Source organism: Bidens hawaiensis, unplaced genomic scaffold (assembly GCF_021521415.1).
Source record: "Bidens hawaiensis isolate Kalapana, Puna unplaced genomic scaffold, B.hawaiensis_p1.1 tig00008759_1, whole genome shotgun sequence".
NCBI classification, from domain to species: Eukaryota; Viridiplantae; Streptophyta; class Magnoliopsida; order Asterales; family Asteraceae; genus Bidens; species Bidens hawaiensis.
The window spans coordinates 195,178-267,266 of record NW_027491631.1 but is presented as its reverse complement, the minus strand read 5'-3'; the positions used below and the strand labels follow the sequence as shown (position 1 = coordinate 267,266).

The 72,089-nt window shown below is 33.8% G+C and overlaps 4 protein-coding genes across 4 annotated transcripts; 2 read left to right on the top strand and 2 right to left on the bottom strand.

The window, feature by feature from the left end:
• The first annotated feature begins 9,663 nt into the window (after positions 1-9,663).
• LOC143529823 (uncharacterized) lies at positions 9,664-14,257 on the top strand. The gene is made up of 11 exons (XM_077025527.1): positions 9,664-9,884; positions 10,498-11,232; positions 11,328-11,454; positions 11,579-11,731; positions 11,820-12,049; positions 12,979-13,036; positions 13,154-13,360; positions 13,428-13,627; positions 13,702-13,780; positions 13,861-14,001; positions 14,116-14,257. Exons 1-11 carry the CDS (start codon positions 9,664-9,666, stop codon positions 14,176-14,178), a joined length of 2,214 nt encoding a protein of 737 aa, XP_076881642.1. The 3' UTR covers positions 14,179-14,257.
• A 4,839-nt stretch (positions 14,258-19,096) lies between these two features.
• On the top strand, positions 19,097-20,685 carry LOC143529822 (alpha carbonic anhydrase 4-like). The gene is made up of 5 exons (XM_077025526.1): positions 19,097-19,393; positions 19,440-19,546; positions 19,641-19,743; positions 20,201-20,413; positions 20,611-20,685. Exons 1-5 carry the CDS (start codon positions 19,097-19,099, stop codon positions 20,683-20,685), a joined length of 795 nt encoding a protein of 264 aa, XP_076881641.1.
• Positions 20,686-24,272: 3,587 nt separating this feature from the next.
• On the bottom strand, positions 24,273-33,075 carry LOC143529821 (uncharacterized). The gene is made up of 3 exons (XM_077025525.1): positions 32,998-33,075; positions 26,591-27,253; positions 24,273-24,281 (listed from the first exon to the last, which is right to left on the bottom strand). The coding sequence occupies exons 1-3, from the start codon at positions 33,073-33,075 to the stop codon at positions 24,273-24,275; spliced, it is 750 nt and encodes a 249-aa protein (XP_076881640.1).
• Positions 33,076-46,216: 13,141 nt separating this feature from the next.
• Positions 46,217-52,788, bottom strand: LOC143529833 (cytochrome P450 71A2-like). The gene is made up of 2 exons (XM_077025535.1): positions 51,895-52,788; positions 46,217-46,816 (listed from the first exon to the last, which is right to left on the bottom strand). Exons 1-2 carry the CDS (start codon positions 52,765-52,767, stop codon positions 46,217-46,219), a joined length of 1,473 nt encoding a protein of 490 aa, XP_076881650.1. The 5' UTR covers positions 52,768-52,788.
• Positions 52,789-72,089: the final 19,301 nt, after the last annotated feature.

Sequence of the window (72,089 nt, the reverse complement as noted above, 5' to 3'; positions counted from 1 at the left end):
ACACACCAGTTTTCCGCGCCATTTATCATTATTTTAATCGCTTATTTATCTGATATTTAGTGATTTTAACTTATTTTAGTATGATCTTACATGAATATGTAGTTTGTAGGTTACAGGTTTAAAGAGAAAGAAACCGAGCTTTGAAAGAGATTTAGAGGCATTTTATGCACTATTATTGTAGAATCAAGTTTAATGCCCGACCCATATTCATTTTGTGAAGCCCATATGTGTTATAATATAATAAACAACAATAAAATAAACCCTCACTAGCCTCTAAATCCCGAAATCAACAGCAACCATCCAAAAAACTTCCGATCGGCAGCTTCTAGGGTTCCAAAGAAAGTCGTTTTTGCATCTTGTGTGACCAAGTGAAGAAGAAGGAGACCAAAGGAGACTTGGGATAACAACTCAGAACTGATTATCATCATAAACTCAGCTCATATTGATAGTATAATATTCATAATCTTTGTGTTCTTGTTTATGTTCATAACTCTTTTGATTTTGATCTTTAAAGTTGAATTATTTTGCAATTGAGTTAGAGATTGAGTTGTTATTGATTATCATTGATTGTTGAATGATTTTAATGATGTTTTTGATGAGTAATATGATGTTTACATTGAGTATATGCTGCTGTCCAAAAGTTATAAGTAGCTAACCTTCTTTGTTCTACCTAGGATAGATGATTATTGTTAGGTTTTAATGAGTTTAGTGGGTTGTTTGATCAATATGACTTGAATTGCTATTGAAAGTTTGGTTTAATGATGAATTAGGTTGTGTTTAGTGGCTCTGATTTTATTGGTTTTATCTCTTAATATCATACTTCGATTAATTGAATTGGTTTTGATTGATAGTTGTATGTTCAAGCCTTTACTTTGTATTTAGAGTTTGTTTGCTGTAGGATCAACCGTAGGGTTTTGTTGAGATTGTTAATTGGTATAATTCAGTGGGTAAACACCTTCTTAGAGACCGAGAGGTGATAGGAAGTAAAGTCGTCTCATTGGTTTTACTTGTTAGGATTATGATTGCACGAGAGCGGGTTCGGTTCTTGTCGGGTTTGGGTTTGTGAGCGATTAGTTGATATAGTTTATGTTAAACCAAATTGTTCCTCTATCCTTGGTTGCGTAGTATTCGTTTCCATTAGGTCGTGTGTTGCGAGTCCGAGAGGGGAGTCGGCATTAGAACACCTTAGCATTCGTTTCCCGGTTTGTTCTTAAAATCAATTAAGTGTAAGTTAGGGTTTTTTAGTGAGACCGAGAGGTGATCTAGCTTTCTTGAGCGAACCTTAGTTGTGTCATCCTTATGTACCGGTGTCATGAGATCATTCAATCCGTTAGCTTGTTAGGCCTTCAATATGATTCTTACTTAGGTAGACGTTTTCTCCATTGTCAGTTAAGCTTCTAAGTTTCATTAAGTGTTTCGTTAAGTTTCGTTAGTCTAGTTTATTATTTAGTTAAAGTAATTTAAGTCGAGTAGTTTAATTATTAAAAAAATCAATTTAAAAAATATTATTCTTAGGAATGTCTTGTCTAGGGTTAGTGATCATAGGCGTTCTCGCGTGTCCCTGTGTTCGATACTCGGACTTCTTAGGTCTATACTACTTTAGACCGGTACACTTGCCGGTTGTGTGTGGTGTCATTAGGTGTTTCCGTTTTATAAATTTAAAGCTTCGTTGTGAGTTCCATAAAAAGAGCACTCATTAGACACACATCATATAAATATATATATATATGTAGGGTTTGGATCAAATACAAGTAGAGCAGTTATATGTACAAGTAGATTAATTATGTAATTATATATTACTCTATAATGTAATTACATAATTACTCTACTTGTATATATAATTACTCTACTTGATTCTCACAATTAGCACGTTAATTTCATTTGTACGTTAACTTTCATTTATATATATATATACACACACACATGCTTTGCTTATATTCATATGAGAAGTCATCTTAGTACGAGAGGTCACCCAAGCCAATCATATTTTTTATTTCTTTTTATCTTTTAATTAAATATAAGGGTTTTATGGTAAATATCCAATTGTTTTATACGGGTCTGTAAATGTTTTTTTGGGAAGTTTCAATTTTTTTAAACAATTATTTTACGTAAATGTTAATTTAAAAATTAAAAAAACGTTATCATGATTCTAGATCCGATTATCGTTTAAGATCATAATTGTTTATTTTTTTAATTTTGAATTATAAATGATTAATCTTCATTAAAACAAGATTACTTAAATTTATAATACTTGTATGACAATTCAATAAACTTCCTACACTACATAATCAATAAACTTTCTAAAAAAATTATTGAACCATACACAAATTTATAATACTTGCATGACAGTGCAATATTGAACTTCCGACACTAACCTACATAATCAATAAACTTAAACTTATAATACTTTCATGTGATAAAATAGATATTTAAATTTATAATACTTGCTGCATGACAATACAATAAACTTCCTAAACCAACCTACATAATCAATAAACTTCCTAAAGAGTAATGGAACCATACACACTTACATACATCGATCATTCATGCTAATGTTATAACACCCTACAAACAAACAATATTTTGATTAAATATTCTTCATAAACATCCTTACAATAACATAATGGAAATTTGGTTAATTTTTTTAATTGAATGTTTTGTATCCGCGAAAATCTCATTTCTTTCGATGAAGAAGAGATCCACCTTTTTATCTTATATTTCTACATCTAGGATCCGAATTGTATCATGGATACTAATAGAAACTTAACGAGTATGGCAAAAAAAAGTTTGATTCAGAGGGAAAAGAAGAGGCAAAAATTGGAACAGAAATATCATAATGAAGGAATTCCGACAACATTCAAACGCAAAATATTTTCAAATTCCAATTCTTTAACAATTTCCTTCTGTATTTTTGGTAATGTTACAAACCATTTCACAAAGAACGTGGCGATGAACGCGTTCTGTGACCAGGAACTTCAAAATCTTTATTTTTTTGCTTCTTCTTTTTCTTATTATTCTTTTCTTTTTTCCCTATAACTGGCGGCTTTTGAACAAAATCATCGTTAGGAACGACTTTTTTCATATCCCTTCACCTTTTTTCCTATTGTCACCAACTTCTTTTTACCTACACAACATAACAAAATTTACACTATCAAGCTTTCAATGATTACTTACATAACCTAATTTAACATGTTCAACACTTTTACCTTTGCTGGCCAACACATCCACATCATGTTCTGATAGAGTCTCCACTATGTTACCAAGAATATTACAAATTAAAACATATAGTTCATCACATAACCCTCAACACGATTTAACTTGATTAAAACATACAAAACTCTAAAACCATTACCTCTACACTCTTTGCCCCCCAGCTTTTACTTCCAAGTTCCACTCCACCATTCGTAGGAACATCACTTTACTCATGTTCAACCCTTGCCTTATTTATTCTCAATTATTTAAGTACATAATGACAACTCTTTTGTGAATATGTTTTTTAAATAACTTATACTTTATTACATATATCCTACATTGATTACGTGATATCCTAGTGACATAATATATGTTATTTATTGTCTACACACACTTTCACAATACATCAACTGATAACCTACAATTTAATAACATCGATCAATAACAAAATAAATGCTGACAACACTGACAACATATCAAAATGTGAAACACAACATACATGTTGACAAAACACCAACTCCCTACACAATGACAACATACCAAAAAACATCTTTAATGAAAGAAATATAAATCCACACAACCTATTGACAACATATATATTCAACATAAACAATAAAATTATTCAATTGCAAGCATATTCAGTTACATACTACTTGATTATCTACATACCGTAATTACATTCCTTCACACCCTACATACCGTAAAAAATCATTTTCTAGCCATTTTTTTTTGTAAATCATTTTCTAGCCATTTTTTTTTTGTAAATATGAACACACGGTTAACAAGCAAACATGTACCACCTACACATACAAGTCAAGATGACATTTACCAAATTTAAAAAGACTAATAAAAGACGATTGCACCCGTGACAATAGAGATGTTCAACGAAACCGGTTCCTGGAACCGAACCGGTGGACCCGAACCGGACCCGAACCGGACCCGAACCGGTTTTTGTAGGAACCGGACCCTATCTGATTCAACCCGATGATCCGTGACCGGTTCTTGCATTTCTGAGTGGGGGCGGGTAGGAACCGGAACCGGTTCTGGAACCGAACCATCCGGAACCGGTTCCTAACCGGTTCTAGCCGTTGGATCGAATATAGCCGTTGGAAATCGTTTTTTTGGCCGTTTTTTGACCGTTGGGGTCAAAAATAGCCGTTTTTTGGCTCCCCCAAGCACCCCACTGTATTTGGTGTCATGGGTTCATCACAACACTCAAAACGCAAACCCGAACGCAAAAAAATACAAAAAAACGCTATTACAACGTTTTGAGTTCTCTAATATCTTGTTTTCTCTTCTTCTATATTCATATTTGTTGTTATGACTGCCTCACAATCATCAGTTGGTCAAGGTTCCAACGCCGAACCAAGTTTCGTTCGTATTGTACCTCATAATCGTAATCAAGAGATTTGGTGCAATTGGGATTTGGTTGAATTGAGTGACCATTCATTGAAGGCTCGGTGCAAGTTTTGTGGGATTTATTTAAACCCACTTTCGAATTCAAATTTGAAGAAACACATCGAAAAACCGTATTGCAAGGCGTTGAAAAAGAACGTCGATTCGCAACAAACGCAAATGGATAGTGAAGGCGGAATATTTACATACCAAATTGATCGAGTTCAAGATCGTATGACGAAGTTTGTGATTCAAGAAGCTTTGCCGTTTAGCCACTTCGACAACCCTCGCTTAACCGCCATGATTCGAGATACGCTTCAACCACAATACACTCACGTAAGTCGTCATACTCTTAAACGTTATTGTTTAAAATTGTGGAAGAAGGCCAAAGAGGTACTAATTGCATATTTTGAAAATATAAATACGGGAATAAACTTAACTAGTGATGTTTGGTCGGCTCCACATGGTCTACCCGAATCTTATCTTTGTGTCACCGCTCATTGGGTAGACCCGTCATCGTGGGAAATGATGAAACGCACCATTGCTTTCGAACTCTTTGAGTATCCACATACGGGAGATAATTTGTTTGAAATTTTAGATTATGTTATAAAAACTTATAAACTAGAAAATAAAATATTTTCAATGGCATTTGATAACGCGTCGAATAATACATCGGCTGTTGATAAATTAAAATTAAAATATACGCCGATTTGCAATGGTGTATTTTTTCACTCAAGGTGTGTTGCACATATCATTAATTTAATCGTGCAAGACGGACTTGCTTCGGATGAGGTTACATCGGTTATAAACGATTTTAGACTAATGATACATGAAGTTTTTAAGAAAAGTAAAAAAAGACAAATGGAATATAGAAAATTTTGTAAAGATACGGGAAGAAAAGCTTTGGGAGCTAATTGGGATGTACCTCATCGATGGAATTCCACTTGCATAATGTTTCAAAGTGCTTTGAAACAAAGAGAAACTTTACAAATGTTTCATTCTAGTCTTGCCGAGAATGATTTGGCAATCCCCTTTTCAAATGAGAAATGGGAAATTATCAATGACTTATCGACTTTTCTTGAAGTTTTTAAAACATCAACTACGAAACTATCGGGAACGTATTTTCCGACAAGTCCCTTGGTTCTTTCGGAGTTATTTTTAATCGTTAACAATCTTAAAGAATTTGAAAATAAAAGTCCAATGTTTTCAAACATCATATTACCAATGAAGTTTAAATTAAAAAAATACTTTCTTGAATTGCCACCGGTTTTTACTTGCGCCGCCGCTTTAAACCCAATGTTAAATGTTACGGGGTTGAATGTGTGATAGACGAAATTTTTTCAGCCTTAGATATGCATGAAGTTGACCCAAACTTTTCAACAGAGGCAAAAAATGATTTTAACTTGAATTTTAAATTTATGTATGACTTTTATTTAAATAAATATGGGTCAAACATACACATGCCTATGCCGGGAGGGTCTTCATCAAGTTCAAGTGCTACTAGAGTACGAGATCCCATGATTAGCCTTATGAACACCGTTCGCAACGTAACGGCTAAAAAACAAAGGGGTAACACCCCTTCAAGCGAACTAGGAAGGTATAGTGCAAATGATTACTCTACCGGTTTATCCGAAGAGTAATATGGCACTTTTGATGTTTTGGCTTGGTGGAAGGTAAAGGAAACCGAGTTTCCGATTCTTGCCACCATGGCCCGTGATTTACTAACCGTCCAAGCTTCTACGGTAGCTTCGGAATCCGCTTTTTCTCTTAGTGGCAGGGTAATATCGGTGAGAAGAACAAGACTAAATTCGGAGTCGGTGGAGATGTGCATTTGCTTAAAGGATCACTTGGACTCAATCGATCGTATTCAACACGTAACCACTCTCGAAGATGAAACACCACTTGATGTTCGAGTGCACGACGAACAAGAAGGCATTTCTACAAGTAATTCCGAGGAAGAAGTCGCCGCTCAATAATTACGACGAACAAGAAGGCTTTTCTAGAAATAATATGTCACAACTTTATATTTATAAGTTTAATGTTTTGTTAGTTTGTTTTTGAAGATTTTAAAACATGTAACCTTTTTTTTTGAACTTCTTAAAGTAAATAAAATGAATTTTATGCTAATTGTTTTGTTTATTTTTCATGCTATACAAATACGAATCGTAGTTTAGAATCCAAATCGCAAACGAAAAACGAAAAAAAAAAAACTAAATGCACTTGTATTGCAAATCCAATGAACAAGTTTACATTGTACAATGGTTACATATTTAACTGATGATGTTCCAACTGATGAAACTCTGCAACTGATGTGTCACTGATTCATATTTTCATAAGTGACAACAAACTCTGCAACTGATGAATGTTCCCACTGATGAGTATTCCTCATCAGTGGCAACCTTCAGTAGTTGTCATCAGTGGCAACCTTTAGTAGTTGTCTTCAGTGACAACCTTCAGTAGTTGTCTTCAGTGGCAAACATCTTCAGTAGTTGTCTTTTCTTCATCAGTTAATTGTTTATTTTTATGTTAATTGTTTTTTTTTATTTTTCATGTTATACAAATACGAATCGTAGTTTAGAATCCAAATCGCAAACGAAAAACGAAAAAAAAAATAAAATTTTACACTGTAACCGGTTGGAACCAGTTACGGTACAGGAACCGGGTTAGGAACCGTTAAGAACCGGTTAGATAGGATAGGGGTCCGAGAGTGGGAGAACCGGTTCGGTTCCCTAACCGGTTCGAGCCTGGAACCGGTTTAATTGAGGGTTTTGAATATAGGAACCGGTTAGGAACCGGTTCCGGTTCCTAGTCCCAAACCGTTTTGAACATGCCTATTTTATGGTATATACCTCAAGACTATGGATCCAAGGCCCATCTCTATTCATTTAAGTCCATAAATTCCTAAGCCCAACTTGTTTGGCCAACACCATATTTATTAATTATTATTTAAAATAGCAAATACTAAATAATAACACCCAATAATAATAAATTATTTATTTTCGACTTTAGGATGTTACACACTCGCTACCATCTTTATTTTATACTTTCATTATTTTCTTTCTACCAAACAACACAAGGTAATTCATTTCATTTTTACATGGTAATCAAGCACCCCAATAGAATTAATTTTGTTACCTAGACACTCAAGCTGTTTTATTCAACCCTAACCAAATTCCGAAAATACCTTGCCATCATATACATATTCATCAAATGCAGTTAGCACCAAAATTAAAATGGTAGAATTAATCAAAACCACAAAATATATAATTAATATAAGCAATACAACAACAATAATTATATTTTTCGGACCTAGAAATTAACAGTGTTTTACAAAACCTTACCCAACTGAATTGTAATGCAGACTAATGATATGGATAAACGTCGATTCAATTTGAAGAGAGGGGACGGAATGATCCAAATTTACTTGGCCTGTTTGGAACAAAAACATAACCTAAATCAACTGATTCATAAGTAAATGAGTGGTAATTGCCGCCTGTACATAGATCAAAGTGATAGATTACCATTCTTTCAAATGAATTTGGAGCATCAAGATCACAGTCAGAATTCACATAGAGATCAACAAGCATCTGTGGACCCTTACAAACTTTCTCCATTCTGCAACGTTTTAAACAAATAAAAGCGATAAAAAACAAATCTATTCAGGGATTTGATTGAATTTTGTGGAGAAAGGTCATAACTTAATAAATTTGAGAGAACCAATATATATGAATATTATGAAAAACAAGGATTTAAACAAATATGAGACAATAATTAAGGATAAAACATACCAGAGAACACTTAATTTGAGGTTGAGTTCAAAACCATCCAAAGACCTCAAAACAATCCACGGAAAGAAGATACCAATTTCAACCTGAAAATTAATATTAATGCAGGATATAAGCAAACATATATAAATTTGGGTTGTCTAAACTTTATGAGTACCTTAAGGCTTTCCCTAAAACATCAATTTCACTTTGGTTACGTAATGTAATAAGACGGTACAAGCAATCAATTCCGTTCTTTAGACGTGTCAAGACGAATGCTAACCACCAGTGTCACTTTATAAGCCTACCTTCTGTTTCTATCCATACACCTTCCGTTTCTATCCATACACCTTTCAGGTCGCAACCCCTATTTCACCTCCCAATTGTCGTTCATTTTTATACTATCAGTATCGTCATCACATTCTTAGTATCGTCATCACGTTCTTAGCTTATCTATGTTCCGATATGAATTTTATTCAAAATTGAGTTTACCCGCCGCAACGCGCGGGCACTCCTAGTAGTAATAAATTATTTATTTTCGACTTTAGGATGTTACACACTCGCTACCATCTTTATTTTATTCTTTCATTATTTTCTTTCTACCAAACAACACAAGGTAATTCATTTCATTTCCACATGGTAATCAAGCACCCCAATAAAATGATAATGGCGCTTTTCACTTATTATCAATTTCATTTTGTAGTCTACTCTATTACCTGGTATCAAATGAAAAATGCTGCTTAGGTCAAGTCTATACTTTTCCTAAAATTTAATCTCATTGATTATCTCATTTTACGTATATATAGATGGAAAGCGGATATTTTCATAAAGAGAAAGTCAACATATTTACATATGGAAATATATTTATAAATAAATATTTTATTTTAGATACAAGAGAATGAGAGATACTATAGTAAGTAAATAATAAAAGACAATAAGACATAGTGACATGCTATAGGTTTTGGGAAGGGGAAGTAGGACAAAAAGAATAATATTATTTTGGATACAAACAAATAAACTTGATTTGATAAGTAAGTAAATAAATAATAATAATAATAATAATAATAATAATAATAATAATAATAATAATAATATTGATGATCAAGAGTGAGAAATAGAAACAAACGACATTATTAGACGGTGAAAAAGGAGGCAACTTTGAAAAAGGCGGCAAGGAATAAATAAAGTCAGTCGTCCTTCCCAAACACGAATACGATCGCCATTACCATTACCATTACCATTACCATTACCATTACCATTACCATTACCATTAAATTAAGGAAGCTCACTCCGATTCTTCATTCCTATCCTAATGGCCAGACTCTATACAAATATTCCGACTTCTCAACTTCCCGATCATCATGCAGATGAACACTCTCGTCACCACAAACCACCTTCTTATGCCCCTGCTGCTGCTGTTAACCGTGGTCGCGGTGGTGGACGGTGTTGTTTCCGGTGCGGCGATCCTGCTCATTTTGTTCGTGACTGTCCGTTTCCTGGTCCTCCATCAAGGAATAATAATAATTTTCGGAGGTCAGCTTTAATTAATTCATTTCTATGTAGCGTTACTGTGTAATTAGATCTGTTCATTTGATAACATTTGTGCTATGTTTATGATTGTGATTAGTTTCTGAACCTAACTTAAAGAATGTATATTCAGAATTGCAACATTTGTGATATGTTTATGATTCGTTATTGTCATCACTTTCTCAACTTAAGCTAAAAGGATGTATATTCAGAATTCTGCATATTTGTGTTACACCATCTGTTTGTTTACAGGTGTTTGAACTTTGAAGGTCTTAAATTGTGATTTGGAGATTTTGATTCATCTAATGTCGCATATAAATCACAAAACTCAGTTTTAACCAACCCTAAATGTAATAAGGATACAACAAACCGCGTAGGTAATTTTGCGTAAATGTAAGGAAACTATGAGTTGTATGAATAAAAGGTAGATAATTTTGCATAATGTTCAAAGTAAGTGTAGGAATTGGAGGGCTCTGTTGTGTGTTGTAGATCTTTGATGCTTCATTTCTTCTAAATTTTGGTTTTAACTAATTGGTAGCATAAGCATATCACTTTTACTCTTAAATCTATATGCATTAGACTGTGAATCAGTTTTCTGAAAGAAGTTGCCATGTGTCAGGGGGAATCAAGCTTCTGTTAATGATTCCGTAAAAATTGAGTTTGTAAAGTTTATTTCCGAGACAGACAAGGGTAAAACAAATCCAACTAACTCATCAAATGAAATATCAACAAATTTGGAATCAGTTAAGGCTTTTTCTAACGGGGTACCTTCAAAGAGTGTTGACGAAAGTCTGTTACTAGAAAAAATACAACAAAAAGAAAAAGAACTGCAGCTGCGAGCTGAAGAAATCGACAGTTTGAGCACCAGATTGAACAAAGCTACTACTGAGTTGAACTTATGTCAAACTAAGAATGAAGAGATGGTTCTGAACATAAAAAGGCTTCAAGAGGATTTAGACAAAAGCAAAATAGAGGTATCGCATTTGAGAGATAAGGATGAGGAGATGCATATGAGGTGGTGGTCTTTGAATAACGAATATGCAGAGACTGAGGCTGAGTTGCGTGAGAGAATTAAAGAGCTTGAAGAAGAAAATGAGACTGCAATTTCTGATGTGAGGAGGAAAGCATTGGAGGCAGAAAAATGGAAAAAAGCAGCAAAAGCTATAGCTTCTGTTTTGGTTACAGGCGCAGATATATTTTCTAAAACAGCAGAACTAGAATCTCTTGTGTTGTATTACAGCAATCGTGCTGCTAAAAGGATGTCAGTTGGAAAGATCAGGAAAGCTTTAGATGACTGCAAAGTGGCAAATCTGTTAGATCCTGGCTTTCTGAAAGTCTGTTTAACAGCTGCCAAGTAAGATTGATACTGATTCAGCTGTTGTGCTTACATAGGTTTAAATATGACTTGTTTTAATCCAACAAATCTTACTTATGATTTGTGTTTGTTAGCTGCCATTTGGTTCTTGGAGACATTGATGGTGCAATGTACAACTACAAAAAGTGTATGGACTCTGGAGTAGTCTGTTTGGATAGAAGGCTTACTATTGAGGCATCTGATGGTCTACAAAATGCGGAGGTAACATTTACTTTTTTATCGACAGTAATGCCATTTTTAACCACGACTGAAAGTACTTTAGCATACATTAAGATTTGTATGTGTTGAATAAGGACTTACTTAACTTTCTTTTTATTGGCTGCAGAAAGTGGTTAATTTTATCAACAAGTTGACTGAGCTTTTGAAACAAAAGAATGTTGAGTCAGCGACTACTGCTTTGGAGGTTGTTAAAGAGGCCTTGTCAATAAGCCCCTATTCCGAGAAACTACTTGAAATGAAGGGGGAGGCTCTCTTAATGGTATTTACTTTCACAATTTAGTCAGGTTATGCTACTTTAAGATATTGTTATTCTCACCATCGGCTTTATCATGTGTGTAATGTAACAGCTGCATAAGTATGAAGAGGTAATTAAAATGTGTGAGCAAACACTTACCTCTGCTGAAAAGAATTGTGCCTCCGTTGATGACAGTAATCACATGCCCGGTCAGGATCAAATCCGACCATTGAAGCTTTGGAGATTGAGCTTGATGTCTAGGTCATACTTTCATATGGCTAAGTTTGACTTGGCCCTTTCCACCCTTGAGAAATATGAGCAACTGGCACCTCCTGAAACCAAGTAATAATAATGCACACACTCACATACACACACATATATGTATGTATCTATGTATTTATAAGTGTGTATATATCGGGTGGGATATGCTAAAAAGCCTTAAATGTCTAAGGAGCATGATAAGTCACCAAGAGTCGCCACGTGCACGAAGGATGAAGAGTAAAACTGTCCAATTGTTTAAATATAAAAAAATCTGGGCGAAATTTGGACTCTCTGTTGTAAACACATGGACGCTCTGTTGTAAATATCTGGACTCACTGTTGAACAAACCCAGTTCAAGCACGCTTAAATTTTTTTTAAAAGATATATCAATAGTATACTCAAATTATCGCTAAAAAATGCTTGATTTTATGGTGCAATCTTTAAAATAAATTGTCGCATAAAAAGGTTATCAACGTTTAGAAAAACGGGGAAGTGGATAAAAATCAACAATGCTCGGCTTTTCCTATTTGCCTCTCCATCCTCTTTTAAAACGTCCACGTCACCTTCCAGCCATCTCAACCATTGATTTGTTTCCATCAAAGGCCTAGGATCCCTTTCACACCTTTTAGACACAATACACTTTTTATATACACGTGCACACACACACACACACACAATACACTTAAAGTGTTTACGGCTTTTAAAACATATGGTATTACGGTACAATCCTTTTATACATGTTGGTGATTTTTAAACCAAATTCCCCCAACAATTTTTAAATGGCCTTCGCCCTTTTTAAACATTTAATTCTCATAAATTTAACTATAATATTGCTTTGTTTTTTTTAAGTAAGAAAAAACTTCACATCTTACGTGATTACTAGTATAGTAGTGTCTGTGTTCTGACCTGCCACATCGCGTGTACTGTGCCTTTATATATATATGGTATATTGGTATCTGAAAAGAATCTAGTTTGATCAATTTTTGTATTTTTCCTGTCCCACATTGCAGAAATAACGGGCCATCTTTTCCTTCATCTGCCACTATCAGCGAACTTCTTCACTGTAAGGTGTGAGGCTATATTACGTGGTTTCGGTTTCCTATCTATTTGAAAATTTTGACTTTGTAGACTTTCAGTTGACTTGTGATTTTTCATGTGATGTACATATATTGTGCAATGGTTCAGAATGCAGGAAATGCAGCTTTTAAAGGTGGGAAGTATAAAGAAGCGGTGAAGCTTTATAGTAATGCTATAATGCAAAGTATAGTTACAAAGTCTTTCACTGCTATCTGCTTATGCAACCGTGCAGCCGCTCTTCAAGCTTTGGGTGAAGTCACTGATGCCATTGCAGATTGCAATCTTGCAATAGCTCTTGATGGAGATTACATGAAGGTTTGGTATATACATTTTTTTTTGTTTTTAGGTTATACACATTAATTTGCTTTTTTTTTTAATGCAGGCGATTTCTAGGAGAGCAAAACTACATGAGAAAATTAGGGACTATGAGCATGCAGCCATTGATTTTAAGAGATTAATCACGCTTCTTGAAAAGAAAAGTGAGAGGAAATACGAGGATGATTTAACGGTAGCTCGTCGACAGCTTTCTTCTGTGAATCAAAACATGAAAAAAGGAATGACTATGGATCTCTACCTCATCTTGTAAGTTTTCATTATATTTATTTGTTTGCATTATTTTATTAACAATTGTATTCTCATTTATTATCCGATGATAGGGGACTAAAAGGGTCAGAATCTGGTTCAGAAATTAAGAAAGCGTACCATAAAGCTGCACTTAGACATCATCCAGACAAGGTTTTTTATTTTTAAATTTTGGCTTAATTAATTTTTTTTTTCAAATTTGTTTCTTTTTAACTTGTTTATTTTGTATGCAGGCTGGTAAGTTTCTAGCACGAAGTGAGAGTGGATTAGATGGTGATGCTTGGAAAGAGATTTTTGCAAACATTCATAAGGACGCAGACAAGCTTTTTAAGATAATCGGGGAGGCATATGCTGTACTATCTGACAAAAACAAGGTTTGTTTAGTTTTTTTTTTTCATTTCATTTAAGGTTTCTCCGTGTTTTGCTAAATTGTACTTTTCTTGACCATGAATAAACTATCTATGGTCTAATATTGGCATTTTTTTCAGAGGTTTAGTTACAACCTTCAAGACAGTATGCGTGATGACTTTGGGTGGAGCTGTGACGAGTAGATGGTTTTGGGCTGTCTGTTGGAAGAAGGTACACCCCGGGTGGTTGAACTAACATGATCATGGTAAACTTTTGTGAGTACAAATGAAATCGGTTTTCTTATTTTGTGCCCTTTTTTATTTCTGCCCTAATGTTTTATGACTTCATATCAAAGGTGGGGTACATGGGCAGATTGTTGTATATAGTTTTTCTTTGCAAAAAACCGGAAGTTTTATCGTATTAAGGTTTATAGTTATCCTTCGTTACAACTAACAAGATCTTATTTTTGTGGTAAAATGGGTAGTCATTGGTAAAACCATTAGGTCATTTTAACTCTTAAGATGTCAAGACATAACCTCAAAGTATTGGAGAATGAGTGCTTTTTCTCCCTAACCGCAACGGGTGTAAATACAAGAGAGGAAGCCCTAATGGGCCTGCTGAACAAATAAATTCAAATAATTGCAAAATAATATTGACCAAATATATCACCAAATGTACATCATCTAAGATTCCCCTCAGTCGAAACAGAGGATTGTCATATGCAAAGACTGAATCGAAAGCGTGCGAACAAGTGATGAGGCAAGCCTTTCGTACAGATGTCAGCATAGTAATAGTCGGCTGGAAAATTTAAGACTCGAATGACCCTGATGTTCGCTTACCAAATATATTACAAATATGTATATCATCTAAGAATAACAGCTCTAGGTCCATTTGTCATGGGGTTGGTCTAGCTTATTGCAATTATTGGTATCTGGTTTCTACTTTGGTTCATGCTAGATTTAACATTTTTTAATATTATATATAGCTTCGGTTATTTGGCTGCAAGGTTCATATATTGTTAGTATTGGTCATATATGTAGAATTGTAGATGGGTGTTAAGTGTGGACCTTGTGAACTAGTCGAACCAGATGTGAAAAAAATCAACAGGAAAGGTTGTGTTAATATATAGGGTGCTCCATGCCTTGCTTTCATGGTGCATTGGAGTGGTCTTGTTAGTAGGACTGTATTGGCTGATCCTTGTTGGTTACTTATTGTTACTTGTTGCACCAATTTTATGATCCTCGTTAGTTTGTTACTAGTTGTGCTGATTTTATGATGCATGTGGCTGTATATTTGATCTTAATATATTATATAACTATTCATCTTAATATATGATATAACATGGCAACTATGCACATAATTTTGGCTCACAACACCATTGTTAAATTCAAAATAGCAAGATGATCTTTTCACGTGATATTATTCTCGGGCCTTCATTTAGAATAAAGTCATGTAAGCAGCTTTCTATTTTATCAAGCCAATCAATTATGTTATACTTGAAAATCTTAATAAATAAGTTATATAAATATTTTAGATAAATATGCACAATTTCGTTAATATCCTACTAGCATAGTATAAGTTAACCTTTGAATATGATTAAATATAATGATATTAACATTTCTTTTAATCACACGGGTCACTATCCAATGTTGTATATAAAGAAGTTTTTTGAGATTTATGGATTGTAAAATTTTTGTTATCATTATTTGTATCATATTAATGCATAATGTATTATGTTATTAAATTTAACTTTTTATATTGTAATTTTTTAATCACCCGTACATCATACTGACTTTATCTTAGTTTATTGTAAATTAATACTACCAAATCAGCCAATTGTCCATTTTCCTTTTCCCCCATCATATGCCGACAACACCTATCCATCACCGTCTTTCGCTTTAATTTCCACTTTTCTCCCTCTACACTCCACTCCAAAAATGTAAGACTTTACATTAGAATAAGATACAAACAAATATGTAACATTCGTTATTTTTATGTTTCGTTGTAACATTTTTTTTTTTACGTTTCATTGTACCCGGCTCGTACTATAATTCTGGTTTTGATTTACTAATGAAAGTGTATTTTATCCATTTACCATGCATTAGTGCCATTACAACTTGCTTATGTGTTTTAAATATCAAGTTGTAGCAATTAACGACGATTTTAGAAACTATAGGGGTGGTTATTGTCAAAAAGGAAACTATGGTAGAAAACGACCTCGCCGCGTTAGGCGACGAGGGTGGCTGGCTGGCCGCGTGGCGTCACTAGACCCATGTTACAGCAGCTTCTTTTTCTGGTTCGTTTAAGTGTGTTTTAACTCGTTTAACCACTCAAACTCTATCCAAATCAAGTGTAATTCAAAATAGAATGATTCCAGAACATTCCCCAATCAAATCCTATCTAAAACCTATGAATTTTATCTTTTATTTCGAGATAATTATCATGTTTTAAGTGTTTATCTTATTCATTTTGATTTCCAAACGAATTATCATGTTTTATAATTTTCCATCTTCATCTCCATCTCTATAATTACATTAAAAACACTATCTTTTCTCTTTCATTTTCAATTAAATAATACTTTTTTTATACTTTTATCATTACTTTTTCTCTCTCATTCACTCACAACCACTTTCAAAAACATTAAAAAATTATAGAGATGAACAGTTCGCTTCTTCAAATTTAACCATGAACAGTACGTTTTCTTTCTTCTCCGCTCACAACCATTTTTAACTATCTTTAAAAAATGGAGTACCCCCTCACATAATTTAGAGAATCCATTGGGGATGCTCTTAGTTTCGTTTATTTAACATTTATGGCACGCTGCTAGATTTATATGTCTGATTTGATTTAGTTTTTGGGTTAAAAAATGTCAAATGGAAAGTAAAAAAATCGTCATTCAAAAGGGTCTCAAATTTTTATCTCGGTTTAGGCCTCCGAATACGTTAAGCCGGCCCTACATTGAATTCGTCAAATTAAAGCAGTAATTACTTATGGGCATTATTTTCATGGTGGAGTCATGAGGCGTAATAATACTTTTTAAATTATCATGAGAGAAAGATCATATACCCTAATAATAAGGCCATAGGGTATACTCTAACATCCACTAGTGTTAAGCTTGTTAAAATAGTCCATGGATTATGCTTTTAATGGGTTAAAAGAAAGAATATGTATTAATTACTAATTGATTTGTTATTTTAATAGGAGTGAGATTGAGTTAAATTAATTAAACCATTTTCTTTGGATGAGAGGGAGTAAAGAGAAAAAAAAATGAGTGATGTGGAGCTTATATGAAGTTAAAAGAGGTTAGAGGATACCCCATGACCTAAGTACACACTAGTCGAATGTAAATAAGGTTGGATAATAAATACTGTAACCAAAAAATATAAATCCAAAATTAATGCACGGAAAGAGTGTGCATTAACAGAATAGAAGTATAACACGCGACTTATATCGCATAAAACATTTCATTTATGATACTCAAGTGGGAATGCTTGTTTAAAATCATCTATTATATGATTTTAACATAATTTTTTTTACGAAAATTGTAAAAATATAGCGTCTCCCTAATAGCTACTTTGAGGGTTAATAATATTAAATAGAACCACCCTTGGAGGGGTAGGTGTTTTACTATTATCCTTTTATTATTAACTAGTTTTTTACTGGTGCGTTGCACCGGGGCAGGTCGTTAAAATTCGGGTGGTGGTAAAACTAAGCGTTGTTGGTCCAAGCGTTGAGGTGGTAGGTCGATATGAATTCGGTCGGTTTCGGTTACGTGCTTTATTGTGCCGGAACTAAAACAAAAAGGTTACAAGAATTGAGGTGGACCAATGGGGTGGCATCAGTTGGTAAAACTCGAGCGTTGATAAAACCCGACCATTCTCGATCCTGGGCGTTGAAACGGTGAGTCTTTGCAAATTCGGTCGGTTTCTGTCACGCTCGCTACGGTACCAAAACTAAAACAAAACAAAATAAAATCGGCATTCGGTCAATTTCTCTTACGTTCGTTACATTACTATAACTAAAACAAAATGAAGTGAGTCTACACGAATTTGGCCAGCATCCGTCACGTTCGTTATGGTACCAGAACTATAAAAACAAAACAGGTATTCGATAGGTTTTTGTTACGTTTGTTAGGAACCGAAACTAGAACAAAAAATAAAATAAAAAACAAAAATAATATGCTTGACTAGTAAAGTGCCGAAAAGCGACCCAACAGGGCTTTGCGGCACCAGAGATCACAATTGTTATATAGTAATTTTATTTTACGACCTTTTATTAATCAAGTGTTACCCCAAAAACTCATGAACTCCACCAATAAAATTTGATTTAAACTTGTAACTCTCAGTTTTATATAACATTTTGTTAGCGGTCCCTATTTTTATATAATTCGGTCGTTTATAGAAAAGATAAACATAGTGTTTGACATATTACATATGAAAAACGAAATGAGAAATCATGATTCTTAGCAGATTTTTAGTCATGAAATCGAGTTCAAAGATTCTAAACAGTTTATATGAAAAACCGATTTCACTGAGTTCAAAAATAATAAAATCCAGAATTAGGATTATCATATTTTCATGAATGTATTTTCGATTTCTAGTTATAGAGCTGATCATTTACCAAATATAGTAAAAAGAAGGGTGAATTTGAATCGGATGATATTGTTTTAGTTATAAATTATGCACGTCTAAGATTAACTTAATTTCCCAATTAACAAACATGATGGCTCGTATTCGATTACCTCATCCCAACCATGACAAAACCTAATTTATTGTCTCTTTGTTTCATCCTTTTAGCGTTCCGTTTGATCATCACATGCTATGCCAATGCATCCAAAGGTATGTGTACATACATGTAATGTACGTTTTGGCTAATTAATACCGTTTTGACATAATTTGGATCTTGTAATATCTATTGGCTAAGCCAAAAGAAATGCAATGGAAAATCAAGGTTAATATGTTCAAAAGAATAAGAATTATGTTTCAAAAAATTAAGGGAAATTTCTTCACATATTTTAAAAAGCCATTTGGTCATGCAATCAGGAGTTAGAAAAAAGGTTTCTTGATGTACAATTATTTGGCAGATTGTATGCGTTTTATTAATGTTATAAGGATTCAACAAATGTGCACAGACCATGAATTCAACTATGATGACGCGTCGCCGATTGGACCAAAGAAATGGGGATCTCTGAGTGCAGGTTTTAAAGCTTGCTCGGATGGGGAGTCACAGTCTCCTGTTGATATTGAAGCCAAAAAAGCAAAAGATCAGCACAATGACTTGAAACGGTCTTACAAAGAAGCTCCTGCCAAACTTTTCAATAAAGGCCACCATATCGCGGTATGCTCTCTAGTACCTAATAAGCTCATGCATGCTACAATGATATCTGTTCTTACATTTGTTCTTGTTATTGTTCTTACAGTTGTTCTTGTTATTATTATTATTTTAAATTTCATAGTTTTTTTAGGTTGAATGGGACGGAGATGCAGGAGGAATAGAAGTGAATGGTACAACTTACAAGCTAGTTCAATGCCATTGGCATATACCTGGGGAGCACACTTTCGACGGGAAGAGGCATGTGCTTTGTAGCATGTTGAATCCTTTTATTACGGGATGGCTTATTGGTTGTTTATAATTCAAGTGATAATTATTGTGCATGATGTTATAGGTATGATGCAGAAATACATTTTGTTCATAGCAATGACAAATATCAATTGGCAGTTGTTGGCGTTCTATACGCCATTGGAGAGCCTGATCCCTTTATTGGAAAAGTACGCATCTTTCTCTACATTTTTATACACGATGTGTGAATAAGAGTAGCTTATATATCTTAGTGAACCCTAAAAGATCATGTAATATGTATAATATGAAAATGAGTCTTGATACTTCTAGTAGCAAAATGGGTTTATTTATAGAGATGGTATGAAATGGATAGGTCTAGTAATGAGATATGAAGGTAATATATCTTACTTTTAGAACAAACTAGCAAACTCTCGAATTCTTCTCTTAAATATGCACCTTCTGTTCAACACATTTGAGTAGGGACATCTTTATCTAACACTTGGGTACGTATCACTAAGCCAAACACCCTTTGGTTATATCCCCGTATATATGAATGTTTTATATTAAATATGAAAATGAATCAATCAAAACATGATAACTAATTAATGTTTTTGGTTTTACTACGTTAATTTATAGATGGTGTTAGTCACTTAATGTATGATGCAGTTGTCTGAAAGCAAGTTTAAAGAAATCAGTGCCAATGGGAATGATTTGGGGAAAGTAAGTGCAAGTAGCATCACGAGTAGCAAAAAGTATTTCCGATATGGTGGTTCTCTTACAACTCCTCCATGCTCAGAGGGTGTCACTTGGACCGTTGCTGAGACGGTCAAATCGATTTCAAAGGAACAAATCGAATCACTCGAAGGTCCTCTTGAAGCCGTAAGTCTTATTTCCTTCCATACAATTATTAGTTTACGTTGTGTAACCCGTTGATAATGTGTGAGAGAACGACATTATATATAGGCTTATAGCAACGATTGTATTTTCATAGTTATTTAACATTAACTTAGAACCAAAAATTTGTAATCTCTTATGTTTTTTTACCTAAAGTACTCGATCTTGTCTGATTGTTCTAGGAATTTAAAGAAAACGCCAGGCCTGTTCAACAACTTAGTGGGAGAACAGTTACGCAATTTGAAGACAAAGAGTAAGCCCTCTTATTTTATAAATATTTCTTGATTACTTTATAATACATGAGACATGCTACTTTTTAAAAGTAATTAGCATAAGGTAATATTGGGGTAAACTTGTCCGTTATAAAATATACATAGAAATAATTATAGCATTGCCTCGCTCAACTTTTATAAATTTAGGAAATAGTTACAACTTTGAACCTTCATCTTTACCCATTTATTCCTTTTGATTTTAATTGTAAACCAACTTTCTACCAACGATTTTCCAATAGCCGTAACTTTTTCATACTATATATTTTTTTAAAATTGCAATATAAAAATGAGCATTTTATTGTCTTTAATTTAGGTATTGTATTGATATAATTTTTTTCAATTACAAAAATTAACATGTTACGTATGGGCGTTCACAATTCGGTTTTAACGGTTTCTAAGTTAAACCGTGAGCTAAACCATCAGTTTGATTTTTTTCATTGAAAACCGAAACTGAAACATCAAAAATTTAAACTGAATTGTTACTAATTATTTGGTTTCACACATTGAGCTTCAATAATAAGTTTACAGTCCGGTCTGGTTTTATATGGCCTATTTTCAGTATAAACCGTAAACCAAACTGTTTTCTATGGTTTGAACATTCAAAAACCGGCTGGCCAAAATTTGGTGATTGGTTTAAACGCTTTCAAGGTTTCAAACGAACCTTTAACATCCATAATTATTACATGGATTACCAGAATTTTTGTTTCCCGCCTCATCATATGGGTACCCATTAGTATATATTTAACTTTAAGGTGTAAAATAAGTGGTCAAAGGTTCAGACTATGTACAACGTAATATTTAGCTTTAAAAAAAAATTGAAAGAAACAAGGAACCCGTATAATTCATTTCATATTGGTATTATTCACTTCTTCACATCTTTTATTTACTAATTACCATAGAAACTCAATTAAAATATTTCACACTTATTAAAAGTAAATATTGATTAATTATAACAGTTATAAAAATTAATTAAGTAAATACTTATAAAAAAAATTATATTTTTATGTAAATAAGTAAAGTTTTTTTTACACAAAATAAGTAAACTAAATAAATAATAAAAAGAGAAAATTACTATTTGCGTCCCTGTGGTTTTAGGGCGGAGACACAATGAGTCCTCGAAATTTTTTTTGAACTGGTTGAGTCCCCGTGGTTTCGAAAACGAACCATTTGAGTCCCTGCAGTTACTTAACTTTCATGGTAAAACTTTCATTTTTCTGAAACCACAGGGACTCAAATTGTTCGTTTCTGAAACCACGGAGACTCAACCAGTTCAAAAATTTTTTCGGGACACATTGTGTCTCCGCCCTAAAACCACAGGGACGCAAACAGTAATGGAATCATCAATGTCTTAACGATGTTTTCATGACGGCTTTAATTATTGTAGGGGCACAGGAGAAGACGCGAAACACAGTGGGGCGGAATCATCGTCATCAATACTGCAGCTTCTAAGAAACGGAATCATCATGCTACTTCAAATATATATTTTATTATATTTATTTTAGGTGGTAGCGTTTTGGTTTTAGATACAGAAATACATACGTGCTTAAGATGCATGCACCATGTGGTGGAAAGTCTAGTGCTTTTGTTATGTCATTTTCTTCTAATTCTTCGATTTGTAATTGTTGTTTATTGATATAAATTCGTTTTACTGGTAAAAGAAATTACATATGTGATATTTTTATTTTATTGTTTGTAAGTTGGGGTGCTAGACTCTTTAATGAGTTTATATCATCGATTTTCGTTACAATGACATATCCTAACATCAATTTACACTACAACAGTTTTTGTTTGATTTGTCATTAGTTTCAACAATAAATTTTCCAATGTCGTCGGTATAGCTCTTAGCGGTGACAAGTCGTAGCAAGAGGTCCACCATTACTTCGACGCTAAGAGGAAAAACATGTTTTCATAAAAGGTGTCGCCTTTATAATATGACTCATTCGCGACGACATGTTGTGGTTAAAGGATTGACTCACCGGCTTTTTTAAAATTAAAATAAATATTTTAATTAAAAAATCACCTTTTTCAACGACTTGTCGTTGCTAAAGGTTAAATCTTACAGATTTCTCCTAACTAAAATCAAGTGTTTGATAAAGTCATTTCTAGCGTGTTGACATGTCATCGCTAAAGAGTTGGCCCAAACACATATTCTTGATTAAAAATATAGATTAAATAAAAATAATTTCAAACCTTTGGCGATTACGCAGCATCGCTAACGGATGTTTAATTTATTAATTTTATTTTTTATAGTTTCCAGATTTTTATTGAACCATACATAAAAAAGAAAACAGTAAATTGACAACTAATTACAATAAAAAACCGTGAAGTTACATAATCTAATTACACAATAAAATTGCAATACTAATTATCATAACAATCAAATATTTTCATCTTCATCTTAAGTCAACAACCCATGGTTTTTTTAATTTTAATTCCTTGATCTTGATTTACTGTATATACAATACACACTATTGAATATATACAATTAAACATTACTAAACATATACAATACATGATATTACACACATGTAATATAACACTATTGCATATATTTACTACATTGATCATTTTCTTCTGATGAAAATTAACAAAATATAATAATGATGAAAGGAAAAAAAATGAAAATATTTTTTCTTTAATTAAAAATATTTTCTTTATGAGTATTTAAATTTTCCTTTTCTAATGAAGAGTTTGTTCTTAATTCTTCTCCTATATATATATATATACGTATTTCTAACCTTTATATACATATAACTTTATGCAGTGGAGGGTTATTGTACAATAATATCTTATCGTACATTACGTACATGATCTTCCAGAGCGTTGGGTTAAAAAATACGCGATGACAGTTTCGTAAATAACCCAGACCAATTCATGATCAAATTCGTCGATTACAAATCCATTCTGATCCAAATTCTGAACTCATCGCTCTATCTCATCCAATTTCTAAACCCTAACCAGAGCTTAAAGTATGAAATCTCTAAAGTCAAAAACCAAAATCAAAATGAAACGTCGTTGAACATCAAGAATCTTCAAAATTAATCAAAAAATGATGATTTAATCAATCAAATTGATGTGTAGAAGGATTTAGATTCATCAATCGATTATGAAATTGCAGAATACTACACTCAATTGAGCTCTGATTACGGTTCAAAATATCACGTTTAAAAATTCTGAACAAAACTGAAGACACTAAAACGTGTTCTGACCAAAACACATTTAAACATTCAAGTTAAACGTTCTGACCAAAAATTAACACCTTTAAATGTTCAAATTAAATGTTATGATAAAAACGAACACCTTTAAACGTTCAAGTTAAACGTTCTGACAAAAAACGAACACCTTAAAAGTTCAAGTTAAACGTTCTGACAAAAAACGAACACCTTTAAACGTTCAAGTTTAGAAGTTCAGAACAAAAAAGTTTAGAAGTTTTGCTTAGAAGTTATGTTTAGAAGTTAAGAACAAAAATGTTTAGAAGTTCTGTTTAGAAGTTCAGAAACTTAATCAGAGCTCATATATGAAATTAAACGTTCTACACAAACCTTTAAACATTAAGAAGCTCATATCTAAAATTAAACTATCTGTAACATAAAATTTAACACTGAAATCACTTCATATAAACTTGTAATCATCAAGAAATCATCAATCGACCATCGATCTCGTCATATGAACAAATCTGGAATGTATTTAGACTTCTATCAGTTGAAATCAATTTTCAAATTTTCAATTCAATTGAAGTGAAGACTACAATGGAGTCAGTGATGATGGTTGAATGATCGTAACGGTTAATTGGATGAAAACGAATTGAAAGAATTTACAATATTGCCATCGCGTGTTTTTTGAAATCAACGGTGTAAGGGTGTCGCGTATGTAATGTACGATAAGAGATTATTGTATTGGATCTTTTATCTATTTATTTATGCAAACCTACTTACACATTTTGGGTCGAAACAAATCATACAATTTCTATGCCATTAGTAATATATATATACATATACGCACATATGCAACAACATATAAATTAAAAATACAAACATGTATATGCATACATACACATATACAAGTATAAGTACATACATAGCATACATAAATAAACATACAAACCTAGGGGAGGGATATTTGAAAACCTTGTTGAGTTTTAAAAATTTAAGAACTTCATTCTTGGCCACACATTTAATTAAATGGATTAGATTATGTTGTTGAGATTAATCTGATTAAAAAATCAAAGTATGAGAGAGAATAAAAATGTAAGTGATTACACTAATTTTTGCGTTCGTTACACATATACAAAAAGTCGACTCGGTGCGTAAAAAATTCTGTAATTTTTACGTATATGTAACCTACATATATTACGTATGTTTAAAAAAAATTCAAAAAAAAATATTACATTGAATTATTTCGAGTTCTTAAAACTTGAAATCTCCCATGCAAACCTATATGTATGATATGCACGCATATATAACCTTCTATGAATGTCGTTAATTACAAAAATTCATCAAATAGTAATTCTGTCAAAAAAATTCCAACGGCAAGTTTTCTTCTTTTGAAATCTCTATATTTTACAAAATAGTTGTTTTCAATTGAGTTCATCCAAAAATCACCTTTTGAAACACAAAACTCAACCATGACTTTCTCCAACCTCTCACATTATTAACCAAAAAACAATTCAAGCCAAATATGAAAAGGTGATTAGTTACGTAACACAGATTCTGAATATTGTCCGTCGTTGATTTCATGATCATATCACCGTAATTCTGCAAAACCGTTAAATCGAGTCTTCGCTTCAATTCAACAACAATGTCAAACCCCAATCTATCATCACTTATATTCATTTATCTTATGATCCTATCATCACAGTCCATTTCGATTTGCATGGCTGATGAGTCCAATGAAGCAGGTACATATGATCCATCCAAATATATATATATTTATGTTTTGTTATGTTTTGCTTCAGTTGATGATTACCATTTTGTCAATATTAATTGCCCTAACCAAATGTGGAACTTGAGGACACCTAATATATGTATCGTAATAAAATGCCATGTTGTTCTTCCCTGCGCACTGAATCTTGTAGGTCTTCGCCATCGTCTCTTGCTTGGAACATCAAAGAATGATAATTCTCCTAAAACCTTGAACATACCTCCCATTATAGGGGTGCAGCGGGATTCTGAAGGTAACATCTTTCAAACTAAAATAATTTGTCTTGATTAATTATGTTAATCACATGTTTGTAACTTAATTAATTGAAATTTAAATTAAAGTAACGTAAATAAAAGGATATATAATATAATTTAATTAAAGTATACGTGTGTGTATATACAAGGTGAGGAGGAATTCAACTATGTAGATGGGACTCCACTTGGCCCAAAGAATTGGGGAAGTATTAAGTCGGAATGGAAGATTTGTGCGGAAGGAAAATCACAGTCTCCGATTAATATTGATGCCAAAAGCGCGCAAGTTACACCAGGCGACTTGAAACGTGCTTACCTGGATGCACCAGCCCGACTTATCAATGGAGTTAATAATATTGGTGTAAGCTCAACCGATTTTATTGCACGCGTTATGATTAATTAATTTATCACCATATTATCATTATTCATGTTAAAATTGTTATTGTTATTTTTTAGACAGAATTACAAATTTTGTCCTTTAAAAAAAGCCAAATTACGGTTCGTGTCCTTTTCTAAGTTTCCTTGCAGGCGGTGTACTTTAAACTTTTTTTTTCTACACGTTATGTCCTTTACGCTAACTGGGTTAGAAAAACTCAGTTAAATGCCCTCACGTGAGGCGCATGTGAGGGCATTTTTGTCTTTTCGTCTACCCTGCAACTTCTTCTTCCTCTTTCTTCTTCATTTTTGTTCTTGCATATATTGTTCTGTGTAGATTTAACAAGCTTGATCGACAACAGAATTCCACCTTCATCAATCACAAACCGCCTGATTTCATCAACACCGATCAAATTTCTCAACACCCCACACGCCAAACCGACCAACTCACCACCCGAACCAGACACAACAGCATCATCACAACCATTTTCACAAATCTTTAACAACGCAGACACACCACCGTGAGCAGAAACCGACCACGCGTTGTCACAGTTCGCCGTGACTTTCATCAAACACCTGGCAGACAACTCTTTACCCAACTCGCTTTCACTCTCCAAACCCTTAATCAACAAACCAATAACCCCAAATCCTACCAACACACTCTTATAACAATCAAACCCACAAATTACCGCCACCGATTTCAACGCCTCTTCTTGAATCCCCAATTCTTTCGAACTAAAAAACTTCATAACCGCAGGAACAAACCCCTCAATCTCCATTGCAATTCTCACATACCTTTCATCCTCTTGAATCACCTCATTAAAGAGAACCAACGCCTGCATCTTCATCTCAACTCGCCCAATTTTAAACCGACACAGCAAATCATTAACATAAAACCTAATATCGTCTCTTGACGCACCAATCCCAGGTTTCGAAACCACAATCGCGTGATTATTATTCAAAAACAACAACAACCCATTATCACCAGTAACATATTCAGACAAACACTAGAAGGAATTGTCGAATTTCGCTGTAATAATATCAAGATCACTCTGCATTAACAGTTTGCCACTGTATGTGTTTTCAATACACTTCTGGGCCAATTTGTTACAGCAATTTATTGTTTCTTCAAGGGTTTGAATGATTGTGAACAGGGTATTACTTTCTCCGTCGCCGGTGCCGGAATAAAATTTCGGCGGGAAGGAGTTGAGAACGTTGAGGATTTGTTCGAGTTTGTGTCGGATTATTTTCCATTTGGATTGGAAGGGTTTGATGGAGTGAGAGAGGAAGATTAAGGATGAGATTATCTCGGTGGTTTTTCTAACCCAGTTGCAGGGTAGACGAAAAGACAAAAATGCCCTCACATGCGCCTCACGTGAGGGCATTTAACTGAGTTTTTCTAACCCAGTTAGCGTAAAGGACATAACGTGTAGAAAAAAAAAGTTTAAAGTACACCGCCTGCAAGGAAACTTAGAAAATGACACGAACCGTAATTTGGCTTTTTTTAAAGGACAAAATTTGTAATTCTGTCTATTTTTTATTTTAAGGTTGTATGGCAAGGAGATGCAGGAGGAATAGAAGTGAATGGTTCAACATACAAGCTAATTCAATGTCACTGGCACACGCCTTCGGAGCACACTATTGACGGGAAGAAGTATGTATGTGTTTAATTTGTAAGTAGTGTTGTATATAACACGCATATATATGCTATTATATAAATAATCGAAGTTTTATATAATTTACTATAAAACGATTACAATAAAGTGGCAGGCAAACGGGCAACAAGCTGCGCCGCAACCCCCTTTTGAACAGCAAAGCCAATCCTGCTAAAAACGAAGCTTTGAGACCTAGAAGCTGAAGAGGTTCCGTGTACGACGCGCTGAACCCTACTCAAAAATTTCACAGCCTCTGGAGCCAGAAAACCAAATGTATCAAAGGCAAATGGTAGAAAGACATGTTGATTATCTAAACAAGCTTTCTCGTGTTTAACAACTTTGCCCGATTCAGCCTTCAACGCAGCCTGACCCACAACAAACCCACGGTCCCTGAGCCCAACAAGAGGAGACACTCCTGTAAGATCCACACAGGCGTGTTTCCCCCCTGCCCACCCGAACACAAGAATATCAGCTGGTCGTAAAGTAGACCTCCCTTCAATAGGATCCGTGAGAAAGTTAACAGGGGCCTCCTTTTTAGCAGAAATCCCTGCCCGTTTAAGAACATCACACAGAACATCCCTAACCAGATCATGTCTGTATTTAAAGCCAGGCAATTCTTTGCAATGCACCGCATGGTCACCAAAAGAATCCAAACAGACCTTGCGACAAATTGGGCAAGGTTCATCCGTCGGGAACATAGGGATCATTAACCGGTACTTAAGGATAGCCCGATACTCCAAACCCGACATACGTTGGCCTAATCCTTCAATGGGGATAGCCGTTAGAAAATCCTGAGCCCGAGGAGCCCGAAGGCATTCAAACACCGCCTTTTGGCGAGGGGATAGATCAAACTTCACTTCTAAACTCTTGAGTGATGCTATTATGCTAACAAATACTATTAAGCTGTGTGCGTTTTATTTACCTTAGAGAAATCAGTTTTATTGACAGATGTACTTAAAATTAAAATCTGGTTCCTACCTTCATCAAGGTTTGTAGTGATGTTTTTACAGGTTCGATGCAGAACTACATTTGGTTCATTCAAATGACAAAGGACAAAAGGCAGTTGTTGGCATTCTTCAGAACGTTGGAGCACCGGATCCTTTTATTGGAAATGTAACCCCTCTCTTAGTCTCTTTCTCCATGTATACATACACTGGGTGTTCGTTTCAAAACCAATACTATATTGAGAACTCTGATAACCACTCTAACCTTTAAACTAGGTGTTATATTAATTTGCATATAGGCTTTCAATATGTCAAGTATTCATTTATTTTTTTTAAATATGACGTTTATATAGCATTTTATCTGAAAAGCATATGTGTGCATATACTATGTGCATATATGTACACTTTTTATACTTTTAAAAATAAATCCCGAAGATAGGAGATCAATTAACCATATTTTTAGATTTAACCATATTCATCAAAGAATACGCATACGTGCTTATGTGTTTCTATTAGTTCTCATCATGCTAATAGTTATGAAATGAACATGTACGTCCATATATAATTATATATAGATCATTCGCACGATCAATGGTGGTCTTCATCCCCCATAAGTTGATTAATTTTCATACGCAGCTAACATAGAAGATCGATGTACTTGATACGAATGAAGAAATTAATTTGGAGAAAATAAGTGCAAATAGTATTAAAGATGGTAGCAAAAGGAATTATAGATATATTGGTTCCTTTACTACTCCTCCATGCACGGAGGGTGTTATTTGGACAATTGAAGAAAAAGTTAGATCGATTTCACAGGATCAAATCAAACTACTTAAGGGATGTCATCAACGTGTAAGCAACAGTTCACTATTATGGTTTCTTTTACTTGAAATTAAAGTTAGCTAATTGTATTATTATTATTAGGGAATTCGTGAGAATAGGCATGTTGACCCAACAACATATTAACAATTAATGTAGGCATTCAATTTCTCAGGCCGTAAAATAGGCAACTCCAAAAGGAACCAATTAGAAATCTTCAAGTGGAACTAACTAAGTATGCTTAATTTTAGCCCGCCATAAAAATTATAACAGGTTCACAATATAACCAATCAAATAGTTACACATGTAAATTTGTCGGCTCTATTCCAGTCGGTGGGCTAAATGAGCCGACTCCATCTTAACCGGCACAACACAGAAAAAAAAGACAGTTTTTTTCCTGTGTTGGCTATATTTTGCTATTTTTGATAGTCAATGCCTATTTTGATGATTATCCTTATTATTACTATTATTAGAGGGACACCCACATAATGCGGGTGGAAATACATACACTATTAATTATGTAGCATATTACTTTTTTTTATTATAACAATATCATACTCAAATTATAGTGAATAAATATCTCTTTTTAAGATGTAATTTTTCTTTAAAATATTAACGATGATGTTTAAAATCATATAGGTAGTTGGTTCAAAAGTCAACGATATATTTTAAAGAATCATATCATATGTTTCAAATGTTGCAATTACTTAACCTCTTAAAATTATGTAAGTTTACGTTTTTGTCATCCTTATATTATAACACATTACGGATTAGAGTTAATTACATATATAGTTATTATAACTTTTTTTTTTACCAAAAATACCTCTTTTTGGTATTAAGTTTTTCCAATGAGCATTCCTAACCTATTCCCTACCCTATATCAATATATATCATATAATTACACTACAGATTATTGTTTTTTCGCTCTCCTGTTTAATTAAATAATATTTTTTATACCGTTATCATTATCTTTTCTCTTTCCTCCACTTACATCTACTTTTCAAAAATATTAAAAAATTATAGGGTATGAATAGTGAATCTTCAAATTTAACTTTCCCCTATAACATTTTCTCTTTCCTCTACTCACAACCACTCATAACCATACCATATAATTTACAAATCATTCTCACATATTTTAAAGGAATGGGCTGAGAATGCTCAGGTTTAGATTATACGGTTTCAATTTTGGAACATGCATGTTGGCGTACTTAGGTCAACGAACGTTAGTTTTGCTGAAAGGACCAAAATGCCCTTTAATAACATGAGAGACATGTTTTTGTAATTAACTATATTTGACTAATTAAATTATTTATGTAATTTATTTAATTTAGTTGGATGGTTTGAATTAGGGATGGGATTTTTTTTCCTAAATACCCGTATTCGTAGTCATTCAGTACTCATACCCATACTTGTACCCATATCCGTCTATTCGTGGGTATGAGTACCTAGATTTACTTATTTTAGGTACGGGTATTACGGGTACTCGTTACCCGTTAGAAATATATAGGGGTTTTTATTGAGATTTCCAAAACTCATAACTCTACACTTTGTTTTCGAGTTCCACTTAATGAAAGAAAGTTAAAGAGGGGGATGGAAAGAGTGAAAGGTGTATGTTCTCAAGTTTTGTTTGTTTATTTTTTTCCGAAAAGAAAAGGAAATATAAAAACTTGTGTTCTCAAATTTCATTGTAAAGGAAAGCAAATGAAGAGAAAATAGAAGGTTTTAAAGCATGAATGTTTTCTTTTTAATTTGGAAAGAATTTGATGCAAAGGAAAGGAAAATAAATTGAATTAAATAGAGGAATGGAAACGAAAGGAAAATTTTCTTTTCTTTTATTTCAGGTTAACTCTGGAACGCAGGCAGTGTTTTTATTGGGATATTCTCAAGGCTTCAAGTGGGCTTTTCAAAACCATTGATAATCAAAATATTAAGGGAAATGTTAAAATACAAATGGAGACAAAAATTAGAAGCATGAGAAGGATTTGTGGGCACAAAAAAAACCCCTCAAAAAAATCCAAAAAATTAATTAAAAAATCATAAATCAAAATATAAATAAAAAGCAAAAAAATTAAAAAAAAACAAAAATGTTTCCCTCGTCATTTTCATCCTCAAAAAAAATTCCAAAAAATTAATTAAAAAAATCATAAATCAAAATATAAATAAAAAACAAAAATGTTTCCCTTGTCATTTTCGTTCCAACCCTCCCCCCCTGGGCGGAAAAACACAATGCAGAGACAAAAGACACAATGACAAAAATGAATAAAAGACACAATTATAACTAAAAGAAAACACAATAAATTGCAAAATATAACACAATGTTGAGTAATATAATACAATATCATGAAAAAAAAAAAGACACAATGTAAAGGAAAAAAAGACATAATTAATGACGAAGATAAACACAAAACACAATTATAAACAAAAATACACAATGATCTTTGTCCCTTAACATTGTGTTTTTTTTTAAGAATGAGGAAGACGATTGAGACATTTTTGTGTTTTTACTTTTTTTGTTTTATGATTTTCATTTAATTTTTTTTTAAATTTTTTTAAGGGTTTTTTTTTTTTTTTTTTGTGTGTGTGGCTATAAATTCCATCCTTCTCATTTTTGTCTCTCTTTTTAGAATAACTTGACCCAAATATTAAATACTAATAGTTCTAATCAAACCTTAGTTCTTTTTTTTTCTTCTTCTAATCAATAACTAGTAACAGCCACCATGTATGGATTTGATATTATGGTTGATTTGTTTCATTTTAAGTTTTGGTATTATGTTTTGGTTATGGTATTACGGGTTTGATTTCGGTATTATAGATAATTGATTGTCATTATCGTACTGGTATTGGTTATACCAAGCTTAGTGAAAAAATTTTTAAGAAAAGAAAAAAGTGGTACCAAAACAGGTACTATCATACCTAAGCATGCAAGATAATAAATTACAGAAATGATTCTTGTTATTTTTATTTTTATTTTTATTAGTTTATAAATACATAACTAACTCCATCTTTTTAATCAATCGTCCAACTTTTTACCGACTCTTGCTTAATTGGTTATGTTTTAGGAATTTCGAGAAAATGCAAGGCCAGTTCAACAACTTGGAGAAAGACAAATTTGGAAATTCGATTTACCAGACGTAACAGAGTAGGTAGCTAGCTAGACTCATTCATGAAAATTGTAAATGCGTACTTGTCTATAATTAAAAAAAAAACAAATCAATTTATTTCTGTATATATAGTGTAATTTTAAAATCATGTTTTCACCATTTGTCATCACATTATTATGTTATTTATGAGTGATCTATAAGACTCTATTACTTGATTTATGTTACTGATTACCTCTTTGGTTTGTGGGGCATATTTCAATCTGGTAGCCGAAGAATAAGTTACTAGCATGTGTAGAGAGACAAGTACCATTGCTACAAATGTAGTCTAACTATATGTGATAGCTGAAACTGTAGAGAAAACCAACGGCTGGTTTATTTTCATGTAAAATTCTTGATTTGATAATGATATAGATATTCAACTCAGCAACCGGCATAACTGATATCGGTAATTTATTTAAGTATGTTTATTACAAGGTAAAAGCAACTAACGTTCAGATATTTTTAAACCCACTTTCGAATTCAAATTTGAAGAAACACATCGAAAAACCGTATTGCAAGGCGTTGAAAAAGAACGTCGATTCGCAACAAACGCAAATGGATAGTGAAGGCGGAATATTTACATACCAAATTGATCGAGTTCAAGATCGTATGGCGAAGTTTGTGATTCAAGAAGCTTTGCCGTTTAGCCACTTCGACAACCCTCGCTTAACCGCCATGATTCGAGTTACGCTTCAACCACAATACACTCACGTAAGTCGTCATACTCTTAAACGTTATTGTTTAAAATTGTGGAAGAAGGCCAAAGAGGTACTAATTGCATATTTTGAAAATATAAATACGGGAATAAACTTAACTAGTGATGTTTGGTCGGCTCCACATGGTCTACCCGAATCTTATCTTTGTGTCACCGCTCATTGGGTAGATCCGTCATCGTGGAAAATGATGAAACGCACCATTGCTTTCGAACTCTTTGAGTATCCACATACGGGAGATAATTTGTTTGAAATTTTAGATTATGTTATAAAAACTTATAAACTAGAAAATAAAATATTTTCAATGGCATTTGATAACGCGTCGAATAATACATCGGCGGTTGATAAATTAAAATTAAAATATACGCCGATTTGCAATGGTGTATTTTTTCACTCAAGGTGTGTTGCACATATCATTAATTTAATCGTGCAAGACGGACTTGCTTCGGATGAGGTTACATCGGTTATAAACGATTTTAGACTAATGATACATGAAGTTTTTAAGAAAAGTAAAAAAAGACAAATGGAATATAGAAAATTTTGTAAAGATACTGGAAGAAAAGCTTTGGGAGCTAATTGGGATGTACCTCATCGATGGAATTCCACTTGCATAATGTTTCAAAGTGCTTTGAAACAAAGAGAAACTTTACAAATGTTTCATTCTAGTCTTGCCGAGAATGATTTGGTAATCCCCTTTTCAAATGAGAAATGGGAAATTATCAATGACTTATCGACTTTTCTTGAAGTTTTTAAAACATCAACTACGAAACTATCGGGAACGTATTATCCGACAAGTCCCTTGGTTCTTTCGGAGTTATTTTTAATCGTTAACAATCTTAAAGAATTTGAAAATAAAAGTCCAATGTTTTCAAACATCATATTACCAATGAAGTTTAAATTAAAAAAATACTTTCTTGAATTGCCACCGGTTTTTACTTGCGCCGCCGCTTTAAACCCAATGTTAAATGTTACGGGGGTTGAATGTGTGATAGACGAAATTTTTTCAGCCTTAGATATGCATGAAGTTGACCCAAACTTTTCAACAGAGGCAAAAAATGATTTTAACTTGAATTTTAAATTTATGTATGACTTTTATTTAAATAAATATGGGTCAAACATACACATGCCTATGCCGGGGAGGTCTTCATCAAGTTCAAGTGCTACTAGAGTACGAGATCCCATGATTAGCCTTATGAACACCGTTCGCAACGTAACGGCTAAAAAACAAAGGAGTAACACCCCTTCAAGCGAACTAGGAAGGTATAGTGCAAATGATTACTCTACCGGTTTATCCGAAGAGGAATATGGCACTTTTGATGTTTTGGCTTGGTGGAAGGTAAGGGAAACCGAGTTTCCTATTCTTGCCACCATGGCCCGTGATTTACTAACCGTCCAAGCTTCTACGGTAGCTTCGGAATCCGCTTTTTCTCTTAGTGGCAGGGTAATATCGGTGAGAAGAACAAGACTAAATTCGGAGTCGGTGGAGATGTGCATTTGCTTAAAGGATCACTTGGACTCAATCGATCGTATTCAACACGTAACCACTCTCGAAGATGAAACACCACTTGATGTTCGAGTGCACGACGAACAAGAAGGCATTTCTACAAGTAATTCCGAGGAAGAAGTCGCCGCTCAATAATTACGACGAACAAGAAGGCTTTTCTAGAAATAATATGTCACAACTTTATATTTATAAGTTTAATGTTTTGTTAGTTTGTTTTTGAAGATTTTAAAACATGTAACCTTTTTTTTTTTGAACTTCTTAAAGTAAATAAAATGAATTTTATGTTAATTGTTTTGTTTATTTTTCATGCTATACAAATACGAATCGTAGTTTAGAATCCAAATCGCAAACGAAAAACGAAAAAAAAAACTAAATGCACTTGTATTGCAAATCCAATGAACAAGTTTACATTGTACAATGGTTACATATTTAACTGATGATGTTCCAACTGATGAAACTCTGCAACTGATGTGTCACTGATTCATATTTTGCATCAGTGACAACAAACTCTGCAACTGATGAATGTTCCCACTGATGAGTATTCCTCATCAATGGCAACCTTCAGTAGTTGTCATCAGTGACAACCTTCAGTAGTTGTCTTCAGTGGCAAACATCTTCAGTAGTTGTCTTTTCTTCATCAGTTAATTGTTTGTGGCAACCTTCAGTAGTTGTCTTCAGTGGCAAACATCTTCAGTAGTTGTCTTTTCTTCATCAGTTAATTGTTTATTTTTATGTTAATTGTTTTTTTTATTTTTCATGTTATACAAATACGAATCATAGTTTAGAATCCAAATCGCAAACGAAAAACGAAAAAAAAGAAAAAAAAATTTTTACACTGTAACCGGTTGGAACCGGTTACGGTACAGGAACCGGGTTAGGAACCGGTAAGAACCGGTTAGATAGGTTAGGGGTCCGAGGGTGGGAGAACCGGTTCGGTTCCCTAACCGGTTCGAGCCTGGAACCGGTTTAAAAGGGGGTTTTGAATATAGGAACCGGTTAGGAACCGGTTCCGGTTCCTAGTCCCAAACCGTTTTGAACATGCCTACGTGACATGATACGCGGCGGGTGAACTTAATTAAACCTTTCTCTTCAATGTTGTACCAAATTTAAGGAACTAACAACACACATGATAACAATACATTGTCCCATCGATAACGTCCCATACCCCTAACTGTTGGATCTACTATATCAGATCCATCGGTAACAACATGATTACTAACAACCAGATTACCGGCCAACAACGTTTATAAACTTTGAAAAACTTTTCTTCAAATCAATCCTTATGCTACTTCTTGCTGCACACAACAAAACTATTACATGCATTTATATTATACTAGTGGGAGAGCCCGCGCGTTGAGGCGGGGATACAACATAGAACTCGGTTGGTAGCGTTTCAAGTCGTTATGGTGCCAACATTACTTGTAAATTGCAACAGGACTGTTGTCTGCATACAATGAATGTCTAAAGTGTTGTTCTTAGTCATGTTTAGGTCATTATGTTTTGTAAAATAACAAAAGATGCTTATATATACATACACACACAAAGGTCATGGTATTGAGTCATCACAAGATGTTCTTTTGCTCTTTTTGGGACTTACTGATTTGTGATGGACATTTGTATGTTTTGAAATTTGTTTGTCTAATTTCAGCCAAGCAAGGAAAAAAATCCATCTTTTAGTGAACCAAATGTATTAAAAAAAAAGTATAACGAGTGAAGCATAAATGCCATAACATTTGTATCCAACTCCATAATAGGAACTTATTTTCATAATGCAGTTGATAAATGCGGAAGATTTCAAATACCAAAATCATATTTGCTAAAGATTTCAAATACAAGAATGCTCCGCCAGTATTTAAGTGTTTAAGGTCACATTAGATAACCTAAATATCAATAAAATAAAACATTACAAGTAGCCCAAGAATTAATAGACTTATTAGTTCCATTTAAATATCTTTGTATATGCTTGAATAAATTAATGAATGCAAATGAAGGAACATAAAATAAGTTAAACAAGCATTCGATAACACTAATAAACTCCACAATCGCCACTTTCACCGTCACGCTCTCTGGAGAATTGGTAACTACGTTTCGGGTAGAATAACAACTTGATTAGTAGTATTATTGTCTACCACGTGTACACTTTCAACCACTTCTATATAAAAAAAACGGACTTCTATATAAAAAAACGGAGCATATAAGCGTGGTTTCAAATTTCCAATGAAAAGTATAAAAAAACAGGTGTATCGTAAGTTCTTAACTCACCTTGCTCGGAATTTATGAAATCCTCAACATGCTAGTTTCCATTATTATGAATGGTCTCTTCAATGTAACTTCCAAATAAAAATAGAATCCGGCTTGCTAAATTAGCATAATGAGCTTCACCAAATCATACCAGTCTTCAAGATAATTCTAAAAGGAAAGAAAAGAAAAAAAAACCATCAATATCTTTTACATATATGGTTCAGTTGAGTCTGTATGAACATCCTCTGTTTGAACTATGGCGGTTGAACTGGATTAAAAAATATACATATTTTATTTACAAAATCTCACATTTTGTTTTCTTAGACTTTGTATTTTGTTAACACTACAGATACACACATCTAAAAAACTAAACACGGCTCATTTATTATCTTAAAACATTAGATAATTAGTCCCATCCTTTTCTTTTTTTACTTCTCAAACAAAGTGACATGCAAAAAAGTGCAAGTATTTTCAAAACCTCCCACCAGTAAAACGACAGATCTAATAGCAAGTGTTGTTACAAAAACTTTGAACTTACTTGACCGGTTGCGGTTGAGCAAAAGTCTCACATCCAACCCTCTTTTGCCTTCGAATTTCGAAATAAAATCTTGCCACATCTAAGACATTAAACTAAATTCCCAGAAATTAGTTATTGATTGCAATATACCAAATATAATAATAATCAAGAAAATAAGGCCCAAATTTAGACTAAACATATCTTCCTCTTTAATTTTAGTTAAGTTAATTGTGCCAGTTATAACCATTTTCCCCGTAATAAAATCATAAAAGATACATACCCTTTTATTATTCTTAATCCAAAAGAAACATCCTTAACGATTTGCCACTTAACCGGGAAAATATCGTCCCATTTTTCAAGTTGCCAAAAATCAATATTCTTTTTATAATCCGTGAGCCCGATCCTTAAAGCAGCACCTACAAGTTGTTCGCTTCCTTTTAACTAAAAACACAACCGTAATTTAATAAAAATAACTGAAAGTTGTAAATTTATTGTAGAACCAATATTTACCCAAACTCGTTCAGAGTTTAACCAAATTGATGTTCAGACTCGTTTAGACTCGTTCAGAGTTTAAGCAAGTTGTAAATTGATGTTCAGAGTATAAGCCAAAGTTCACCTGCTACATTTTCTGTTACATTTTCTGGTACTAAAGAGTAAAGATGGATCAAGAGACCTTTATGCAAACATACATTTTGGGCAACTTCCAACCCATTTTGAGCCATTTATTTTTTAACTAACTTTTTACTTTAGTTTACCCTTTAGAAATGAAAACAAATGTGAATTGACCTGTTCATAATAAACAATAACATGTGCAATTTCTTCAAAGATGAATGCTCAGTCATAATCTTGCTTCCTCTAAGGGCATCATTTTGTATCGTTTGCTGAGAAATACCCAATTTAATGCATCTGGAATTTACCAACAAAAAAAAAACAGTAAATAAACTATCATGTTTTAATAAGTTGAGAAAACTTTAGGCATCTTTAACCTTTTCTTATATAAATTTTATACATGCCCAAAACCTGACCATGAAAACTTGTAACTCGACACCGAAAGTACTCGTACTCATGAAAATCCGAACCCGAACCTAACAAAAGTATGAGCTAACAAAACCAGGCCAGGAAATCTTATAGCTTGAACCCGTTAGTACTCGTACTCATGAAAACCCGAAACCAAAGCTAGCAAACCCGAACCCGAATCAAACAAACCTAACACGACCCTGACTAATTCGAGTCGAGCAGCGATTACTATTTGATGGGTGTTAGATAAACCAAAATAAACCATTTCAAATAGTAGTTGAAATAACACTGACTATGCAAATAAATATATAAGAAAATATTTATTTATTTCGAGATATTAGTTAATGTGTAATAATTATTTTATACAGTGTAAATTATAAAATCTAAATAAACAAAATGTTCAGGTTTAGAGTGTCCATCTGTGTATACATTTTTCTTCAGCAAAATAGACACATCAGATTACGTTTCTTCTCTATCTATTAAAAAAAACATGTTAACTGCAATTTTTTTTTTCAAACTTCCTACATAAAATAGGTTAGGCCTATAATCATATATTGTACTTCCCAAATAGCTGGTTGTTAGTTTGTTATATATTGCAGACGTTTTATATTTTTTCAGATGTCAACAGTCAATCCGTCATACATTGCAACATATGCAGCTAAAGTCTCAATATTAAGCCCATGATCTTTGATCACTTCCATCAATGAAATGGCATCATTGAACTGAACGTGAGATTTTGGACAATCACACTACATCTAAAGGGATGTTTTAAAAAACATTTAAACCTATACGGATTCTGCAACCAGCTGCAGCAGAACCGATCCAAATCGGCTGAAATATGGGGTCCACCAGATATCATCATTGAAAAAAAAGAGTCAAAAATGAGTATGTAATCACAAAAGTCAAAGTTGGCCAAACATCAATTTTGACCCTTAAAAGGCCAGCTTTGACTAAAGAGTCAAACTTCACAATAGATAAAGGAATTAGCCAGAAGCTGTATCATATTTCATAATTTCCATAATATCATATTTCATAATATGCTCCAAACTAATTACTGCTTTCAATCCGTTAATCACCTTTCTTCAAATTCAGCATCACGGGTCGTCACCATTTGGAATAAAAAGTTACCCAACGGCTAAAAAATAAAGACAAAAAAAAAAGCCGACTCAAAATTTGATATAGGTTTTTCAATCTAGCCTTTTGTTCTAAAAATTGTAAATTTAAGCGTGAAAAATAATATCATAATATTACAGGACTGAACCAGCCTTCTCTCTCCCGCATTTTACCCAAAGACTCAAAAATTTAAAAAGAAAAGGCTGACTCAAATATCGATATAGGTTTTCCAATCCATTTTTTTGTTCTAAAACTGTAAACTCACGGGTGAAAAATAATATCATGATATTACTGGATTGGACCTATATTATATCTCCGGCATTCAAACTAACTACGGTCTATAATCACCTAAATTCCCTTACCAAAGAGCAGAATTGACCATAAGAGGTGATGTCCCCGGACAAATAGGCAGTAAAATTGAAAGGGTTAAATTTCCATAATAAATGATGATGTAAAATTAAACATATGGTGATAATTATAGACCGTTTATGAGATGAGTGACATGACTACCTCGTGGTTCATTCGTAAAACTAAGCATCCCAATATCAAGCCACTTGCAGAGGTCAAATTGATGTAAACATCTTATTTTTATAATTAGTTAAATACTTAAGTTTCATATATGAATCAGAGTTTAACTAAGTTAATTTTGTCTACGTCCAATAGCCAGCAAATGCATGGTTAAAGACATCTGTCAGCTTTAAAAAAATGGATTTTGTAAGGAAATGTTTTGTCATTGTTTACTTGATTTAGAACTATTCAATAAGCACTCAAATGAGTGGATCACGCTGTTAATAAGCAATCCCACACCAAACAAATAACTAAAAATGAGTAAACTTTCAAATGTGCAAGAAAGAAACTGAAAATAGTTTTGAGAGTTGCATTTAATTATACGGCGTCTCAGAGAGAGAATATGGAGTAGGTTACTATCTCCATTATAGATGACAACAGTTCTAACATATCTGACGAACAACACACATACCTTTCTTCAGTGATAATTTAGCTTTCATTATGCAATTACCTATACAAACTACAAGAATATTATACAACTTATACGGAACAAACCCAAAACCACTTCGCAGCCTACACATACATCAAGAATAATATACAAAGGATACAAAAAAATAAACGCTATATTTCTAACATTCATAACCTACACTTAAATCATAATTATATCATTTGCTTTCCCTAAAACCAAACCTCACATATATCAAGAACAACAATCATAACAGATTAACAGACAAAACAAAACCCTACAAACTTCTAAACACTTCACAGCCTACACATACCAATAATATATAACGGATAAAAAATAAATAAAGGCTATACAATTTCTAACACTTCATCTACAACTAATCATAATTTTATCAATTGATTGCCATTATGTCCTACAATCTTATTTAAATAACAGTTAGAACATACCAAAAATTTTTCGGGTTAGGCTAAACATACCTCCCTTGTGTACTTGCCCTACCCCTCCACTACACTTATAATTCTTTCAATAATTTTATTTGACATGTTACTACTCTCTGATATTTTTAGTCATTTCAAGTATTCTTTAAAATATTAAATCAAATACAATAAATTTATTTATTTTTATTTTTTTTTCATTTTCTACTTTTTTTGTTTATTGTCCTTTATAATAATAATATTTATTATCATTATAAATGTATTTAAAAAATAATGATATAACGCCCTTATAAAAATGAAAAGATGTTTTGTTTATATTTATCTTATCACATGCCTCACACCCGACAAAAAGATCATTTAAATATTTTTTTGATAGGTTTAAATGCATGAAATTAATGTTATATGAGAAAAGAACCAACTTGTTGATCAAGTCTTATGTAATTTAATATGTTTTATTGATGAAAAATGTGTTTCTTTTTTAAATTAAGCTATCTCTAAAAATTATTTAAAAAAAACACACCCTAAAAGTATTTAACCACTTATAAAATAAAAAAATGATTTTTTCTTTTTAATTTAAAAATCACATAAACAATTTTTGTTATTTTAAAAAAAATATTATAACTTGAAAAAAAAGGAAAAGAAATTCTATTTAAATAATAATAAAAACTTTCTTTTAATTACAGACTAATAATGATAATAAAAGATGACAAAATGACAAAGAATGAACATAAATGTTTAAATCGTATTAATGTAAAACTTGAGGAGGGGGTACGTTTAGTAAAAATGAAGGAAGGGGGGGTACGTTTAGCAACACCCAATTTTTCTTACACCATTTGATATCCGAACTTACTTAGCTTTACTAGAATCGATCGGTTCACTTGTCGGCTAGTAATTTAGTCGAGTTTTAGAGAGTCTAGAGTATAACTTAGGGGCTATTTAAGTTAAATTAGTTAATAATTATTAAACTACTTTTAGCACATAAACCACCGAATAAATGTAGGAATCATCACATTCACTTTTCAATATCTAAATCGAGGTCATTACACACATAATTAGGAATCATCGTATTATGGCGCGAAGTGGAGAACACCCAGGAGTTTCTACAGTGGTTGTTCGTGGCATTGTTTTTCTGCTACGGAGTACGGCGACGTAATGGCGGAGGAGACTACGGGCGACGACAGAATAGGGTTGGTTCATTACTTTGTTTTCCGTTAAATGTAAACTTTGTAAGGCGTTTGATAGATCAAGACCAAGTACATAATAATAACCCTTTGGGCTGTTTTGTATAAAGCCCAGTCTAGTAGGCCCAGAGCTAAGTTTTACTCAAAATGACATGACCTGTTAAACGGGTTATATGGGTCGTAAACGAGTTGACTCGTTAATGGCATGATTAGAATTATAGGGTTCAACGAGTTGACTCGTTAATGGCATGATTAGAATTATAGGGTTCAACCTGTTTATGACGTGTGCATCGTGCTTTACTTATTGTATTAAATAGGTTAATAGGTTGACATCACAGCGGTGACTCAGTTATCAAAGCGACGCAATCTTAAAATTTTGTTGTTTTATAAAGGTAGATTGGTTTTTAGTGATCCCACTTTTCGCAGTTGGTCAGTAATAGTTCCACATGGGAATATTTTTGCTATAATTTCCACTATTTTCCCTCTTTGGTATTTCGTTTATAAAAACAAACTCCGTTAAGTTTTATGCAAATTTCGAAATTGATGTTTTAAAGATTTTGATTGGAAGTAGGATGCAAGTCGATTGATGTAAACTTACCTCAAAACGGCGCTCCAAACAACGATTAAGCTTAAGTCTCTTTTATGTGGTGCGTCGGACTTGACTAAATATTGTCATTTGTTTACTTCTTTCTCATGATTTGCGGGTGATTGTTACCTCCTTAAGAGGTCACCTCAAGATTGGGCTAGTTGTATGGGTATTTGATTAACAATAGCCTATGTAATTAGTGATCCCTATAAGTACTCTAAAACCCACTAAGATATGAGCTTTATTAAATGCTCACTTAAGTACTTGAAACTATCACATTTTTATGCCATAGGATGGTCAGGGTTAGAAAAACGTTTGTTACTGTTTTGTAGGATCATGTCTCAGTTCAAGAAACATGATCTTAGATTGATTCAACTCTTATTATTCTTGGAAGTTGAAAGTGATGATACCAACAAATAAGAAATGTTTTTGTTAAGATACTATTTTGGCATAAATTTATCATCAACATGTTATAAAAATATTGTTTTTATTTACCTAGATCCCTTCTAATTCTTAATAAATTTATGACAATTTAGCCAGAATATATATGTTTCAACACTTATATATCTAAAATCTAAACTCTTTAATAAAAACCTACAATATTTTGCCAATTTTCACTTTCTCATTAATCTACACAATCTAAAAACAAAATCTTTCATTATAATTTGAAAGATGTAAATTAACTAAATAAGTACTTGAATGGTTGTCTCTTAACAATGTATGATAAACTTATTGTACGGTTTTTATATTGTAACATCTTGTTTTCGATTATAAGAATTAATAAAATAAATTTCGTTTATCTTATATTGTGTCGTTTATCAGTTTAGATAATAACTGTACACGGTTGGGCTTGGACTTTAGAAGATGGAATATAAGATGGAATGGGCTTTAGGTTCATGGGCTTAAGGGAGTATAAATACCCCTTAAACCCTAAACCTTTCCATTTTTATCCATTCTCTACACCCTAGCATACACCATCAAAAACACACACAAGACCATCCTTTAACCCGAGCCTAGATCCAAAGTTGAAAACCCAAGATTGTTGGTGCTAGATCGTCCTGAAGAACCAAAACAACATCAAGGCTTAACCGTGTTCGTATTTCGACTCGTTTAAGGTACGTTTATGATTAGAAATCGTTCGTTTAGGTTCGGAATGGTTTGGGAAATCACAGATATGTTCTTGTATGTTGAAAATGAATCAAACACAACACGTAATACTGAAATCCATGAACGTTTGATATGTTAATCGATAACCAAAATAAGCCCGTAACCTATATACCTAAATCGCACCTCTTAAACACGAGTATTTGGACGAACTAAGGGTTAGGGTTTGTAGGCGAGGTGATTATGAGTTCAGGGATACCAAACTAGTGTTATTCCGTTGAGATTTGAGGTGCTAATTGCAGATCCGGATAAGTTTAACTGTGGATGTTCTTATCAATTTTGACATTGACCTCTTTAGTCAAGGTTTGGATAAGAACAGACGAATCCCTGTTGATTCGTTAAGTAGCCATGACGAATGGGACACATTTGCATGCCTGGATAACGAATGAACCCTTAAGTCGTTACCTATCCCTTCGTTAAATAAGATAACGAATCAGGCCGTTCGTTACATACCAATTCGTTATGATGAGATGACGAATCAGGAGGATTCACTACTCGTCAATTCATTATGATATTATAACGAATCAGCTGATGAAAAATAACGAACCAAGACAACGAATGAATCTAACGAACCAGCTAATCAGACCAGGAATGATAACGAATTAGAGAACGAATTGAGCTTGGTTCGTTATAGAAAATGAGTAGCGAAATAGAAAAATAATTTAAAATCCTAAGGGAAAATGTGTTAATACAACTCGACCCCAGCCAGGGGCTCTGCCCCTTGGACCCTGCTAGGGGCTGCCGCCCCTAGACCCCGCTGCCAGGGGCTCTGCCCCCGGACCCCCCGTCCGTTGAGGGTTATAATAAGAATAGAAACGTGATATGGCTAGTGATAGATAATTGAAATGAGTAATTGTTATACAGTTAGCTGTGCCCAACTGAAGAAATGAATAACCATTAACGGTGAACGTAACCGACTTCAGGTGAGTTTCTAGCCCCATTCCTTGTTATGTTTTCGGGGCTGTGTGCATACTCGATGTGATTAGTTAATACACTTATCCTAAGTGATCAGTGTATGCCATATATGTATTATGTGAAATGTGTGAATGGTTTCTTGTCGATACATGAACGATCTTCGAAATTGCATGTATTGCCAGGAAATGGTTGATGTTATATGTATGTTGTAAGATGAAGAATGAATGATGTATGTATGAAACTTACGATTATGTAAATAGAAAAGTATGTTAAAAAGGTATGGAAGAAAGGGCACCGGACCCTAATAATATCCGAGGATGGAGGGTACCGGACCCTAATAATATCCGAGGATGGAGGGCACGGGACCCTAATAATATCCGAGGATGGAGGGCACCGAACCCTAATAATATCCGAGGATGGAGGGCACCGGACCCTAATAATATCTGAGGTATGTAGGGCGAATGCTCTTTATAACGTAAGGTTAGATATGTATGTGTATGAAAGATTGATGGATAGGTTAAGTATGTAATGCTTACCTGCGGGCACGTGTATGTGTATGTAAAGTAAGTTATGTGATTAACTAGAACTTACTCAGCGTAGCTGACTTTTAGTATGCACGCAGGCAAATAGGTTGAGGCAACCAGCATGATTGAAGACACATGGCATGGAATCGAAGATACTGGCATCTCGAAGAAATGTTGTGATGTTTTAAAGACTATGTTTTATGTTTAAATAAATTTGAATGTTTGTTAAGACAAGATTTGACAGGTTATGTAACATATTATGGTTGAAGTTTTAATATTCCGCGCATGTTTTAATTAACTCTGATATTTAGAACTGTGTTTATGAGTAAATCCAACACCAAAGTAGGGCTACCGGTAACGGGGCCTTACATATATTTCGTTTAATTATTAAATATTTATTTTTCATTACATACAATGTAGTATACATGTCTTAAGCTAGTAAACACATAAAACATAAAATACAACGGTTATTACAGTATATATATATAAAAAACAAAGTTTCTTCATAACAAACCCTTGCAACAATCGAATTACTCACAAGGAGTTAGTTTGACAAGTATAGGGAGCTTCCTTCGAACGGTGGGACCATCTCTTTCTGTCATATCCAAACCCTCTTCACTAGGCAATGCAAATTCAAACTTATACACTAAATTTGCTAAAGCAAGCTCATTAATAGCCATTGCAAATTTAATACCGGGACACCCTCGTCTTCCGGTACCAAATGGTATTAACTCGAAATGAAAACCTTTATAATCTATAGATGTGTTCAAAAACCTCTCTGGCCTAAACTCTTTAGGTTTTTCCCATATTGAAGGATCTCTACCTATCGCCCATGCGTTAATCATCACTTGTGTACCTGATGGGATGTCGTAGCCAAGCAGTTTGACATCTTTTGTAGATTCACGGGGGACGAGTAGTGGAATTGGAGCATGGAGTCGTAAGGCTTCTTTGAGAACGGCTTTTAGGTAGGGCATTTTGTCAATATCGTCTTCGGGGATCATTGGTCTTCCTTGTCCTATTTTGTATGCCTCACGTTGCAATTCTTTCATTGCACTTGGGTTTCGCAATAGCTCGCTAATTGCCCAGTCTAGGGTGGTGGATGTGGTATCAGTGCCAACACCAAATATGTCCTAGAAAAAAATGAATGAAATTATACATATATAGGTGATTAGTTAAAAAGAGAACACAATATATGCACGTATATGATATCTCAATTCTCAAATGAAAACTAACAAAATTGAAATGAAATAACCAAAGAATAGAGAGTTAAAACTAACAAAATTGAAATGTTGGAGATAGAAAGTAAATAAAAGTAATGTAAAAGAAGTTAGTTTTACTTTTAAAAGTTAATTGATATAAGAAAAATTAAAAACATAAGTATTTAACTTTAAATTTTTAAACTTCTAATCTCTAGAATCAAAATATTAACTTCTCTAAAATTGTTAAACGGGTTAACAGATCAATCCACTTTTTAATAGGTCGGGTTCGGGTTGACTTGTTTTTTAAAGGTGTTAGGTTTGGGTTGACCTGCTTAACAAAACGTGTCGTGTCAGCCTACCCAAAATCTATATTTTTTCATGTCGGGTTTGGGTAACATCTCATTAAATAAAAAATTAATCTTATTAAATATTTGATATGAAAAACCTACAAAATAGGGATATACTAAAAAATAAATTTTGATTTTTTAAAAGATATTATCTATAATAAAAAAAAAATTATAGTAAAAAAATAAGTGGGTCATGGGTCTCACCAAAGCTAGATAACTTTTAAACTGGGCTGTAACATCTTATTAACTTCCTTACAATAAATAAAATTAAAATCTAAAAGAATATATAAATATTATAAACAAATAATGTAAAACAACCTCGTAATACGAGGAATAAAAGTTAGTAACTAATAAAGATTAGCATGTTCGTGACACATCAAAATCGTATTCATTTATCTACCTATACTATTAAAATAATAGAGTTTTTGTACAAATGTCATGTTTCTATTGGTTCATCACTATATTTCCATGAATACTAAGACTTCTCAAATTTTCTTGGTAATTAAATAATTTAAAAGTAAATAATATTATTTTATTGACACTCTATTTAATTCGTATATTAGTGTTAATGATTATGATATCTACCTATCACTAATTAACTGTAAGTTATTACATGGAATGTTTTTCTTTAAAATATCAATGTATTAAAATATTGGTTTTACATTTCCAAAAGTTTTTTTTATATCTATTAAAAAATAGAATAAGTTTTCAACCTTCACTTAATATGACTTAAATCTCGGACCAATTTCCTTTACAAATTATATATATTTATAAAAACGTTATATTTTGCATAAAGTTTAACCTTTCACGTGTTTCTAATTCTAATGTCAATAACTAACAAATTAAAAAAGATCTTATATATTATTAAAATGCATTTCTAGCTTTGATGCCTACAAATTGTTTGTTGAAATATTTTTGGTCTTCAATTTAGTGTATGTTATGTACTGTTTGATATTACTTAATTATTATATAAAATGAAAAACATTATTGTTTTTTCGTCTTACCAATTACAAACTAAATATGTGTACACATGCATGCGTACGTGAATATAACAATGATTGGTTTTTGAGCACATCAGTTTATCAATTACAAGTACAATATGATTTTCTTAATTTGTTATAATTTTGAGCACATGCATTTATGACATTTATCTATTGGCTAATCACTATAGTTTTCATACATACTAAGTCTTCTCAAATTTTCTTGGTAACTAAATAATTCAAAAATAAACAATATTATTTAAATGTAAACAATTCAATTCATATATTACTGTTAATGGTTGTGATATTAAATAAAATAGTAACTTATGGAGTCTTTAGTCAAACACATTGATTATTATGTATCAAAAATTAAGACACAAGTATTGTATGGAATTAGAGAAATAAATATATTTCTGTTTAAAAAGTTCAAACAACCTTAAATATTCAAATACTTAATATATTCAATTTTTGGATTCGTTAGTCAACTGGGTATTGCCTATATAAAAATAACGCACAAAATATGTATCCAATTATACTAATAGACTTATTTCAATTGTTAATAAATACAACCACATTCCATTAAAATGTCACAATTTATAGTAAAGTTCATATAAAAATCAATTCAAATAAACTCATTTCGGTGTTTCATAATTTGACTATTAAGAGGTTAATATTATTTAACAACATACTTTTTATTCATTCATTCATCATAATCTACCTATACTATTAAAAGAATTGAGTTTAAGTCCGCATGACACCTTTCTATTGGTCATTTCCAATTCATTCTACTTATATTAACAACTTTTCTATTTTTCTTCACAATAAAATAATTTTAAACAAAATATTTTTTAAAAAACCATTCAATGCATCGTATAACCCCCGAACCCATTTACCATTCTTGTTTTAAGAATATGGATTCATTGAAAGTATTTAAATTTATCATTAAATGTCGATTTGTAACTTATCAATTTGGTCAAATTTTAAATAATATTAACTCACTCAAACATTTAATAAATCAAAGAGTGGATTTTGTTAATTGGTTTAAATTATTGATTACTTATTAGACATTTATTTTATATGTGAAAATTTTTAATAAAGTTGTTGAACCATATTCTGTTAACGTATTAACCATATAATTTACGTAACGGTTAATTAACGCGTCAAAATTAAAGTTAGAATACATATAGATATATTAATTCTATATTATAGTCCCTTAGAAATTAAAGTCATTTCATTTTTCCATTTTTAAATGTGTACAAAAATAAAAAAATTAGATTTGACTTTCAAATTATTGCAATACGACCCAATCGGTGTTTAATTTGTGATTTTTTTAATCACTTAAAATCACTTTCATATTCTATTAATTTGGTAAAACAAATTACAACTTAACTTATTCTATATAGTCTTTGTACAAGAAAGACATAATTTTTGGCAAACAAATAGCTTAGTCTTTCCCTAACATATGTAAACTTGAACACCATATATTAAATACATTTTATTGAGTTACATTTGACACTCTATATATTAAAACACAACATGTCAATGTTTACACTTGGTTGCTTATGAAGTTTGAGATGCAAGATTTTGAAGTTCTTCATGTCGTTTTAAGTTAACCAATATTATACTTTTGTAGTAGACAAAGGTATGTATGTTTATTTTTTTGAAGTTAAATCCTTTGTTAAATAAATATAATCACACGCCATCCTATATACGTTTTTATTGTCAACATGTTTAGTGTTTCCTATTTGTTGGTATGAAAGCCTTGTTACATTTTATTTTAGATGTCTTCAAGATCCATGAAAGGTAGTGTTTTTGAGTCATCCTCTTCCAATAAGAGAAATAATATTAACGGTTAGTCATTTTAATATTATTTGTTTACTATCTAAATGTTATATTATATTTTATTTTTTGAAAACGTGCAGTGTCAACGGAAAGAGAACCATTGAGTATAATATCCAACGGTAATATTTTAAAATGACTATTCATTAATACGTTTTCATATATTTACATTTTATTTATTCTTTTGTTGGATTCAATTATAATATTTACACAAAGTCATGAGATAAACCATAAATGTTAATTTTAAGTAAATATATTTTTTTGTTATGCGCTATGTATTTTACAAAATTGAACATACTCAATTTAACATATTACTATGTTAAAAACGTATACTTATATTAACAAAAATAATTATGTCAAAATGATTACAAATTGGAATGATAAGAATTAAGATTGTTATTTTGTATATTTTTGTTTTATTTTTATATGTTTTTTTTAACAACCAAATACCTTTATAATTACATTAACATATTACATAACCATTTTTTAATATTTTACAAAATCTAACATACATTAGTATATACAATAATTTGTTTTTAAAATATGTTAAGTTTAATAACTTTTTGCTTATTTTTTTCTAATAACAATTAACTATGCAGTTACTTGTCCAATCACATCATTTAATGTTAATCGATTAGACGTTGGGGAAGAAAATGAACCGCCAACTACTAAACAAGGTTCTATATGTACAAACTCAAATAACACATGTTACTTTTTTCTATTCATTTACTTTTTGGATAAAGTACATGTATTCAGACTTTATTTCATAGGTTAAACCAAATATTTTTATAACAATTCTTCTGTTTTTATATTTAATAGTTGTCACGATAAATACCAAATAAGCAATTGCATAGGGAGTTTCACGAGTGAAGAGTATAGACGGTGTTAAAATGCTTATATTAGACAAAGACGGCAAAGTTATAAACAAAACTACAAATGTGGTTTATAAGTAACCATTTAGTAGTTAATGAATTTTTCATTTTGAACTTTGGATTATCTATCGAATATTTGTATAAAGGATGTTAATTTCGCTGAAAGTTATGTTTGATAATCAATTTTTTTACCAGTATTATTAACAACTAAATATCATGTACCCATCTCAACTATATGACAACCTATTTATAATTTTATATTAATTGTAGTTTTAACATGATTTATAAATTTCCACGACACGGTCAATAGCCTAGTAGACTATAAAGTATATATAGATATTTGCGGTATAATCACAAACTTACCAACATCAAATGTGCGCCTTCAACTTGATATAGGTAAATAGTTAATGGTTTAAGAGCATTCACATCTTATCCCTCGTATTTTGTAAGGGATGCTATTATAATGTACGTAATGGTTTAGGGTGTGTGAGATGAGGAGAAAGAAAAAATACAGTGATTTTTCTATATATTTAAAAAGTTACTGTTCATTTTATTGTAATTTTTTAGTACTTTTTGAAATTGGATGTTAAAGGAGAAACAAAAGATAATTATAAAGATATTAAACATATTATTTAATTAAAATGAGAAAAAAATTTAGTAATTTTTATGTAATTTTAAATTTGAAGGTAATAAAAGAGACATTAATAGTAGTACTTTCCTTCATGCATATACATATACATATGAGAGCCAGGAGAATGACAGAGGTACTTTTACGTAGTACTAAATGGGGCGTCACATGCATGAACGTTAGTTTGGATGCATGAATGGCTAAAATGGTAAAATAAAAACACCACAAATTTTAATTTTTATCTCCTTCTATCATTTTTTTAAACTCAAATAATTTTTATATGCAACGTTGTTCTTAAAAAAGCATGTATGTATGTATAGGAATATAATGAGAGAAATCTTACCACCATGATAGCTTTAATCGTATTTCTTTCAAGACAAAACCCTGTTGAATTAGTTCTTTGAATTTGTAATAAGATATCAATAAAATCTTCGCTTTCGACATGAAACCCCTTCTTGTTTTCGTGTTCAACAATGGCAGCCTCATAAAACTCATCAATTTCTTTAGCAAGTTCATCAGCTTCTCGATGTAATCCCGTCAATCTATCCACCCAAGCTAGTGAGGGAATATAAGTCCCAACAGAACGTTCAGACAGCTTCTTAATCCCGTCTAGTATGTTCTCAACCTCTGTCCCTTCATATGTCCTCCCCAAAGCCACCCTACATATCAAATTATTTGCAAGTGATATAAGCAACTCGCTCAAATTAATAACCGATTCATTGGCTCGTTGAATATTTTTGATCATTTGAGCCACCTCATCTTCTCTCACTTTTCGATACGATTGAACCCTTTTGTTGCTTAAAAGATGGAGTACGAAAATGCTTTTCACCTTCCTCCAATACTCCCCATATTGGGCAAAGGCTATATCTTTAGAGCCATAAGTGATTCTATTAGGGATGTTTAAAAATGGTCTATTTGAAAAAACAATATCATGGGTTTTCATAATCTCTCTAGCTGCCTCGACAGAAGAGGCTACAATAACCGACACAGTACTAAAGTGAAGCAACATGAGGGGACCATAGGTTTGGGCCATGTTCTGAAGAACACGATGCGCACCCAATCGTAATTGGTGAAGGTTTCCTATTAGTGGTAACTTAGGTGGAGATGGTGGTAGGTTTTTATGAGATTTTAAGTTATAAAAGTATGATCTCAAAAGAAGTAAGCCGACAAGTAAAGGAAAAGAGTATAAGAGAAAAACTTGTAGGTCGAAAGGCATTTTGTTGTTTTTGCTAAATTTAGACACGAGAGAATGTTATTTGTGTACGCTTATGTTGCATGACATGTTTATTTATATGAAAATCAAAGTAAATATTCCAAATTTAATTATAAAATATTTTAAAAATGTCGAAAAAGAGTCGGCTGCAAGATACATTGTCATATTTATTGCAAAATACCTTGTCATATTAATATTATTTTGAACGGCACCTTATCATATTAATCAATATCATATTAATCATTATAGGCAAATATCTATACTATTTAATAAATAAAGTTTTTTAAATGTCACATGTCATCAAGGGCGAAGCTATGTGGGACCGGGGTGGCCCCGGTCACTGCCGTTTTCTCCGTTAGTAGGTTAATTACGCGATTTTTCTTGAAAAATTTTTATAGGTATTAAGCGCGGTCATCCCCAATGTGTTTTTCCAAAATCCAATGGTCACCATTATTATTTTTAAATATAATACCCTATCGTTTGGGTTTTTTTCTAAAACCTCACAATATTTAAAAAAAAAGTTACAAAATAATAGTCGAATAGTAAAAGATTTATTTTTATATATATTTTAGGTATTTGCAATTCTTTTTCTAGGAATTCACCTTTTGTGATGAGATCGGTACCGGTAAAATATTCGGTTCGGTACCGGTATTGAAGGTAAAATTTGAGATATACCGGTACCGAAACCCAAAATTTTGGTATCTGTTCAGTACCGACGGTGCCAAATCTGTACCGATTTCGGTACGGGTGCCGATATCAATACCGAATTTTCTTATCCCTACTCACAATTCCTCTCGCATTATCAATAATATTTTAGGTCTTTTTTGGTTAAAAAATTATTTTGTTATTTTTTTGTTGTAAGAACAATTGTTTGAATAAATGAAGAAAAAATAGATATACATATGTCATATTGTTTGATCAAACCCGACCCGAATCACCGAAACGAACCGAATCGCTGACCTGAAATTTTTTTAGTCCGTGACTTCGGTCACCCCCGTGACTAAGAACAAGCTTCGCCACTACATGTCATCACTATGTTTATCCTTACAAAATTTTCCCTCCCCCCCCTCTCTCTCTTATTAAGTACATTTCTCTTTTTAATATTTCATTTTCAACTTTTAATAATTCCATCCTAATTTAAAAGAGTTAATACCATCATAAATATGTTAATTTGTTAATATAAAACATATTGCATTAGCTATTAATTGTAGGTTCCCAGCCGGATCTACACGGAAATATCTCGTATTACGTAGGTGCGGAATCCCTACGTAAGACGATACGAGTGTTAGACGCGATATACGTTAAACCCAAGTACAATGACACGTTACAGTACTCAAAAGTCACGTTGTATTGCAACTCCTTTAACACGTGATAGCCAAATCACAATTACACGTACTGAACCCCCGTATGCAAAACAAGCCGTAGCCTAAACATATATACCCTTCGACAACTTCGCCTAACATGCTAGGCGAAGTTGTCAATAACTTCGCTTGTTCCACAAGTTCGCTTATAACAGGCGAACTTGTGGGACAACCTTTACAAACCAAAACCAAAACAAACTAACGCGATTACAGACACTAGATACTGAACTACTGACATCATGTACCAACATTAATATTAGAGTTTTATAAGTAACCAATACGAAACAGGTGAGTTTGTTTAACCAGTTAAAGTATCAAACATTGTTCATGTCCAAACAATTTAAGATTATAATGAGTTTTGGTCCACGAGTTAGTTTAAAAAGTATTCATTTACAACTAAGTTTTGATATAGAAAATAACAAAGAAATAATTTATGATTTATGAATTTTCTAACAATTTTTTATTTTCAGATTGCGTAATGTGTAATTTTTTTACCGTATAATATATCTTTATATATGTGATACATTTTTTTTGTATTTCACATTATGTTATTACTTAAAAAAAATTATTTATTCTAGCCCGTGTGCTACATGGGTAACTAACCTAGTATATTAATATAGGCAAATATACTAGGGGTGAGCATAAAACCAAATTAACCGAACCGAAACCGAATAACCGAAAAACTCGAACCGAAAAAACCGAATCGAAGCATTAACCGACGGTTAATTTTTTAGTTTTTCGAAAAACAGATTTTTGGGTTTAGGTTAGGTTATCCGTTTTAAAAAAACCGAAAAAAACCGAACCGAACCGATTAATCGAACCTATGTTTTCTACGTGTTTTTTTAATGATTTTATGATCAGAAACAAAACACCAAAAGAATCTACCATTGATGGTGATGAAGATTATAAACATCATCAAGATTGGGTATAGACTTTGAAGATGAATAAGACAATGAATGAAGGTTCGGGAAACCTTTATTATTTTTTTTATTAAAAACGTTGCTGAATTTTAAACTATATAACTCAAACAACTTTGCATTTGTTTGGTTCCACATAACGCGTGCCTATTTTTGTATTTTGAATTAAATATGTATGAGGTACTCTATCTTTTTGAATTCTTTTTTTTTGTAATGTCTACACACATTAAAAAAACCGAAAATAACCTAAACCGAAACCGAAAATAACTGAAAACCGAATAACCGAATAATCGAATAACCGAAAACCGATTGGTTGGTATTCTAAAATAACCGATAGCTTAGGTTTAGGTTTAGGTTTCACCCAATAACCAAACCGAACTGAACCATGCTCATCCCTAAAATATACATTAGGGTGAGAGGATGCTGCCCAAGTACCCCACTTTCCATCAATAATATTTACACTATAAATTACCATAAAACTCCAAAATCCAGGATAACAATCCTCTCAACTCAAGTACCTCCAATCTATTTTCTTTTAATTTTAAAAACATAAAACTAAATAATTAAACACACTAAAATAACGAACTTTTTAATTAAATTATAAATCACATACATAATTCAAATAAAAAACATCACAAATGGAAGAACATACATAATAACATTACTCGTACTCGTCTGAGTCGGGGTGCGGCAAATTTCAAGTTTGAAGATGAGCCACAAGATCAAATCGAAGTCGGTAATAAACATTGTCACCCATTAACTCCTGAAGGACAATATCATCAACAACGAGTACAATAGAAGGATCCCTTATGTATACCGGTGATATTGTATATTCGTCGTTCTTTATGATCATGTACGTTGTGCAATAAAACGCACAAATGCTCAACTCTCCTAATCTTGTATATAGTCCTTGCCCACATGGGTTGATTAAGAGTAGCCCATGTGGCCTTTAGAATGTCGTAAGCTCTCTCCACATCTTTTCTTTCCAGATCTTGAGCCTTCTTGAACATCTTTTCACTCAGCTCGACGGGTGTGACATCAGCCTTTTTCCGATTCTTATTTGCTACTTGACCTAGGTTTTGTAATTTTGATCGTTGATTCATTAATAAAATTCGCATTTATTAGTATTTGTTGGTGTTTATTGTTGTCTACTTTTTGACAATCCTCAAAATCGTTTATTATGTTAAATTTCATTTAATCAAAGTCTAGGTCATTTATGTTAAACCACCTATCTTATAGTCACAGATTTGATATCAATTTGTAACACCCCAATTTCAGGCAGATTATACACCGGGGTGGGATGCAGATTGTTCACAAGCTTGTAGCAGTATTAAAGTGATCATAAATAAGTTATTTCATTTCAAAATGTCACAAGTATATGATTGAAATTTCAAATAACAACGCATCGCAAATAAACAACAATTATTGAATTTAAATAAATCTTAAAGTCCATATAGGTTTGCTTCATTCTTGAATGTCATCGACAACATGTAGCATGTTTAAAATAATAATATTTGTGAGAATTATGTTGGTGAGATTTCATAAGTTTAATATATATGTAATACGAAAATTGTTTAACTATTCACATGTCATAATGTAGTACTTCCAAGTATAATGTAAATGAAAACAAATAATAAGTCATCCCGTTCTATCGACAGAAGCCGAAATACTAGGGAAATTGATGAGAACCACCATGCATTCCAACAAAGGTTGAAGAACAGGCGGCGCATGTATGTCATGTCGGACCCTCCCACTACGAAATCTTATTTGTGTGTGTGTGTCATACCCCGACTAAAAGCGTCGGAACACGCTGGGGGCACGACTTTGATTGAACATGAACCGTGACACCCGAGATCTTTAGGCTAATTCTGTTAACTAAACTCTATTATCTCTGTTGACATCGTTAAGAAATATGCATGCATGTCACGTGTCGCGTGAGCATACACACGTGAGTCTGTCCACGTACGCCGGTGGTATAACAAAAAAATAGATTGAAAATAATAAAAATGAAATGCATTTGAATATATAAGTGTTATATGTTTAAATATGAACTTGGTTATATATGCTACATGCTATAAAAACATTATTTGTTACATATGTTGCATACTGCATGTTATGTGCTTAATAAACTTATGTTATGTGTTATGTCTAGAAAATGAATTATATGAATGTTACATGCCACATCTTAACTATAACTAGCTATCATAAGTTTAAAATAATTAATTAAAACACTTAATAAACTTATGTTGTGCAACGGTTCAGAACCGCGAGAACTGAACAGAAACCGAAAATGACTGAAAATTAGAACCGGAACCGGAACCGGAACCGCTTATTGTAAACCGGTTCGGTTCCAGAACCGGTAAAGTCGGTTCCTGCTAATCGGTTCTGGCTAGAACCGGTTCCATTGTACATTTATCAAATTAGTTGGTGCAAACTTTGGAAATTATAAAACAAGTTTATATAATTGTATGTCTTCTTTCACAGTAAAATTAATTTAGTTTACAACATGAACCTTCGTTATCTTTTTCATTAAAAACCTAACCGTTGAACTTAAATAAATCATTAGCAACAAGAGATTAAAGGAAGATCATATCATTTTATATTAAATTACTTTGATAGCTTAAATCAAAACTGATCATGGTTGCTAGGTCTTTAACTTTGAAAGAAGATTTGAATTAAATAATGTTTGAATGGATGCCGGTTAATAAGTTACTCTATAAAAAATTGGACTTGATAAATTTAGTTATAACGTTTATAATATTCCGGTTCTTCGGTTGCAAGTCTAGAACCACGGGTTTTACTCGGAACCGAACCGCGAACCGTTTAATGCAAATTCTGAGAACCAAGAACCGTAACGTAACACAGGTTAGTGGTTCTGAGGCACCGGTTCGGTTCCGGTTCCGGTTCCTCGGTTCTGATGGTTCTTGATGGTCTTGGATCAAGTGCTTGAAGGTTTTGTGTGATTATCTTGTGACTAGCAAAGCAAGTGATTGTATTTTATGATTGATTTTTCATATGTTATATTGGGATTATGGGGATTAGTATCCAAATACTAATGGTTCAATGGAACCATAACTACAATTAATATATTGAAAGATGGTTTCTGTTAATCCTTGATGCTTTGTTTGGTTGGAGATTTCATATAAAAGGCCTAAATAGGTCAAAAGAATTCTGTAATATGATGATGACATATTGATTTGGATGATGGATGATATTGTAATCATTGACATGTTAGAAACATGATTTACATGAGTTATAGATGAAATCAGTTTCATAACAGATTTGTTCTTGTTTATTGTTGAGTTTTTAAACTGATGTTAATATGATATTTTTGATTGATTCTTGATTCTATAGTATAGTACTTTGAGTCTAGTTTTCATAAAGCTAAAAATGCTTTGATAATAAAAGTCAATAGGGTAATAAAAGTATTATCATAACCCGACAACTATGATTTGACAAAAATTAAATGCATTTAAAATAGCACACCACTCCGTTTTATGAAAGTAAATAAAGAGTGGTGTCACTCTGCAATGTCTATATTTATACGAGCTTAGAAAACAGTTATATTTTTTAGATGAAGATGCTTAAAAGCACAAAGCAATATGTAAACAAAAAGAAAGAAAAAAAATCAAAAAGTTGCAGCTAATTCGGAAAGAGGAAAAAAAAGAGAGAAATAAATAATAGATGCGGATGAGCCCATCCAAAAAATATAAAAAGAGTCAAAGTTGTACATGCTAGACGGGCCGAAAAACCTACGCGCTACCTTGGGGGATGATGACTCTACGAGTATGCTATTGGAGTTTTAGGTTTCAGTTAATAAATATTTATCTTAGGGAATGTATAGGGCAAGGTCCAATAATAATTTTGATATGCTCGTAAGACCTCACTTGACCTTTCATCAATCCAAATTCCACCCAAGTGGCAGTGCAAATAGTTCTTACCATTTAAAAGTTCTTGGCTTAAGGTGATAGGTCAACCAATTTGTTTGACCCTAGTTTTGAAAACTCGAGATGAGGTAGGTCTAGTCGTGGTTCTCTGAGTGTGAGACCATAATCTTATTGATACACTTAAAGATAATTCTAAATGGAATTGAGGGTTGATAGGTCGATGGTTGGGTTTAATTGAACAAAAATATTGGCAATCGCGATTTTTGTGTTTATCTGTTTATTAATTAAAGTACCCTAAATGTTTTGAAAGCTATCTTCCAGTTATGATTGCATAATTCCATTGCAAATAGCTTTTTCAGAGACGAAAAATGTTTAAGTTTGAGGATATTTGATGTGGTCTAAATTATACATATTTTCATGTATATATTTCTACACTTTTGAGTAGCCCCGGAGTTGTTTTCATTAAATCTTATTCATTATCGATTCATATTTAAAGTTTAAAGGTTTTAAAAGACAATGGGCTAAAATTAGTAAATAAACTTAATAATAATAATAATAATAATAATAACACTACTGATCAGTTTATTCTGTTTAGTCATATTCAGTAAATGCATTATACATGAGCATTTAATTTACAACTAGGAGATGCCCCGTCATGTTGCGCCGATGTTGTTTTATGTATGTATCTTTACCGGTTTACTCAACTTGTATATTTGCATTTGTATTTGGTATTGGATCGAAGCTATCGCTTAAAATGAACATGGTATAAGTGAACTAATTTTTACTATTAAGTGGTTACTAACACAATAAAATACGTTGAGAACTATTACAATTGCATGCATTTGACATACTACAACATTCCAAATAATGTTCCTTTTGCTGGGAATTTACTTTGCAACCATAGCCACCATTCGACAACGAGAAGATATCAATATTCAATACAGAGCATCCATTTGAAACAAACAATAAATAGCATTGACAACATGAAGATATCAATAGTCACCGACACTTTCCTTTAATATATAGGATACCATTCTATATCTTATTGATTATCATGATATCATTCAGGTACATATAAATTTCGCGTGCTTTATTATTCTTTCTAGATGTATTTAGAGACCTATTTTCCCTTATTATTATCTAGTTAGTTTATCTTTAGAAATCGGTCCACCTCTTCTTGAAAAAAATCTACAAATTTAATACATAAACTACATATATTTTACTTTTAAAAAACAAATTGCACGTTACATAAATTGGGTGTACCAAACTTTCTTACAACATAATTATGAAAAAGACACAAATATTATTAGATCATGTGCGATTAGGCGTGGCCCATTGTCAACCTTACCTTGGAATGTCCAAACACAGCTACGGGTGGAGGTGTCTTCGACAATTTGGGTAGTGAGGTCTTTTATTTATTATTTTTTTCCCAAATGAGGACCGTTGGGGTGACCACAGGTATCAATCTACTACATTTAGCATTCAATATATCTTTATTTCCCAACCTTTTTTTTTTCCAAAATATATGTATAAAATTTTAATTTAAATTAGTTCACATGCCATATAAATTTTAAATTTGTTTCCCCTTCTCTCATTCTTCTTATCTATCACCACCATCTTTTTGCCTACATTTCAATTTCTTTATATACACACGTTTTAATCCTTTCATTTTTGTTTTCCTTCCTTTTATTATATTATTATTGTGTTGTTATAACAAAGGATAAGGGTCGATCAACCGACACATCTGTCACAGTCCCGACCCCTATATCCCGGGAGGGAAGCCGTGAACATTGATTGGTGGTATCGGTGTTATTAAATTATTTTGCAGCGGAAAATTTCATCAGAACCGTAATTAGAAAAAATGATCATAGTTATAAAAACACCATGATTATTATTATGATAAAACGGGAATTTAATCCCTTTTGATACAAGCATAAGTTTTATAGGGTTAAACCCTTATTTACAAAACATGTTTCTTTATTCTGATGACAAACCACTTATTTAAGCTGAAAGCCCGCAGACATCATTCCTTTGTCTCTAATAAGTCACCTGAAACATGTTTATAATATTTTATCAGCAAGAAATACTGGTGAGTACATTCATTTGAAATGACACAGTTTACAGTTACAACATTAAGATGTTTTTACATCTGCCTGCTTACAAATTACCGAAAGGTACTTGTCACTCGACCGTATTTATGACTGTGGTCATATTACTTATTAGCTAACACTTGTCCAATAAGTAACATGTAATAGCCCAGTAGGCAAACCTTGTATACAAAACCCACAATACCAGTAGTAACCATCCCGTAAGTCTACAGAGACTCAATCACTGCAATGTATTTTAAATACTTTGTAAATACTTTTGAAAATATTTAGACAATCTATCAAGTGTTTTGTAGGTTTTGAAATCACCATGACAGTGTCGGAAAAATAGTTGTCTCACGCAAATGTGAGTTGTATAAAAACTTGAATGTCTCACCTTGTAAGTTTACAATTAAATAACACTTCCTGGTAATAAGCACCTAGGATAAACACAATGTAGTATATCTAGATTAGTATAAAACCAATAATCATAACGATAATCATGAGAGTAGAAACTTTACACGATGGCACAATGTCATACCTTAACAGGTAGAGCTTTTGGATTCGTGTATATTAGTTTCTTTTGATCGGATAGGATATCGCTACGACAACTCGGTATTATTCCCTTAATATATATATATATATATATATAATATGTGTGTGAGAATTTAGAAAGATCAGAAAATTAGGACAAAATATTAAAACCCGTTGCCAACCTATTTATAGCTGATTCTGGATCCCATCGCGGTACGCGATGACCATACACAGCAGCCGTCGTGTATCGCGAAGAATCTCGTAGCTATTTCGAGTTAGCCTTAGGCATGCTACGTGGCACGCCACGTGGCAGGCTACGTGTCCGTCTGAGTAACCTCCACGTCGCGGTACGCGATGGGTTACCATGACATGTCATCGCGTATCGCTACGCCGCAATATTTATCGGATAATATCCACGTCATCGCGCTACGCGATGGGACTAATCTAAACCCGTCGTGTATTGCGATGGAAGGATTTTCAAAAATCTTAATTTTCCACAAAAATACTGAGGCGGCCCTTAAGCGGCGAAGCGAGCGTGCGAAGTGCAAAGTGCACCATCAAAGCCCCACATTGCGCCCATCGCACTTCGCCCGAGCCCGTGCCCGTGCGCGTTCGGGTGCTTCGCACCCTCCGCTAGGACCATTGGGTGTGATATGTCTTTTAAGAACATTAACATAGAAATTTTCTTCCTTATAAAGTGCTCACTAGTTTTATCATCTAGCGATGTGAGACAAGAAACTTACATTCCTATTTATTATATGGTGGAAGCTTCTCCCTTTCTTTCTTCCACCAATGTGGGATGGAATTTTCTCATTTCATTTCCTTACATTTTCCTTTAATTTATTTTGAGGCTTGTTATAGTCTCCCCTCCTTATTTTGAATCTCGTCCTCGAGATTTGATTGTAATAAGTGTGGGTACTTTCGTTTCATTTCAGATTCCAATTCCTAAGTATATTCTGGTCCACGTTTTGAATCTCACTTCACTTTGACCAGAACTATTCTTTTATGCTTGAGATTCTTGATATTTCTATCTTCAATTTTCAAAGGGTTCTCAATGAATTTCAACTTTTCATTTACCTTTTGTTAGGGCCTAAATTTTATAGTCGGATCTGTGGTCAGCTCAGGATCCTAAATATGCTCGGGATCCCGAATATGCTCAGGATTCTCAGATAAGATTAGTATCCTGAGTATTATTGCTAATAAATAGATATTTCTCTCTTGGTGTTGATTTATAATTGCAGATATTAATTGTTGATTTACTCCATGTGAAATACACGGTTGGTGGTTACATAAAACGTGTGGAATGAGTTATAATGTAAGGCCCCGTTACCGATAACCCTACTTTCGTGTTGGATTTACTCATAAACACAGTTCTAAATATCAGAGTTAATTAAAACATTTACCCGGAATATAAAACTTTCATAAAACTTTACATAATTCATAACTTGTCTCAAAACATTTATTGTCTTTCACATTAAAGCATTAAAATTAACACATCATAGGTCTTCAGATGCCAGATTCTTGTTCAGTGCCATGTGTCTCCTCAAGCGAGCTGCCTCATCCTACTCACCTGCGTGCATACTAAAAGTCAGCTACGCTGAGTGAGTTCTAGATAATCACATAATCATACCATTCACATAACATTATATTCTTTCATTCATACTTTTATACTTTCATACTTTCTTACTTTCTTTTGTATTAACTTACTTTCATATCTTATGTTATAAAGAGCATTACGCCCTACATTTCTCGAGTATTATTAGGGCTCGGTACCCTCTTTCCTCGAGTATTATTAGGGCTCGGTACCCTCTTTCCTCGAGTATTATTAGGGCTCGGTACCCTCTTTCCTCGAGTATTATTAGGGCTCGGTACCCTCTTTCCTCGAGTATTATTAGGGCTCGGTACCCTTCTTCCTCGAATATTAGTAGGGTTCGGTTCCCTAGTTCTCGAATATTAGTAGGGTTCGATTCCCTCTTCGTTACCATACAACCATACATCATACCTGGAGTATTATTAGGGCTCGGTACCCTTTTCGTAACCATACAACCATACATTATCATTTCCTTCTTCTATTATCTCTATCATGTTCATACACATAAACATACATAACATACTTACCTTATACATAGCGTTACAACCTGACAGTACGTGCAATATCCGAAGATCGTTCACGTACCATCAAGCAATCATTCATACATTTCACATTATCCACATAAGGCATACACTTATCTCTTAGGATAAGTGTATTAACAAACATGTTGAGTATGCACACAGCCCCGAAAACATAACACATAAATGGGGCTAGAAACTCACCTGAACACGGTTACGTTCTCCGTTGATCGTAATCCCCTTCTTCAGTTGTGCACGGCTGACTGTATAACAAGTATACATATCAATTTAACTATCACTACTTATAACATCTTTCTAGTCTTAATTACTACCCACAACGAACGGGGGTCCGGGGGCAGCGCCCCTGGCAGCGGGGTCTAGGGGCGGCAGCCCCTAGCAGGGTCCAAGGGGCAGAGCCCCTGGCTGGGGTCGAGCTGCCAGGTCAGCTTGGAAAAATTTTATTTCCATTAACTGTCTTAACACATTTTCATTAGATTTTAAATTTATTTTCTAAACGAACTTGGCTTTAGGCGAAGTTAAACCTCAGGCGAACTTAGCTTTAGGCGAAGTTAAACCTCAGGCGAACTTAGCTTTAGGCGAAGTTAAACCTCAGGCGAACTTAGCTTTAGGCAAAGTTAAACCTCAGGCGAACTTAGCTTTAGGCGAAGTTAAACCTCAGGTGAACTTATCATCAGGCGAACTTAAACCTCAGGCGAACTTGTCATCAGGCGAACTTAGCTTGCAGGCGAAGTTCATCAGGCGAACTTAGCTTGCAGGCGAAGTTGCCCAGATGAAGGCGAAGTTGCCCAGATGTCCGCTGTTTCGGTTTCTGATCAACATTTCGGGCGATTTTAACACCCTTGTTAAGGTTCAATACCACCCACTACACTTCCCGACCATTTTCGGTCGTTTATACACTAAAAGCTCGGATCTTTAAACTTCCAAGATCAAGAATCATACCTTTTGAGCTTGTTTGGATCTCGTTTATCTTGGTATCACCACTAATCTTTCTCTCTTACCCGGACCTCGCTCGATCCTTCCTTCTTTCTCGGCCCGGCCGGCGACGGTTTTGGGTGTGCTTGGTGTGTGTGTATGTGTGTGTTTAGGAGAGTGGGGGAAAATGAAGATATTTTGGGATTTTGGGGGTATTTATATCCCTGAAATCCCATTCTCATTTAACCCATCTCAATTAATCCAAGTCCAAGACCCGCTCCTTCCCCGACACTAATCAATTACGCGAAATCACTAAACATAACTTCCTTTATTCATCATTAAAATTTTAGGATGTTACATATAACCGCTAGCATTAAGGGCCAAGTAATGGTTAATGATTAACCATTGACTATTATCCTGAAATCTCGCACTTATAGTTAATATTAGCATGTGTGGGACCATGTTTGGTGAGTAACTCCCAAAAGAATCAGTCAAAGATGTGAGAGACCAAGTCCAACATATAACTTCGCATTTAAAGCCGTTAAACCACGTAATTAAAGCATGAAACGTTTTTCATTAAAGACAAGGGCGGATTTCCCGGGATAACAGTTGTAATCTTTTCTTATAATTACGAGCTGATAATATCATTAGAGCATACACATTCACTTACTTAGCTACTAGCGTACTCTGTAACACTTAGCATTCGATCACTTATCAGCTCCACCACTTGTAATCCCCTTTTTTCGTTATTAATAAAGTCTATGGTGATAGTTTTCACCGTTCGTGGGTTTTTTGTGCTGGAGATTACCATAATCATATACGTATCCGACCAAAAATTACGTTCTTAATCTTTGATCGAGGTAATTCGACCAAAGATTACGTTGTTAATTCTTGACCGACGTAAGATTATTGTGGTCAAGGGTTTTTTTTCCCTCGTAATCATATCATTGTGTTCGATCTTATTATCAACAAGCACTTCACCTCACGCACGGATTTGATCAAAAGTTGCTTTGCCAATTTTTGACCGAAAAAATTTGGCGCCCACCGTGGGGCAAACGGTGCTTTTCATTATTCACTCTCAAACTAAACCCTACTCTCAATATCCACAACATGTCTTCCCAACCAAAGATTGTTTATTCTTCTGCCGCAACCTCAGATTCCTCAACGAGGCCTCTTATGCCTCTCCCTCCTGCTGGTGGTATCCCGAATAAACCTGACAACGTTCAGAAGAAACCTGCTACTCCTGTATTCTCAGGTTCGAGGCCATCTCCCCAGGATCCCGTCATGGTTTCGAACAACGACCTTCTGTCTCTGTACAGACAGCTACAGGAACAGATGGATCGCTAGAACAAGACCAATCAGATGCTCGTGAGGGAACTGGAAGATTTCAAGAAAGCCAAGAAGCCGATGGAAGAATTCACACCACTAATCCCGAGATCTCTGGATTTCACTCCTCCAGGATCTTCAGGATTGGTGCATCCAGAGCCGACCACGGCGTACAACTCTGGATCCCCATCTTTCCAGCACTTGGGGTCTGCGGGATTGCACTTATCTGGATCTCAAGGATACCCGTATGCGTCATCTGCTGGGCATTTTCAACATGCAGGATCCTCAGGATTGTCACAGCCGGGAGGACCCTTCGGATTGTTCCAACAGACAGTCTGGATCCTCAGGATTGTTCCAACAGTCCGGATCCTCAGGATTGTTCCATCAGGCTGGTCCTTATCAGCAGACGGTATCTTCAGGATTAGCTCAAGCTCAGCAGCCCTCAGGATCCTCTGATGTGCATCAGGGAGACTTTATCCCGATGCAGGCTAATGCTCCAACTGCTCCGTTTACCACCCCTGGAAATACCATGTTTGGGAATACGAACTACAACGCCCAGACTGTTCCTCAGAATGTTAATCAGGGTAATTCTTTCAACACGATTCCATTTAATGCTAATCAAGGATTTTTGCAGGATGCAGGCATAAGTTCGAATTTAGCTTGAGAATTGCATAAACTTAAAGACATGATATCGAATTTCCCCGGCATAATCCGTCCCATAGCCGAAGTTCCCACGAATAGTCACAGGATATCCCGGTTTATGCCATCAATTAGCGACGTACAGATCCCAAAACGGTTTCAAACCCCAAATATGAAATTATATGATGGCTCAACGGATCCTGAGGAACACGTCGCGCAATATAAAGAACGTATGGAGATCAATCCAATCCCTATGGAAATCAAAGAGGCATGTCTTTACAAAGGGTTTGGATCTACCTTGACCGGAGCAGCCATGAAATGGCTACTGGTAGAACTTTTGAGAAAATGACAGGTGATCTTTATAGGGTTACCCAGAATCCTAGGGAATCCTTGAGAGATTTTATTACCAGGTTTAGTAAGGAGTTGCTGGAAATTCCGAATCTAAACCCAGCTTCAGCAGTGGAAGCTCTCAAGTTGGGGTTAGAAAAAGGCTCTTCTTTCTATGATGATCTCGTTATGACTCCATGAAGGTCATTAGACGAAGCAATAAGCAGAGCTATGAGGTTTATTAGGCTAGAGTACGACAAGAAAAACTCTAAGGTCGATATCCCGAAGTATGATCAGACGGACAGGAAATCCGAATCCCTGGGAAAATCATATCGAGCAAAGCCTTACTACAAGCTTGACAACCCCAAGATTAATGCAGTAGATGAGGAAAATGATGAAGAATATCCTAAGATCTCTGAATATTATTTTTCTATTGATATTGGTGGATTAATGTGTGTCATGCAGGATTTAGGTGAGAAAGCCAGGTGGCCAAGGAAATTGGAGAGACCAGGAGCATGGAAAGACAAATCAAAATGGTGTGCCTTCCACGAAGACTTTGGGCACTTGACTAATGATTGCATTGATTTCTGAAGGGAGATCAGCTATCTTCTTAGCAAGTGCCACTTGAAAGAGCTACTTGGCAGGAAGAAGGGAAGAGAGCAGGATCCCGAGAAAATTCCTGAAAAGCCGACTCCTCCACCAACGGATGCAAGAATAATCATGTTCATATTCGGAGGATCCGACATCTGTGGAACATCCTATTCTGCTGCAAAGAGAAATGCTGACCAAAGAAAGTTAGAAGTGGCTGACAGGCCAACAAAGACATATGTTCTCACTCAAGAGAGGATTATATCCTTCGACAAAAGTGATAGAGTCGATGTTCAGGATCCTCATCATGATAGTTTGGTAATAACTTTATATGTGGCTAACCATTATGTTCGCAGGATCCTCATAGATGGCGGAAGCTCTGTCAACATTATTCAATTAGACGTGCTGAAAAATATGAATATTCCTGAGGGTGAGATCATCCCCAGTTCCTCAGTATTGGTTGGATTCAGTGGAGAAACTAAGAACACTATTGGAGAGATTAAGCTCCCAATATATGTCGAAGGGGTAAATAAAATGCAAAAAATTTGCTTTATTAACTGTTTATCTTGTTGCAATATTATATTAGGCAGGCCCTGGATACACGACATAAAAGCGGTACCCTCCACTTATCACCAATGCGTGAAACTCCCAAGTCCGTGGGGAATTATCAAAATAATCAGTGACCAACAAGACGCGAAGAATTGCTATACCTCTTTCATGAAGTGTACTGCCAAACCCCAGCAGGCGTAGCAATTACAGAAGCCAGCACGAGACGTAATGGAGTCCAGGGAAAAAGAAATTAAAGAAGTACCTCTTTATCCCGAGGACCCTGAAGTCAAAGTGCTGATAGGAACGAGTATTCTTGAGGATATTGAGTCAAATCTGCTCGATTTCCTCAAGACAAGGCTATCAAGAATCGCATGGAAACATGAAGATATGACAGGTATTTCCAAAAACATTATAACACATAAACTTGGAATTGATAACTCTTTCAGGCCAATCCATCAAAAGAGAAAAAAGTTTGCACCTGAAAGAAACATAATCATTCAAGAGGAAGTAGAAAGACTCTTGAAGGCAAATATGATTAGGGAAGTTCAATATCCCCGATGGTTAGCAAATGTGGTGGTTGTACAGCAAAAGAATGGCAAATGGAGAGTTTGTGAAGATTTCACAGACTTGAATAAAGCTTGTCCTAAAGATCCATTCCCTCTACCACACATCGATTCGATGGTAGATGCTACAGCCGGCCACAAGATGCTGACATTCATGGACGCATCCTCAGGATTTCAGCAAATCCAGAAGGAGCCCTCAGATAAAGAAGATACGACCTTCATGACTCCCACATGTGTTTATTGTTATATTGCTATGCCCTTTGGACTTAGAAATGCAGGTGCGGCCTATCAGAGGTTGGTTAACATGATGTTCAAAGAGCAACTGGGGGACACGATGGAGGTCTATATTGATGATATGGTGGTGAAGTCCAAGAAAGCTAAGGATCACTTTCAAGATCTCAAGACCGCATTCGATATCCTCGACAAATATAACATGAAGCTGAACCCTTCAAAGTGCCATATCGGAGTGAAGGCTGGAAATTCTTAGGATACATGGTCACTAAAAGGGGGATAGAGGTGAGTCCGGAGCAGATACAAGCTATCCTGAACCTGAAATCCCTAGCATCAGTCAAGGATGTTCAAAGGATAACTGGCAGGATAGCGGCACTCAACAGATTCATATCCAAATCCTCATAAAAGTGCAAAGAATTTTACGATATCCTGAGGAAAAACAAAAGGTTTGAGTGGCCCAGTAAGCATGAGGAATCTTTAACATCCTTAAAATCTTATCTTTCTACTGCTCCTCTACTGGTAAAACCCGAGGAAGGTGGATCTCTATCTCTATATCTAGCTGTATCAAATAATGCTATAAGTGCAGTTTTGACTAAGGATCTCGAAGGTCAACAACATCCCATATATTATGTAAGTAAAAGTCTTTTGGATGCTAAAACCAGGTATTCTTATCTTAAAAAATTAATTTTAGCACTTATTATGGCATCTGCTAAACTTAGACACTATTTTGAAACTCACCCTATATGTGTTAAAACTAATTATCCTATTAAGTCTGTTTTGAGAAAACCAGAAATGTCAGGTAGAATGGGAAAATGGGCAGTAAAGCTAAGTGCATATGATATAACATATGAACCTAGGACTGCCATCAAATCTCAGGCATTAGCAGACTTTGTGGCTTATTTCACCAGTGAACTTAAAGAAAAAACAGACTTGGAAGTCCAACAACTTAAAGAAACCAAAGATAAGTGGACTCTATACACTGATGGTGCTTCAAATGTTAGAGGAACAGGTCTCGGGATTATGCTGAAATCGCCACAGGGGGACATTATACCTCAATCCATATCCTGCGGATTTCCAGCCACAAATAATGAGGCAGAATATGAAGCTTTGATAGCAGGATTACAACTAGCAATCGACATGAAAATCAGGTTTATTCAAGTACATGTTGATTCATTATAATTAACTAATCATTTTAATGGTTCATACATTGTTAGAGAAGAAATACTAATGAAATATTTAGAGCTAGTAAAAAAACTAGCAAAGTGTTTCGAAATGTTTGATATTTTACAGGTACCTAGAGAAGAGAATGTTGAAGCAGATGCCCTAGCATATTTAGCTTCATCATTCAGGATACCAGAAGGTGTCAAGATCCCTATCATACATATCCTGAGCCCAGCAATAGAAGAACAAGGTGTCAATGAAATATCGAAAGATGGTAGAGATATGGGAGTCACGAATCCTGAGGATAATGAAGATTCTTGGATTATCCCTATGAGGAGATATATTCAGGATGGAATTATCCCCAAGGATGAAAACCCAAGAGCTTTTCACACAAAGGTAATCCCATATACTATAATGAATGATATATTATACAGAAAATCTCTTGCAGGATCATATCTTAGGTGCTTGGAGAAGGCAGAAGCTCAAGAAGTTCTTTAGGATATCCATGATGGAGATTGTGGGAATCACACTGGGCAGAGCACTATTCTCCAAGATCCTGAGGACGGGGTATTTCTGGCCAACGATGAAGAGGAATGCTATGGATTATTCTCAGAAATGTGATGCATGCCAGAGACGCAACAACATTTTGCACCAGCCAGCAGAACCATTATATCCTATTATATCCCATTGGCCTTTCATGAAGTGGGGAATGGATATTGTGGCGAAACTACCAAGAACCCTAGGAGGAAAAGTCTTTATGTTGGCTATGACGGATTATTTCTCAAAGTGGATCGAAGCGGAAGCCTTTGTTCAAGTCAGAGAGAAAGAAGTTATCTCATTCATCAAGCGCAATATCCTGACAAGATTTGGGATTCCGGCAGAGATAGTGTGTGAAAATGGCTCGCAATTCATCGGCAAGAGAACAACTAACTTCTGTGCCAGTTGGGGAATCAAGATGATCACATCAACACCTGTCCACCCTTAGGCTAATGGACAGGCTGAATCAAGCAAAAAAATCATTATCAATAACCTGAAGAAAAAGTTGGGGTCTAAGAAAGGAAAGTGGGCCGAGGAACTACCTTTTGTTCTTTGGGAAGATAGGACCACTTCAAAGAATGCTACTGGTCAGAATCCTTTCTCATTAGTATTTGGAGCTGAAGCAGTTATCCCCACAGATATGGTTCTCCCGACGGCCAGAGTCAGTCATCAAAATCCCAAAGATAATACTCGAAGTCTACTTGAAGATCTAGATGCGGTAGAAGAACTCCGGGATTTGGCGAATATCGGAATGGCTTCTTATCAACAGAAGATAGCAAAGTCCTACAACAAGAATATCAGAGTTCGAAGGTTTCAAGAAGGGGATTTGGTTCTCCGAAAAGCTTTTCAAAATACTACTAATCCTACAGATGGTAAGCTCGCACCAAAGTGGGAAGGTCCTTACTTGACCGATTCGGAAGCAGGAAAGGGGGCATACCCATTCTCTACTTTGGATGGTGACTTACTACCAAGGTCTTGGAATTCTATACACCTCAAAAAATATTTCATGTAAGACTTCTATCTCGAGGATAACTTTTATACTAAACAGTCAAGGTATGTACTCGAACTTATACTTTTATTTATTTTTAATCTTATTATTCTTCAAACAAGGAACTGACTTAAACATCGGAGGGGTGTTAGCAAGGCTAACACCCACCCCTCACTTAGAGTTAAATGTTTTGTAGATATGAGGAAATGAAGTTAACTTGGGCCTTTGTCGCCAGTTTCTAAAGGCCTCATCGCCAGCTTATTCTTAAGGTATAAGGGGGTTTTCACCTCTTCTAAGGCTTGAGGGATTTTCATCTATTTCTCTCTTGGTGTTGATTTATAATTGCAGATATTAGTTGTTGATTTACTCCATGCGAAATACACGGTTGATGGTTACATAAAACGTGTGGAATGAGTTATAACCGCTAGCATTAAGGGCCAAGTAATGTTTAATGATTAACCATTGACTATTATCTTGAAATCTCGCACTTATAGTTAATATTAGTATGTGTGGGACCATGTTTGGTGAGTAACTCCCAAAAGAATCAGTCAAAGATGTGAGAGACCAAGTCCAACATATAACTTTGCATTT

Coding starts and splice junctions, on each gene's coding strand:
- LOC143529833 (XM_077025535.1), bottom strand. CDS start 52,767: ATGCCTTTCGACCTACAAGTTTTTCTCTTATACTCTTTTCCTTTACTT. Junction 46,817..51,894: donor CGATTAAAGCTATCATGGTG/GTAAGATTTCTC, acceptor ATTTTTTTCTAG/GACATATTTGGTGTTGGCAC.
- LOC143529823 (XM_077025527.1), top strand. CDS start 9,664: ATGGCCAGACTCTATACAAATATTCCGACTTCTCAACTTCCCGATCAT. Junction 11,233..11,327: donor GTCTGTTTAACAGCTGCCAA/GTAAGATTGATA, acceptor TGTGTTTGTTAG/CTGCCATTTGGTTCTTGGAG. Junction 13,781..13,860: donor TTAGACATCATCCAGACAAG/GTTTTTTATTTT, acceptor TTTTGTATGCAG/GCTGGTAAGTTTCTAGCACG.
- LOC143529821 (XM_077025525.1), bottom strand. CDS start 33,075: ATGGTACTTGTCTCTCTACACATGCTAGTAACTTATTCTTCGGCTACC. Junction 27,254..32,997: donor ATGCCCCACAAACCAAAGAG/GTAATCAGTAAC, acceptor AATTCCTTCTAG/TGTTTGTCTGAATATGTTAC.
- LOC143529822 (XM_077025526.1), top strand. CDS start 19,097: ATGTGCACAGACCATGAATTCAACTATGATGACGCGTCGCCGATTGGA. Junction 19,547..19,640: donor CACACTTTCGACGGGAAGAG/GCATGTGCTTTG, acceptor ATGATGTTATAG/GTATGATGCAGAAATACATT. Junction 20,414..20,610: donor TCGAAGGTCCTCTTGAAGCC/GTAAGTCTTATT, acceptor TGATTGTTCTAG/GAATTTAAAGAAAACGCCAG.